Source organism: Meriones unguiculatus, chromosome 17, assembly GCF_030254825.1.
Source record: "Meriones unguiculatus strain TT.TT164.6M chromosome 17, Bangor_MerUng_6.1, whole genome shotgun sequence".
NCBI lineage: Eukaryota > Metazoa > Chordata > Mammalia > Rodentia > Muridae > Meriones > Meriones unguiculatus.
Window position 1 is genome coordinate 16106293 of NC_083364.1, and position 55168 is coordinate 16161460.

Genomic DNA, 55168 nt, shown 5'->3' on the forward strand with positions numbered 1-55168 from the left:
TTGTATGTTTTTACTTCTTTGTCAAAAATCAGGTGCACATAGGCGTGTGGGTTTATTTCTGGGTCTTCGATTTTATTCCATTGATCTTCCAGTCTGTTTCTATGCCAGTACCATGCCATTTTTATTGCTGTTGTTCTATAGTACAGCTTAATATCAGGGATGGAGATACCTCCAGAAGATCTTTTATTGTACAGGATGGTTTTATTTGTTCCAGATTTTTTGTTTTTCCATATGAAGTTGAGAATTGTTCTTTCAAAGTCGGTAAAGACTTTGGTATTTTGATGGAAATTGCATTTAATCTGTAGATTGTGTTTGGTAGGATAGCCATTTTCCCTTTGTTAATCCTACCAATCCATGATCATAGGAGATCTTTCCATCTTCTGATATCTTCATTTCCTTTCTTCAGAGAATTGACGTTTTTCTCATACAAGTCTTTCACTTGCTTGGTTAGAGTTACACCAAGGTACTTTATATTATTTGTGGCTGTTGTGAAGGTGTATTTCCCTAATTTCTTTCTCAGCTCTTTTGTTTTTTGTATACAGGAGGGCTACTGATATTTTTGAGTTAATTTTGTACTCGGCCACTTGGGTGACTGTGTTTATCAGCTGAAGGAGTTCTCTGATAGAATTTTTGGGGTCACTCATGTATACTAACTACCATATCATCTGCAAATAGTGGTACTTTGACTTCTTCCTTTCTGTTTTGTATCCCCTTGATCTCCTTTAGTTGTCTTATTGTTCTAGCTAGGACTTCATGTACTATGTTGAAGAGATAGGGAGAGAGACAAGCCTTGCCTTGTCCCTGATATCAATAGGATTGATTTAAGTTCCTCCCCATTTAGTTTGATGTTGGCTATAGGCTTGCTGTATGTTGCCTTTACTATGTTTAGGGATGTACCTTGTACACCTGAGCTGTCCAAAACTTTAAACATGAAAGAATGTTGAATTTTGTCAAATGCTTTTTCAGCATCTAAGGAAATAATCATGTGTTGTTGTTTTTTTCTTTCAGTTTCTTTACATGGTGGATTACACTGATAGATTTCCATATATTGAACTACTCCTGTATGTCTGGGATGAAGCCTACTTGGTCATGGTAGATGATATCTTTGATGTCTTCTTGGATTCTTGAAAAGAAGCTCACAAGGAGACCAACAAAGCCAACAAATCTGGGCCCAGAGGACCCTGCAGAGACTCATGCATCAACGAAGGGCCATGCATTAAGAGGACTTAGACCCCTCTTCAGATGTACTCTATAGTCAACTCAGTCTTCTTGTGGTTACCATAATAAGGGGAGCAGGTGTTATATCTGACATGGATTCTGTTACACACTCTTTGATCACTTCCCCCTGGCAGGGCATCCTTACCAGGCCACAGAGGAATAAGATCCAGGCAGTCCTGATGAGACTTGATAGGCTAGAATCAGATGGTAGGGGAGGAAGGCTCCCCCTTCTGTGGTCTAAGGGAGGGGGTGGGGGGAAAAGGAGGGAGGATGGGACTAGGAGGAGATGAGTGAGGGAACTACAATAGGGATATAAAATGAATAAATTATTAAAAAATTCAAAAATTAAAAAATGATCATATGGCAAAAAAGAAAAAATTAGAGATAAAAAGGAAAAATATTTTCTATGTTAAAAATGATAAAACAATTACATAGAGGTTTTGTAGTTTATTTGATGCTTTTTTTAAATGATTCAAATAGAAAAGGCACAATGCAGCCAGTCCTGATGAGACCTGATAGGCTAGGGTCAGATGGATGTGAGGAGGACCTCCCCTATCAGTGGACTGGGGCAGGGGCATGGGAAGAGAATAAAGAGTTAGGGTGGGATTGGGAGGGGATGAGGGAGGAGGTTACAGCTGGGAAACAAAATAATACATTGTAATTAATAAAAAAATAAATAAATTTTAAAAAGATTCCAGTGCTCATCTCTTTTTCAATAGTATGATGAAAATATAATTTAAATAAACATGGGGACAGAAATATTGTAAAATTTATTGGTTGGAAAGAACACAGTGAAACAGTGTCTTCTGGAAAAGACAGGACCAAGCATTTATGAGCTCACAGTAGTGACTGCAGAACAAGATGAAGCCTGGCAACATTTCAGCATGGATTGGGAGGCCATGGAGATTTGATGACTTCATCTAAGGTGTGCTGGCCATCCTCTAGTGAATGGCCACATAAACATGACAATATGGACAACACAAACTGTATTTTGAAGGTTAAAAGTAAAAAGTTGGGAGAAAACAAGAGGGAGGGTTGTGGTTCTGGGAGGAAGTATGGGAGATATAATCAAAATAAAAAATAGAAAAGGCAGCAAAAATAAATAAATACATGAACATAAAAAGTAAAGTATGCGAAGGAAAAAATGAAATAAATAAAATGTTTTTAAAAGTATATAGACACTAAAAAACAAAAAACTAAACATAACATTCAAAAATTATAAAGTTGAAATAACAAAATAACAAACTAAGTCTCCATATAGAGACACACAGAGATTTTTAAAAAATATTTTTCCTGTTAAAAGATGGAAAACACTGAAAAATAGGGCATATTGACCCAATATAAATTTGCTTTGACTGCCAACATATAAATAACAATAATATGTTTAGTAATAAGTATAGTTCTATATTACCTTTTTAAGAAAGATTTGGGGGAAAAAAGATACTGACAAATTAGATGCTAAATTTGACATAGAACAAAAAGTTGATGGATTCTTTGAATCAAAATAGGGGACTTTCAGAGGAATACAATCTGAAATTTACCATAACACCAAAAGAGGTAGTTCCAAATGAGAAAAATCCACAAAGACTTGATAAATTATAATGGCAATCCATAGCGATACAATATATTGAGTTAGAAATCCAGATTGTACTTACTGATACTACCCTACAACAATATCATAAGGTAAATTATGTTTTTAATTTTTTAGATTTTGGAAAATTCAAATATTCAGACATGTTGATGCATCATACTATTGATGCATATTCAGAATTACAATGGCCCATTCCTTGAATTATGAAAAGGACGATTCTCAGATTGCACATTTACTAGAAGTTATGACAATTATAGAAACACCTGTACAAATGGAGACTGAGAACGCTCCAGCAAGTGTAAAATAAAGTTTTTTGCACAGTATGACATGAAACTTGTTAAAGATATATCTTACAGTCCTGCAGGACAAGCAATTATGGAGAGATCTGAAAAAAGTAAAGAAGAGATGTTTAACAAACAGAGGTAGCAAAGACCCTTAGAGGCGATTAAATGGTGCTTTCTTGACTTTGAATTTTTTAAAAATCAATAAGACAGGTAGCACAGCTGTTAAAAGACACTGGATTTTTAGAAAAGTCTGTAGAATTAGATAAGCTTGTAAATGTCCTAATTCCAGAGTGGGGGGAAAAGCAGGTAATGTGTTACACTGAGGAAGGGACTTTGTGTATATTCATACAGGAAAAAAAAAACATTCTGGATTCCACCCAAACTCATGAAAATCAGATTGACAGAGAGACACCTCCACCTCCCGTGAAAGTCTTGGGTACAGACACGAAGAAGGAAATCAAAAAGACCAAGACAGGTAATGTATATGCTGACCTCTCTATATGGGAATAACTCTGAAACTGGTTGATACATGAATATCTATGTATAGCCAATAAGTCTTGTTGGCTACAAAGTCCTCAGGCCTTATCATGCCATTCTTTTAAATGCCATAAATAAAAATTATACTACAGAGTGATTATAGTCCAAACTAACTTATAAGACAAATGACTTTCACATGCTCAAAGAGCAGAGAATTATCTTTAATTGATCCATGCACCTTGCACATTCCATACATTTGTTATATAAAACTGTATATTGCTTATGAGAGTTTATATGTTTACAGAACAAAGACTAATGGAATGGAGATGACCTTGACAGGACTCATTCTCCAGGACACTGAAATCTTGAAACACATTTATTTCAGCATCCTGCATGATCAGTCTCAGACTCCTTCAGCTGCTGTTTATTCAAAACTTGCTTCCAGAACAACTTCAAAGCTGCTAGCTCAAATCATCCAGCACCACAGACTGTTTCAGCAAAAAACTTCATTTAAACCTGCAACTTCACAGCATTTAAGACTGAACAATGAATGTTATGACTGACTTTCTTAACTATTTTCCAAATTTTCGTGGGCCTCTAAAAAGGAAAACTATGTCCCAAATAAACAGGAAGAAATTTTAAGAAAACATCACCCATTTCCCAAAAGTCAGGATGGAAGGTTTTGGTTGTTCTATGGTTGATGGGTGCTTGTAGTTAAAAGGGGGTTGGTTACAAAGTATTAAATGGTCTTGATCAGGGAGCTTTAGACTCAGGAAGTTCTCTTTCCTTCACTTTTCTCTATGCTTCTTTTTTTCTTAGGTAAGGGAAAAGAGGTTGAGAAAAATGGGGAAATATAGAAATAATATAGGAATAATAGGAAAAAGGGGTAGATTATTGAATCTACTCTTAAACCAAAGAGCATTTTGTAAGCCAATAATCTTACATTGGCATGGATTTTTGTATGTTAATACAAAATTAAGGTTATTTTTGCTCACATTGGTATAGATTTTTGTGTATTGATACAAAATTAAGGTTATTTTTTAACATAGTGTATATTATGCTAGAACATCGTGTATATAATGTTACAACTCTTGTATGAAGTATTGGACCTATACAACTCATATAAAAATGCAATGTTTAGTTAGTTTTTTTGAAGGTTGCTATTACAAATTGTTTGCAATGATTAAGTAATGCAAGTTAACAGTCAATCAAACTCATGGTCATGTCAGATACTAGTCTAGTTATCAGAAATATACATTCTAGGTTGAACAGATAGTAAATAGCTAGAAATGAGCAATGTTTGCCTATTCAGACATGTTATAGATAGATGGTCTTCAAAAACCTCAGAGATCCACAGAATATGGCATTTAAAATGTTTCATATTAAAAGAATCTTTTGACAGTGAGACACATCAACTCCTGGAAGTACCCCCAACCTACCTCAAAGAAGATAACAGGCATCAAAGAATTTCTTTGTAGAGTTTGCTTCAAATATGACAGTCCAGTCACTGGGTAAAAACTGCCCTTACTCTGACTGCAGATTGCTGTCAGAAATGGACATACAAGGATGTTGGAAAACAGAAAGCTGAGCTGTGCCAAAACAAGGTAGGCAGTCCTTCAAATTCCTGCTTCACAAATAATGTCTGTCATATATACTGGGCCAGAAGTCTGAAAATGATGTCCCAGTGTTTCAATGTTTCAATGAGTGACTGCCCAGGTAGCCAGCAGCCTCTGTCATTTCTCTATTTTAGAAGCTGCTTGCCTGTACTTCCAACATACTAAGGTAATATTACTTTCCTTTTCAAGTCTCTGATGGGGTTGAAGACTAGATAGTTATAGTCCTACAATTAAGTTTAAGTTATTTAGAATTTAAGAAGATATTTTTAGGTTAAAAAAATTAGATTGTTAAATACCAACCATAATAAAATATGATTTAGATACAGAATTCAGACCTTACTAAGATAAAATAGACAATAGAATACTTTCTCCTAAGTAGCCAAATACAAATGGGCTGGACATTATGAATGTAATTATAATGTATGTAGTTTATTATTGTAAAAGAAAGAGACTTTTACTGGACTAAGAGGGGGAAATGTAGAAGGAAAGTGCTGTGTCTGTATGGAAACATCACCTGTCAATCTAAAGCTAATGGCCTAAAGCTAACACAGGAAATAGGAGGGAGGAATTTCAGGAGAAAGAGATAAACTCTGGGATAGAGTAAGAGGTGGAAGTTTCATCTGGGAAGATGTGAGGACAGACACATGGAACCTGAGCAGAGGTAAACATGGTACAACTTAGATTAGAATAAATGGGTTATTTTGAGTTATGAGCTAGTCAGAGAAAAGCTTAGCTATCTATAAATATATTTTGAGTCTCACTGTCATTATTTCCGGGAACAGGAGCATGGGTGAAAAAACTATCTCAACACATCTACTCACAAAGAAAGAAACTGACAAAAGCACAAAGAATGGATTCCGCTCAAGTCCATATTGTTGAATGAATGAGTTTTATTCAGGTTACTTACAGGAATATGGGGAAGGAGTTGATTACAGTAGTAAAAAGAACTCAGGTAGTTGCCATCATGAAACTCCAACCTGACATGGGATAGAGGTTATGAGCACAGAACACCCCAACCACACCACAGACCTATAGGTCTATCTGCAGGTTGCAGGGCATCATTTCTTAGTATCTCAGTTCATCAGAACCTCTTCTAAGCATCATGACTGGTCTGAGTTTCTTCAAAGGAGTTAAACACAAAAAAAAATTCTGTCAGTTTCAGGGACTTCCTGAAGACATAAAGGGGTGTTTATTTCCTGTGTAATCACCTTCCATTCAGACTGAAATGTTGCAATCTTCAAAAAAAACTGTTAAACAACATTCCTCAGTTTTCCCCCATTTTGCATTAAGTATGCCATATTTGAGTCTTAAAATTATAATCTTTTAATGAGCTTTTTGTCCTGCATTGTCATACTCAGAAATTTTCCACAATGCAAACTCTTGCTATTTTCTAAGATTTGAAGATTACATTAAGGTTTTCTCAGGTTTCTCATGTTTGTGACTTTCTAGTGAGGAGCTAGTAATAGAGCTTGGATAAAACATAAGCAGCAGCATTTACAACAAAAACTTTTCTCCTCAGTATGAAGTATTTGATGAATTCTTAGGTGTGTCTCCTGGGTAAAGCATTAGCAATGTTTTCTACAAGGTTTCACACATGTATGGATTCACAGATGTTTTTAAGATGTAAGCTACATGTGAAAGACCTCTCACATTCACTACTTTTGTTAGGTTTCTCTCCTGTATGAATTTGCTGATGTTTCTTTAGAGTTGGGCCACAGGCAAAGGATTTCTCACATTCCTTACATTTGTAAGGTTTCTCTCCTGTATGAATTCGCTGATGTATTCTAAGATTTAAAGCACGTGTAAAGGATTTCTCACATTCCCTACATGTGTAAGGTTTTTCTCCTGTATGAATTTTCTGATGATCTCTAAGATTTGATCTATATTTAAAGGATTTCTCACATTCACTACATTTGTAAGGTTTCTGTCCTGTATGAATTCGCTGATGTGTTCTAAGATTTGAGCTACATGTAAAGGATCTCTCACATTCACTACATTTGTTAGGTTTCTCTCCTGTATGAATTCGTTGATGTTTCTTAAGAGTTGAGCCACAGGCAAAGGATTTCTCACATTCTCTACATTTGTAAGGTTTCTCTCCTGTATGAATTCGCTGATGTATTCTAAGGTTTAAAGCACGTGTAAAGGATTTCTCACATTCCCTACATGTGTAAGGTTTTTCTCCTGTATGAATTTTCTGATGATTTTTAAGGTTTGATCTATATTTAAAGGATTTCTCACATTCACTACATTTGTAAGGTTTCTGTCCAGTATGGGTTTTCTTATGTGTTCCAAGACTTGAGCTACGTGTAAAAGACTTCTCACATTCACTACATTTGTAAGGTTTCTCTCCTGTATGAATTCTCTGATGTCTTTTAAGATTTGAGCTAAATGTGAAAGATTTCTCACATTCACCACACATGTAAGGTTTTTCTCCCATATGAATTCTCTGATGATTTCTAAGATTTGAGCTACATGTAAAGGATTTCTTACATTCACTACATTTGTAAGGTTTCTGTCCAGAATGAGTTTTCTGATGTGTTCCAAGACTGGAGCTACATGCAAAGGATTTCTCACATTCACCACATTTGTAAGGTTTCTCTCCTGTGTGAATTCTCTGATGTCTTCTAAGATGTGAGCCACATGTAAAAGATTTCTCACATTCCCCACATTTGTAAGGGTTCTCTCCTATATGAATTCTCTGATGGCTTCTTAGGTGTGTCTGCTGGCTAAAGCATTTGTCACATTCTCTGCATTTATAAAGTTTCTTTTCTATATTAATTCTTTGATGATTTTTAAAACATGAGCCTCCAGTAAAGGATTTCTTACAATCACTACATTTGTAATGTCTCTTTCTAGGAAGAGTTATATAATGGTCTTTAACTTGATACAACTGATTGAAAAACTTACCACTTGCTTTATATTTGTATGGTTTCTCTCTATAATGATTTATCTGATGGATCCTGAAGCTCAAGTAGGCCTGGAAACATTTTCCACATTTCCTACATTGGTGTGGTTTCTTCCCACTATAAATTCTTTTCAGCACGAGTTTATTTTTATAGTCAATTACTTTATTGTATGCTGTATTTTTATGTTCTTTCTTTCCAGTGTGCATTCTTTCATTTTGTGTAATGATAGATGACAAATTTAAACATTTCCCACAGTCTTCATATTTGCAATGTTCTTCTACAGCATTCCCACTTTTGTGACTGTTTAGGGTTGATAATTTAATAGAGTCATCCCTATGATTACCACGTTCATACTTGTTGCAGTTTCCTGCAGTGTCACTTGTGCTATAAGGTGTACACTGTGAGGATTCACAAAGCAGTTTGCCAAGCACATCATAACTATATGACTTCTGGATCTTCACATGCTGATAGACAACATATGTTGAGCCTTGATCCAAGACGTTCTTATATTTACCACATATGCGGTGTTTCTCTGGAAAATAAGTACGAATGGGGATAATAAGAAGTGAGGAATAAGTAGGAGATTCAAAATATGATGATTCCTTAAGTTTCTAAGTACAGCTAACTAGAATTTCTTAGAAACAGATCTCTCAGCAGAGGGCTTTTGTGTTTCACTATCATTAAATGGATGGCAGTAAGAACCACTCTAGTCTCCGTTAACACACAAGGATTATCAAGAGGCTTCCATTCTTACCTAAACAGCATACTTTGAGGAAGGTGAGGAAAATGGGTGATTTGGAAAGAACTGTTTGAAGGATCATTTGTGGATTATTTCTCTACAGAGACACATCATATAGCCTTGGTCGATTAGGAACTCAAAATGTAACCCAGGCTGTTCTGGAACTCACCAAATACTCACTTCAGCCTCCCTAGTGATAAGATTAAAATCATGTTCATCAGGACTAAATACACACATACACAAATACACATTTCAAAAAAATTAATAAAATAAACATAAACAACATAGCTGCCACAAATTTTTTTCCTATTTTACATCTTCAATTTTTTTGTAATTTTAATTACGTTATTTTTTTAATAAATTACAGTTTATTCACTTTGTATCCCATCTGTAGCCCCTCCTTCATTCCCTCCCAATCCAACCCTCCCTCCCTCATCTCCTCTCATGCCCCTCCCCAAGTCCACTGCTAGGAGAGGTCCTCCTCCCCTTCCCTTTGACCCTAGCCTATCAGGTCTTATCAGGACTGACTGCACTGTCTTCTTCTGTGGCCTGGAAAGGCTGCTCCCCCATCAGGGGAAGGCATCTTCAATTTTTAAATCAGAGCAGGTGAATATTACAATTACTAAGACTACTTCAATGTATTTCCATACTCTGAAAATTCAATATTCTTTTAATTTTTCATTTAAAAACTAGTTAAGAGGCATGGGGAGATAGCACAGTATATAGCATTTGTTGCTTCTTCAGAGAACACAGAAAAATTTAAAAGAAACACCATGAAAAAGCTACATTTTTTTGGGTTTTGTTTTTGTTTTTGCCACAAGTTGCCTCATTTCTGACTGCTCAGGGAGTTGACTTAAAATTAATATGTAAATAGTAGATAAACAAAACAAATGATGAGTCAGGAATTATACAAGAAGAGCATTCTTACCTACAAAGACTAGATTTCTGTAATTCTCAAGCATTACATCAATGTAGAAAGCCCTGCCAGCAGGATCCAGACATTCCCATTCCTCCTGGGAGAAGTCGACATCTAAATCCCTGAATGTCAACAGAACCTGTAATGGAAAAGTATCCATTCAGCATGTGCTGAGGGACAAAATGCATTCTATGGAAAAGAAACCCAAAAAATGACAGACATTTTTGTGATACAGATGAAGCATGACAATTGCTCAAAGACAAAAGTTTACCATAGGTTCTATAGATAAGGTTTCGAGCACTAGCTGCTCTTCCAGAGGACCCACATTCAATTCCCACCACAAAACTGATTTTATTTCCAGTTCCATGGGGTCCAGTGCTCTCTCCTGAAATCTACAGGCAGGAAACACATAGCATCATGGATACACTTTAAAATAAAAATAAAAGTTAATTTTAAAGAAAGATACTTTCTAGAATACTCATACTCTAGAGGAGTTGAGGACATCAGGATAACAAGGCCCACAGAATCAACTAAGCAGGACTCACATGGGACTCAGAGACGGAAGCAACAATCAGGGATCCTGACTTGGGGGAATACACTAGGTCTTCTACAGATATGACACGGTTATCACCTTACTGTTTTGTGGGCCTTCTAACAGTCAGAATAGGGGTGTTTCAGATTCTTTTGCCTGCTCTGAAACCCTTTTTCTCCTCCTGGGTTCCCCCACCCATCCCTGACATGAGGCTGCATGCCTAGTCTTATTGTAACTCTTTATGATGTGGCATCCCTTAGAGGCCTGCTCTTTTCTGAAAGAAAACGGAGCAGGAGTAAATTGGGATGAGGGTAGTGGGGGGGGAGTAGAAGGAGGAAAAACTGAGGTTGGAATGTATTGTTTGAGAGAATAATGAAAATAAAAATTTTGAAGCTGAAAAAAAAAAACACGTAGGCATATCATCACTATGTGATATCAAAAGCCAACAAGAGAAACCTGCATCTCCTCACAGAAACATCAGTTTCATTGCAAAAGCAGATCACATGTTCCATCTATCATCTACCCACACTATAGTGCTGAAATATTTAGTGTTTAGATTCACAATATGGCACAGCCGTATCCACTGGAAACAGCAAAAGTCATAAAGCTAGCACAGCTGTTTGACACATTTCCAGCAAAGCTAAACCAAATGTTGCAATTGCTGTCATTCTGTCTCTCACTTTTAGGTTCCAATATGTGTGTTGCATTCCTGGGTACTTTCTGCCTTATGATTCATCTTATATCTTTTTCCTAAAAAAATTCTGTCTGGGTCTTTTTACAAAACTTCTGCTTTAGGAAATAACTTTATCTGACCGATTTGGAAGTCTTCCCTATGCCCTGGAGGTCATTAAGCACAGGTAAGCACATAGCTAGAAATTTCTTTATGAGGCCATTACTCGAGGAGTCTTCTTGCAAACTCAAACAGTATAACTGATGAAGAGTAAACAGAGACAAGTGACAAACTCTGACTGGCCAGGAGAATAAGTTACATAAGCAAGGCCTCCTTTTACAATACACTTACAGCTCTCCGATAACGTAGTTCAAAGATCAGGAGTTGTACAGGGCACACTCCTGAGGAAATAGAACTCAGGAAATAAGATAGATTGACTAAAATAAGCTTTTCCTACTTTATGGTACAGATGATGAAATGATATAATAAAAGGAGTTAGGTATTAGTATTTGCTATTCCTTAAAAGACCTTTTTGGTTATTTTCTGTTTGTCTGGAGTGCTTTAAAACTGCAAATACTCCCAACCTAAAAGCAGGCTGTCATATAATGAATGTGTTTGCTTTGGAGGAGACATTCTTTAGATTCTTTGAATTGGAGTTACAGAGATGATAACAAAAATAAAATCTGTTCTACGTTACTTTCTAAATGAGACTGAACTTGTAATCCCGGGCATGTAATGAAAAATCAAACACATAATCTGTACTTCTTGGAGAATCATTAGTCTGTCTTTGTTCTATAAGACTTGTATAAATAAAGAAGCACCTCATTGCTAGTCAGTCAGAGCTTCAAGATTCTCCTGACCACCATGCCTGACACACACCTCATTCACCAACTCTTTATGTCCTCCTGAAAGCCACCCTGTAGACAAAAAAAAAAAAAAGAAAAGAAAAGAAAAAGAAAAAGGCTCCTGACCCCCAACCCAAAACCTCACCCCCAACAACAATAAGTCTCTTCTAAGTCAACATCTCACTAAATCTGCTCTGTGATACCAGCAGAACATTCCACGTATTTTCATGGCCACTTTCATAAGCCTGGGTCTGGAAACCTGACCATCCCTGAAATGTAGCCTATGTAGCACATGAGAACATCCTTCAGCACTAATGTATAAGGACACAAGTCATCCTCTTTAGGAACTGGGCATCAACATAGTTCATTGATTATCATTCATACAATTATGGTTATCATTCATGCAATCTCTTTAAGAATTTCAGGCCTTAAGTCTATGAAAATACTTGTCCTCACAATAATAATGGAAAGATACTAAAAATAGAACAAGGTTGTGCTATGTAAGTGACATGATTTAAAGGCAATCTTGATCATTAGAGAAGAAAAGTCATAGGAAATAAATACTTCAGATGACATTGCCTGAGTCAGAAAACTAAAAGCTTGCACAATTTTTTTATGCATTCTAATCCTAAATTTATTGAGCACAGTCCTTTCATTCTACACAAGTACAACATAACTTTATCTAAAATGCTACAAAGTTATAAAAACTCAAAACAAATTTTATAGTACTGGCAGTACAATAAAAGCAAAAACAGAGGCAATGTTCACATTGCCAAAGTTAATCTGCAACATCACCATGAATGGCAGGTGGTAATGGGGTGGGGATAGGTCCTATGAGGACCCTGCAAGACTGGATCACCAATCTTAGGGAGTAACAGGGACATGGAGACAGAAAAAACAACTATATATGGAAGAACCCTTCAAAGGTTTTTAACCTTGGAGTTAAAGAGTACTCAGCAGGGGACACGGTCAGGCCCAATAGAACAGCAGCTTGGTCCTTTCGGCAGATGTGGTACAGTAACAGCAAGGGTGTGACCAGATTGTCTGACTGGTTCTAGGTCATCTGTGGAAAATGGTGCTGCCAAAAGGGGGCTTGCTTGTTCCAGGTGGCTCTGCTAATGAACAGACTCTCAAAAACTAGAAGGGGTGAACCACCTTCTACGCAGAAAACTACAGAGTACCTCTATGGGCACAGTCCTAAATCAACAGTACCTCTCCGCAGCTAGAATCCTCCTGCAGAGAAAATATTTCAATTGCTGTCTTCAAATCCTGGTAAGGGACCTTTCTCTGCACATCCTCATTTGGCTAGAGAAAGGACAAAATTGAACCTGGGAACGTAAGTTACAGAGGTATGTATCAATGCCCCGGCTTAACGAGAGGAGTTGGAACTGGAACGGGCCCTGTGTCAGCAATGGCCATGAGGTTGAGACCTCCTACACCCAGGGAACCTACATCTTGGAGAGCAAGATCTCCTCCTCACCTATGGGTGTGACCTGCGCCACATGGGAGGCAGTGAAAGAATTCTGAGTGGGCTGAATCGCCAAGGGGTGGCCAAAGGCCAGGGTGCCAACACAGCAGTAGCAGTGATCTCTTGGCCATCAATTTGTCCTCCATCCATGTGTTTCAGTGCCTTCTCCACTTCATCTGGATTCTCAAATTCCACGTACTCATAGCCTTTTGATAGATGAGGATGCATCCTTTCTACAGGCATGTAAATCATTTTAATTTTGCCATAAGTAGACAATATTGCCATGATATGATCCCTGATCACATTCCTGATGTGCACATTAGTGGGTTTAGGTGAAGGGCTCCACCTTTTCCTGTCCTTTTCATCTCTTTTATATGGCTTGGATTTGGAATGGGAACGCCACCTGTTGTCATGCCTATGCTAGAGGAGCTGCTAGAAATGGAGCTTCATAACGAGCTGGAACTTCCTGAGTGGCTGGATGCAGAGGAAGAGCTAGAGCTACAGCTTGAGCCTGTGCTGGTGCTGGAGCCCAAGCTGGAGGTTGAGCTGGACAGAGACCTGGCTCTTGCTGCTTCCACTTGAAGCACTGTGTCTCTTCCTAGTCTTATCCCTGCCACGAGCTTTCTCACTTAACTCTTTAGTGGCCCCTTTGTCTTTAGAGCAATCCCTGAACTTCTCATCAGAGCAGTCCTTAGGTTTAGTAGAAGGAGCCCTAGTGCTGGACTTTTTATTATTTTCCTTGACACCTAGCAAGCTCTCCTTTTTCACTCCTGATAAATCCATTCTCCCCCTCTGAGGTGTTCAAAGAAGCAATGCTGGCCTCACTTAGCTGAATTCTCACTTCTAACTTGAGACTAAGAAACGATCCCTAATTGAATGCACTTCGTGCCAAAGAGCAGCATCTTCATGAGGACACCACCTCTTCCTGCTCTTCTCAGACCACACAATTTCAATATAAAAATAATTTTCAAAGAAATATGGACAGAACACTGACCTGGTGTTCATTTTCTGGAGACACAGACATTCTTCTTGTTGATCTTCTCTGAATTTCTGTCTCAGGAACTCTTGCTGACATTTCTCATCCAGGTGTAAAAAGTACAATCCTACAAATAAAACAACTGTGTTATGGACAGTGTCATACCACAAGAAAAGACCCAAACACTCAAATCATACCAGGTCTTGTCAACATTGCTACAGAGAGCATGGATGTTATACTTAAGAGTGGTAAAAGAAAATAACTGTCAACTATATCATTGCACGCAGAGACACTGGCTCTTAAAAATTCATGGAGAAGGAAATAAACCTGAAGAAAGTTATGAACTAACACAGGTCATTGTAGAGAGCAAAAAGATCTTATCTTGAGCACAAAGATAAGAGTATAAAATGAAGGAAAATGCAAACACTCAGCTGATCTCTCCAAAAGAAGATATTTGGCTGTTCTCCCACAATGCTGTGGGAAAATGTAGTTTACAACTTGGTAATACTTTGCTGATTGATGAGCCAGGCTCTGCTCATATCTTCCAGAATTTACATTTTACTTATCCCAGACCCTTTTCCCCTCAATCTTGAGCATTGCTTCTAGGCCACCAAACCCATCTTTATGAGTGATGTCACTTGTACTTTACAACAACCTAAATGACTTCTGTGTTATCTTGGGTCCAGGCCAATCCTGACACCTGCAGGCATTATGTTTGTCTCAGTCAATCTCACTAGACCCTAAATCTTGGGCATCATCTCTGATCTAATAGTTCCCATCTTTGTGGGGAAAAAAAAGCTAGTAATGTATGGCTTGAAATCTCTCAGGAGGAAAAAGAGATAAAGGTCACTCTTAGTTACATAGTAAGCTTGAGACCAACCCAGAACACATGAGAATTTGTCCCCAAAATATTCAGATCTCACAGGCACATCTGCAGTGGCCCCAGCAATCACCACCCCTAAGGTCAGCAGGCCTAGAGGTTTTATCCAAAAACCCAATGTCTGTGAGTAGAGTGTGAAGATGGACCTAGGTTGAGGCACTATTACTTGTGCCCTGATAACAATAGCATCTGGCTGATAAGTTTGGTGCTGTCAGAATCCTCTTTTTTCCCTTGTTGTTGCTACACACTGTGGGTCAATGCTGCTACCTGTCATTTGACTTTAAGCATGGTACATGAACCCTCATCTTCATGGTCACCCTTGCCCTTCTCCAATGGCTATTTTGGCAACATCTACATGAGTTTGGGCCCAAGTGATGAGGCAATGAGACAATTTGGTGACTTCTATAACATGCATTCATCCTATGTGGAGCAGATACAAAATTCATGAGCAACTCAGACCAGGATTCTCCCCCAAGACTGGAAAGATTTGGCAACAGCAATATTGGAACCTGATCCTCAGTTACAAAGGCAATCATGGTAGAAAGAGAAAGTGAAGGCCATAGAACAATGAAATCAGGCCAGAGGTACTGATATTTCCGGGATCAGTCGCTAGGTGAAGGTCAATACGCTGAGTTACAAAGGCAGCTTAAATGTGATGATCACACCGTGGTACTATCTTGTTTAGCAGCTTTAAATGCTTGGGGTAAGGTTGAGGAATCAGAAAAGAGGTCTGAGTCATTTACTAAAATTATACAAGGCTTAAAAGAAGTCTTCACTGATTTTTGGCAAAGATTGACTGCAACTGTAAATAGAATAATAACAGATTCTGAAGTCAGAAAAGTACTAATCAAATCTTTGGCTTTTGAAATTGCTAATTCAGAATGCAAGACTGATTAGACCATTAAAGACAAGATCACCACCAACAGTGGAATGGATTAGACATACAGTTGATATTAGATTTCATATTTATGATGCTACTCTGATAGGAAAAGTAATTTCTAAAAGCCTTAAGAAAAATCAAAATGGCAGATGTTTTACTTGTGGTAAACAAGGCCATTTGAAAACAGATTGTAGGCAAGGCATTCCTAGAACCAATGTCTTTTCCAGAAATAATCCAAAAGGAAGACACCAGCCTTCTGAAGTATGCAGAAGGTGTGGCAAAGGCTGCCATTGGACTAATGAATGCAGATCAACAAGGGGTAAGCAAGGTAACCCTCTGCCATTGAAAAATGCCCAAGGGAGCCTCCAGAAGGCCCAGACATCAAATTTGATTCAATCATTCCCTGTCAGTGTTGAAGAAACTCTTCCACAGAGCAATTAAAAGATTTAATCCCTGTTGTTAAAAACAAAGTTGCTCTGGATATATTCAAGGACCGAACAGCTTTAGTAAGTAATACAAAAATTTTAAGAGAGACTACAAAACAAATATTTTGGCAAACTGCTATAAATGATCAGAGACCAAAGCTGGAAATACAACTAAATGGTATTTGTTGGTATAATGTTCTTTTGAAATGTATACACCTTACCCTTGTTCATTCAAATGCTGATTTCTCTCCCCCACTACCTGGTTTCAATCTGGACATTGCATTGTGATACTTATTCTAAGCATCACCTGTCTCAAATTTGTGTAAACACGCCACCATTTGTTCTCTAAATTGTCAATTAAAACAACCAGCCACAATGTTGAGCAATGGAGAGGATAGGCTAGGACATCCTGGTTCAGAGTGGGAGGGGAGGAAGGAAGCAGGAGGAGAGGAAGAAGTAGGAGGGAGAGGGGAGGAACTGGAGGAGAGGAAAGAGTAGGAGGGAGAAGAGGAGAAAAAGGAGAGGAGAAGCTGGAAGAGATGTCTTGGAATGAAATGGAGAGATGGACCAGACCTAAGATATCACTAAAAGCAAGTATAATGGGTAAAATCTGAATGGTAAGAAACTATGTGAGCTTGGAGGTTTAGGATGGAATAACTATTGCCCAGCATTGTGATCTAGGTTAATTAAATAAATCCCAGTCTCTGTGTGGTGATTTGGTTATACAGCTGTTTAGGATTAACCACAGCTTTACTAAAAGATATTTCAATAGTAAATATTAATGACATAATACAACAGGTATTGAAATTGAAGGTTTAGTAGACACAGGAGCAAATGTAACAATAATTTCTCCAAAATCTTGTCATCCGGTTTAGCCTCTTCAGGAGGTAAATATTCAGCTTCTAGTGATTGGAACTTTATCTCTGATTTAAAAAAAAAAAAGTGCAAGATGGGTCAAATGGGTCAGAAGGACAAATAGGAATGTTAAAGCCAAATGTGGCTAATATAGCCATGAATTTATGGGGATATGATTTGTTGCAGCAAAGGAAAACACAGATTAACATTCCTCTAATCTCAGTTACAAACTATAAAATAAATATTTTCTGAGAAAAATATTAAAAGATATTATTGAGAATAGTCATAGACTGTCCAGATTTTCCATAAGCAGGACATGACAGGTGATGGTCTTTCAAAGGCCCTATCTTTAAAATGGCTGATGAGCCTGTATGGGTGCATCAACAGCCTATTACAAAAGAAAAATTACAGGTACTAGAACAGCTGGTACAGGAGCAGCTAAATGCTCAACACATTGAGGAATATACCAGCCCATGAAATTCCCCTGTGTTTGTTATTAAAAAGAAATCAGGAAAATGGAGGATGTTAACAGATTTAACAGATTTAAGAGCCATAAATAAAATGACTCTGCCAATGGGCTCTTTACACCCTGAAATCCCTTTGCCTTCTTTATTACTGAAGTCATGGCCTTTGATAGCAATTGATTTGAAAGACTTCTTTTTCATGATCCCTTTGCATGAGCATAAGAGACAAAGGTTTGCTTTCTCAGCACCTATTTATAATAATAATTGTCCAATAAAGAGGTATCACTGGAAGGCCTTACCACAAAGAATGTTAAACCATCCGACCTTGGGCCAATATTTTGTACAACAACCGTTAGAAGTAATTCATAGCCTTTCCCCCAGCAAGATGGTAAAGTACATCCTCACTACTCACATCATGTACTTTCTGAATCAGCACCTGGTCTTTCTGCTTCTTTAGTTTCTCTCTGTGAAAGAGATATATAATGAAAAAGAATTATTGCAAGAAAATTGGATCTTTTCAGTGATACCAATATGGTAGACTTTGCTATGGATTTCTACAAAAAAACCTAGATTCTGATGATATACCTCATGCTTTGAGAGAGAAAAAAAATCACTTGTTGCCCAGCAGAAACAGCTCCAGGCAGAAAAAGAACCAATTGTAAAGATGTTTGAAAACCCAGAAACTACAAGGCAGATGCAGTTGACCAGTGAGGGCTGGATGCTGTTTGACAGCCTGGCAGATAAGCATGAGTTTAGGCAAGAATATTTAGATACACTCTACAGATACACAAAACCCCAACATGAGTGTGAAATTACTCAGGAGCAGCAGGGTATCTTTACTGCTTTAGAATCTTAGCTCTAACAACAGATAGAAATGATTTAAGTTCACTCTGGGGAAAACTGGTCTCTGAAATCTTAATGCAAACTTGGGATTCAGCCATGGAGGACCTTACTCAGTTAAAAGAGACAGACACAGACAATAATTTTGTAAGTTCACTACTCCAGTCTCTTCAGCAGCAAACATGGCTCATCCGTTTGTTTCTGTTTTGTTTTTTTTTTTCAACCATCCAAAATGCCATGATAGCATTATTGATCTCTTCATTTACCAACCACAGTACCTTACTGCAGTCCAGACAATGTCCACATAGTCTCTGCTCCTTGACCACTGCTGTCCTAACAAACAAAACTGTGTGGAAACGCCAGCAGGTGCTGAAAGATCTAGTGAAAGTTATCCAGAAGGAGACTTACACACAGAAAGGCCCAATTACAGAATTTGTTGAACTCTTATATGTTAACTTCGATTTCGATGAGGCTCAGAAAAAGCTGAGGAATTGTGAATCAGTGCTTGTGAATGACTTCTTGGTGGCGTGTCTTGAGGACTTCATTGAGAATGCCCATCTCTTCATATTTGAGATTTTTTTGTCATATCCAGTGAATCAGCATTAATATGCAAGCAGAAAAACTGAATATGACTCCAGAAGAAGCTGAAAGATGGATTGTGAATTTAATTAGAAAAGTGAGGTTAGATGTCAAGGCTGATTTTAAACTAGGTCTCATGGCAGTAAGTAACAACCCATTCTCACCGTATCGGCAAGTGAATGAAAAGACTAAAAGTCTTTCTTTTAGAAGCCAAATGTTGGCCATGAATATCAAAAAGAAACTTAATCAGAACAATGGCTCAGAGGCTCCCAACTAAGGCAACTCAAGATCCTGGCTTGTAATAAAGGATTGTAAAGAAAAGAAGAAAAAGGAATCACTGAAAGGCACAGTAACCATTATGTGTAAAGGATGACATACATTTTTAGAAGCAATTAACATGTTTGATATATATTTAAGAATTTGAATAAAATTGGCTATGATTCATTTTTAGGGAAAAAAAGAAATAATTCGTAAACAGATCCGTCAATCTAAATTTTACCATTATATGAATGACATCTTACTAGCTGATTCAGATGCAGATACCTTAGAAAAAAATATTTGATGATGTAAAAATAATTTTACTGTGCTGGGGATTACATATCACTCCTGAAAAATTGCAAAGACAAGATTCTATCAATTATTTAGGATATAAGATAGGTTTAAAGAAAACTCAAGCACAGAAATTATGAAATTGTGAACCTTTAATGATTTTCAAAAATTGCTGGGTGATATAAACTGGCTCCAGCCTACAACTGGATTAATTACTCAAGAGCTGAGTACTTTATTTCAAACCTTACAAGGTGATAAGGACTTAAATAGTCCAAGAAAATTATCACCTGTGGCTGAGAGAGAAATTATAGGATGCACATGTGAAGAGCTTGAATCCAAAGCAAGATTGTATTTTGGTTATTGTGTCTTCGGCTCATTATCCCACAGAAATTCTTACGCAGAGAGAAGACAGTATCATACAATGGATATTTTTAGCACACAAACAGAGTAAAAAATAAAAACCTTTGTAGAAAATATTTCTGAATTGATTCTGAAAGAAAAAAAATGAGACTTGGCAGAAGTAGACTCAGTGAAATTGTGGTACTCTGCATTAATGCTGAAATCGCCTCATTATGGGCATAAAATAAACAGCGGTAAAGGCTTGCAGTAATTTTTTTTTGGCAGATATTAACATCAAATATCCCAAAAGCAAGAGACTTCAATTTATAAAAATAACTAATTGGACTTGCCATCGTATAGTAAAGGGAAGCCAATTTCTGGAACACTTACATTCTACACCGATACAATAAATCAGGAAAGGCAGGTTACACATCAGGAAATATAAGTAAAGTGGCTCAAAGCCCTTACGGTTCACTGCAAAAATCAGAGTTGTATGCCATTCTTACAGAATTATGCAATTTTCGTCGATCTCTTAATATAGTTACTGACTCACAGTATGCAGAAAGAGTGGTTTTACATATTGAAACTGCTGAGCTTATTCCAGATAATTTACAATTAACTTGGCTATTTTCAACTACAACAAATGATCAGAAATAGAAATTTTCCAGTGTATATAACACATACCAGATCCCATTCGGGTCTACCAGGCCCCTAGCAGAAGGTAACGATGAAATCGATCAGCTGTTAACAGGAAATGTGCTAGAAGCCCCAGGATTTCCTAAGAAACGCCATGTTAACAGCAAAGGTTTGAAGAAAGACTTTTCTATCACTTGGCAACGAGCCAAGGAAATTATAAGGCAACGTCCTACTTGTTCTTGTATACTCAAACTCCATTGCTTGCAGGAAGTAACCCAAATTTGGCAAATGTGTATGTTTCCGTTTGCAGAGTTTGAAAAATTAAAGTATGTGCACCGTAATACAGATACCCACTCGGGATTTCGGTGGGCAACTGCTTCAAGTTCTGCAAGGGCTGATTCTGCAATTACACATTTATTAGAAGTGATGGCTATTGTGGGGACACCTGCACAAATTAAGACTGACAATGCTCTCGCATATGTCTCTAGCAAAATGGAACAGGTTTTGTTTTTTTGGGTTTTTTTGGTTTTATGCGTGCTACAACATAAAGCATATTACAGGCATCTCCCACAACCCTACAGGACAAGCGGCTATAGACAGATCCAACTGTACCTGAAAAGATATGCTGAGTAAGCAGAAAGGAGTAATGAAGATCCCCCAGAGACAGATTACACAATGCTTTAGTAACTTTAAATTTTTTAAATGCTAATAAGAAAGGAATATCGGCTTGCAGAGAGACATTAGATAACAGAAAAAACTGCTGAATGAAATCAGCCTGTATCTTTTAGAGATGCGTTGACCTCAGAATGGAAACCAGGATATGTGTTTTGCTGGGAAAGAGGTTTTGCTTTTGTTTCTACAGGAGAATAAAAGCTGTGGATACCATCAAAATTGAAAATATTATGCAGAGTGCAGAGAGTCCTATGAAAGAAGGGAGAGATAGTGGGATGTGGAGGGGACAGGAGCTCCACAAGGAGAGCAACAGAACCAAAATATCTGGGTACAGGGATCTTTTCTGAGACTGATACTCCAACCAAGGACCATTCATAAATATAACCTAGAACCCCTGCTCAGATGTAGCCGATGGCAGCTCGTCTCCAAGTGGGTTCTCTGACATGAACTCAGTGACTGGCTCTTTCACACACACACACACACACACACACCTGAGGGGGGAAAAGCCTTGCCAGGCCACAGAAGAGGACAATGCAGCCAGTCCTGATAAGACCTGATAAGATGGAAGGGGAGGAGGACCTCAGCTATCAGTGGACTTGGAAAGGGGAATGGGAGGAGTTGGGAGGGATGGTGGGATTGGGAGGGAATGAGGGAGGGATCTACAGCTGAGATACAAAGTGAATAAACTGTAATTAATATAAAAAATAAAATTTTAATTTAAAATTTAAAAAAATTGAGATTAGATTTGAACAGGAGAGATATCCTGAACAGGAGAGAGGTGATAGTTCATCAGACAGCTTAGTCATTCAGTTCACACTACCATATAGAAACTAAAATTTTCTTCTTAAATAAAAAGAATATTTTTGTTGTTTGATGTTAAAAACACAGTTAAAAGATTTAAAATATTTTAAGTAAATTCAAAAGATTACTATGTTCAAACTTGTTTTCTAAAGCTCTAAGAGTTGGCATAATTTGGAGCTAAGATAAAATATTCAAGCGGTGCAGTGGTATTGCAGAGAGAGGTGGGTCTCTATAAATTAGCTGTTTTCTAAATTCTAGGGTTACAATGAACAGGGTAGTGGTGGTTCACACCTTTAGTCTCAGCATTTGGAAGCCAGAGACAGGCGTAAGAATGACCATGATTTAAAGACATGCATGGTATATGCTCACTTATAAGTGGGTATTAGCTTATAATTTAGGATAGTCATACTAAAATTCACACACCTAAAGAAGCTAAACAGCAAGGAGGATCCCAGGGAAGATGCTTAAAAATATCATTCAAAAGGACAAACAGGGTAGACACCAGAAGCTGTGGAAGAGGGGAAACAGGATGGGAGCCTACTATACAGGGTACTCTGAAAGGCTCCACCCAACAGGAGAATCAAAGCAGATGCTGAGACTCAGAGCCAAATTTGAGCAGAGGGCAGGGAATCTTTTAGAAGAGGGGAGGGGGAGAGATAGAAGGACATGGAGAGGACAGGAACCCCACAAGGAGACCAACAAAGCTAAAAAAAAAAAAAAAATCTAAGCCCAGGGAGTCCTGCAGAAATTGGTGTATCAACCAAGGACCATGCATGAAGAGGACCTAGACCCCCTGCTCAGATGTAGCTGATTGGCAGCTCAGCCTCCATGTGGGTTCCCGAGTAAGGAGAAGGAGGGCTACCTCTGTCATGAACTAGGCTGCCTGCTCTCTGATCACTGACCCCTGGTGATGCAGCCTTGCCAGGAAAAAGAAGAAGAGGATCTAGACAGTTCTGATGAGACTTGATAAGCTATAGGAAATGGCAGAAGAGGAGAACTCCCCCTCTGGACTAAGGGAAGGGAATGTGGGGAAGAGAGAGGGTGAGATGGACTGGGAGGAGTCAAGGGGAGGGAGTTTCAATCCGGATATATAATGAATAAATTGTAATAAACAAATAAATAAATAATAGAGAAAAGGGAATATGAGCTAAGAAGGAAAAATAATTAAAATGATTTAAATTTAAAGGCTGCTTGCAAAAGGCAGGCTGAAATTGAAAGTAAATGTCTTGTGATCTAAAGATAAATACACTTAAAGTATATTTAGTTTCAAATTTTCAAAAGAATTTTTTTTAATTTCAGTTGAAAGATAATACTTTTTCTATTGCCAAAAAACATTTTGTCCTAGGAAAAATATAACATGCCAAAAAAAGAGACACCTGACAGTTAGGGTTGGGGCAGGGTTTTGTTTTTATTTTTCCAGGATAATTAAAAAAAAAGTATCCAACTAATGAACCCAGAAACCACTGGAAAAATGAAACATCTGAAGAAAAAGAATTGATCATCAAGAGAAAATGTCCCACCAAAAAGAGTCCATCTTGTCTCTTCTGCCCTCTACAGACATAGTGGCAAATGGTCTTTATGTGGTCCCAAGTCAATTAAAAATTAAAGCTGGCTTTGGGGTTGGAGCGTGGCTCTCTCCTTCTCTAAACCCACGCATGCTTCTTAAAGGAAAATCTGAAATCTCTGTCTCGTATCAGAAAAGCCATCTGGTATGGAAAAGAGAAAAACAGAAAATAAGGGACTATTCTATTGCCACTGATCTCATAATCTTTCAGTTTTCATTTGACTCTCTAACTTTTTAAAGGCATAAATAGTATCTCAAAATCTATAAGATTATTAGGTATATATAATCTTTCTGTCAATTGTAATAGTAGTCATACAGAGTATTAACTAATTCTAGAGATAAGCTTCATCTAGCTTATTGTGGTTTTCAGGTTTGAGTCTGAAGCAAGCATCTAGGAACAAAGTTTGTGTGCCTCAGATGTGCCTCAGATCCTCAAGCCCTTCTGAGATCTGCGAAATATGACATTTAAAATGTTTAGGTTTTCTACCATTCCCAACAGGAACCTTTTAGGTTTCCTCCACAAGAACCCACCTGGCTTGTGTAGCACTAACCACTGGGAAACACTGCTCCATGTTTCTGCTGCTGCCAGGTTCTGCACAGACAGTGGACACCTTTGGGTTGGCTGCTGTGTTCTACCTAGCCAGAACTGCCACTAAGCTAACAAGATCAGCTTCAGCCTACAGGCTGCCCAGGACATTCAAAGTTCTGAGCTCACAGGAGACTGACACGAACATTTTACAGAACTTTGAACTCAAAAATACTTAATCCTGAAACTACCAAATACAACCAAGCTCAACATTATGGAAAGATTGACAAAAATAGCTTAACTATAACTGTACTGTATTAAGCGTTAAATGGTTTCTTTTTATTTAGACAATAGGAGGAATATAAAAATAATATAGAAAAATAGAAGAAATTGTATATTATTGAATCTACTCTTATAGATCTGTGTATATTGACACAAAATTAAGGTTACATTTGGTTACATTCGTATAGATTCTTATTTACTGATACAAAATCAAGGTTATAATTTGGGTACAACATACTATGTATCAATACTTTTTAAGGTATTGTGCCTATGTGATTCTTAAAAATGCAATGTGAAGTTCTAGTTCTTTTGAAAGCTACTATCACAAACTATTTAGGATAATTAAGAAATGCAAGTTAAGAGGAAGTCAAACTTGTGATTTTGTTAGGTACTAGTTTAGTTAATCACAGGTGCTTTCTAAGTTAATCAGACAGTATATAGTTAGAAACAAAGAATTAAGATATACTAGAGGTAGATAGATGATCTTCAAAAACCCCACATATCTGTAGAATATGGCATTTAAAGATGTTCTATTAATTTAAGACTTTTTTGACCATAAGGCATGTCAGCTCCTAAAAGCATCCCCATTCTACTTCAAAGAAGATGATGAGTACCAAAGGCCCTCCATATCACGGTTTGCTTTCTATGTGGCAAGCCAGCCACTGGGCAAGAAAATGCCCTTGCTTCAACTGCAGACAGACTACTGGACAAACTAGATGCAGGACAGTCAACTGCTGAGCTTTGCAAGGACAAGTTAGGCAAGTATCCATAATACCTACTTCACAGAAAAGTATGTCAGATACTCTGAGCCAGAAGGCTGAAGATGATGCTCCAACATTATAGAGAAATTGAAGGGGGGGGCTGTCCAGATAACCAACTATCTCTGTCATTTCTATAGTTTTGGAAGCTGCTTGTTCTGCACTCTCTGTTTATTCAGATAATATTTATCTTTCCCAGGTCTCTGTTGGGGTTGAAGACTAGACAGTTATAATCTCACAGTTCAGTTGTTTTGGATTTGATTTAAGAGGTTTTAAAGTCTAAAAAGGTGTTTTCAGGTTGAAAAATGCAAGTTGTGATAGAAAGTGATTTAGATACAGAACTCTGGACTCACCAAGACAGCACTGATAGTAGAGTATTATCTTCAAGGTTGCTAAATACAAACGGACTGAGCATTGCGAATGTAATTTTTATCTGACAATAGGTGGTTTATTAATATTATGGAAAATTATTTTTATTTAGACAAAGAGGAGGAAATGTTGCAGGAAATTTGATTCCATTGTGAAGCCCGAGTTTGCGAACTGTAAACACCTCTTTCTTGTTCGGTGTGGGTCAGCCCTCATACACACCTTTACCCCAAGGGCTGTCTGTTTACTGTGAACAAGTGCTTGTGGTTTTGGCTCAGCCCTAGCACACACCATTAATCCAAGAGTTAAATAAAGTCAATCCTGGGTCAAGAGGTGAAGCAAGAAACAAGCTAACAGGGATTAAACAGAAAGAAGGGACGTTGAGAGAAGGGAATTTAAGACATGATGGAGAAGAAGAAGGCGCGTTTAGCCTTTTCCTTCTGGGACGTGAGCTGAGTAGGAAGATCAGCTGGGTGTTTTCTCTGCCTCTCTGAGCTGCTAGGTTTTCACTCCAATATCTGGCTCCTAAATCTTTACTGGTAAAAATCACAGGTTTGGGATTTCTTTTATTTAAAAACAGGCCTCTCTTTCTAATTTCAAAGGACTGGGGATGGAGTGTCGCCTCTTTCTTCTTCACTGTTACCTTCCCCTCGGCCACAGATGCGGTCCTCTGCCTCTGGAAGGAACTCCGGCAAACTGGCTAGCACCACCCCTACCTCACGGCCGTAATTCTACATCCCTGTACAGGAAAAGGCTGAGGTGCAGGTCTCCCTTACCTTGGCATAGGTCCTCGCAGGACACTGCTGGAAGAAATCGCAGTGTTGCCACTCCGGTGCCTTCAGCCGGAAAACGCCAGGGTCCCTGCCACTCCACTCCCCTTCTCCAGCCTCCCCGAATCCACCCACCTTGCCCCTCCTTCACTACGTGCGGCCACGACGTTCCGCCGCCCGTGATGTCAGAACGTCCAAGGGGTGGCAGCGGCAGCCGGGCGGGTCCCAACGCCTTTAAGAGGGACCTGAGTTGTTGCATCTGCGCTTTGCCTTACACACGAGGGAGCGCTCTCTCTCTCTCTCTCTCTCTCTCTCTCTCTCTCTCTCTCTCTCTCTCTCTCTCTCTCTCTCTCTCTCTCTCTCTCTCTTCCCCCCATGCTCGGTGTGCAGATTTGGGAAGCGCCCGCTCCTGCTATGGTAAGCCTTGACTCCCTGCTGGAACCGCCCCCAGCTCGCGTCTGTCCTAAGGCTCCGGCAGGGCCAGCTAGCCTGTGGGGTGACGAGCCTTCCACGGCTCGTGCGTGATCCTGGCGCAAGCCAGCGGCGAGTGTCCCCAGGGCTGCTGAATCCACAGCGCCCGAGGCAGCGGACCAGCCCGGCGGTCCCCGGCCGCGCGTGGGACCGGCAAACTCTGAATGCAGGCACGTTCACCCTCCTTCTTTCCGCTGCAGGGTCTGTGCGGTGGCGGGCTGCTCTGTGGTGACTCAGCAGAGCCCAGAGAGCCTGGCCCTGCCATCTGTCCTGGACACCCTTTTCTTGCTTGGTTTTGGGAGGAGGTCAGGGGTTGTGGCAGGGACCCACAGCACTTCCCTTTTACAGATCTTTTCTGCACACTCAGTGGAGGGGGAGGGAGGAATTGACTGAGGGCAAGGGCAGAAAGAGGCATAGGTTCCTCCCCTACTCTTCCTCTCTTGAGAGCTCAGATTATTCCGGATGCTTGGTAGCGGGAGGTTGTGGGGTGGTGCGCCCCCCGGGGCGAGGGTTGTCACGCATGCTCTGCAGTGACTAGAGTGGCGTGGGCCACCGTTGACTGGACTTCACGTGTTCAAAGTGAGCAGTCGTGGCCGAGCCTTTGCCTCCTAGGCTCTTTGTCCTGATTTAATTGCTCCTTGAGCACGGCCAATCCTGGGCCCTTGGGTCTTTTTGTCCTGCTGGAAGGAACGTGTCTTTCTTTTAGTGGACCTAGGCCCATGAGGAGCAGCACCTAGAAATGGCTATTTCTGTTAAACTTTCTTTTTCTCCCAAGTGAGAAATTTCTAATTCTCAAATTTCCCGCATTGTATGTGCACAGGGGTTCTTAATCTCGTTAACTCTCTTTCGTTCTGAAGCTTTTCCAGGTCTGTGGGCAGGCGTTGAAGTTCTGACCCACCTAGCCAACTCCTAACAGTTAGAGCTCCGCGTCTGGTCGAAGAACCATCCTTGGAGGCTTTTCCGTTCTTACTGTGGCTTGAAGCTCTTTTTTTCTGGGGTAGTTTCATCAGGTGGAAGTTAAAATCGGTGTGAGCTCTACCTCGGAACAGGGACTTAACTGAAAGCGGAGGGAGAACTTGTGGGTTTTCAAATGTGAGGCCGCTGAGCTCTGCGGAGCTCAGGAGGAGGAGGAGGACAGTCTGCCTTTCGGCCAGACACCCCTCGCCTGCTGCCCCTCACGGTCACTACTTTCTATTCAAACAGGGCCACCTCCCTCTGGGGGTAGACCTGTAATGACTCAGGTGTGGGTATTGTGTTGGATTTCGTTTAAACATTTACACTAATGGGAGGAGTGTAGTGTCACCCGTAGTGGGAATGATTGGTAGGAATAATCCAGCACTTGATCCCCCAAATCTGCCTCACGTTGAAAGGAAAGAAACATTCCGGACAATAGGAATAATGTGGCTATGTAGTGTGTTTACAGGCCTCGGACAAGAGTTACTCTGAGGGCCTGAGACACCTTTTCCAGGGGAACAGGCTTGTAAAGAGCCGGAACATGAGATCCACACCCCTCAGGAGTCTTTTCTGAACACGGGCATTGGCATGACCCAGGCTGACCTCATAATAACTTGGGAACCATTGCTAGGTCTGGCACGAAGTGTTGACAGAGACTGTCTAGGTGTGTGGCCTTTGATATTACGAATTGTTAGTTTTTGTGATCTGTTTGGCTGGTGTGTGTGGTGGCTTTTCAGGGTGAGCACACGTGAAAGTGAGAGGAACAGCTGTGACAACCAGGTTCTGGAACTGAACGGTTGATTGTTATAATTGCTCAGCAAGAACTTTTCCTTGGGCAGAGCCATCTTGCTTTCTCTCTGTTAACTTTCAAAACCCCGGGGAAGGCTGCTGCAGGCATCTTCATGATTGGACAGCTCTGTGTCGGATTCCGTTCTGTCTCTGGTGGCAGAGAACACGGTGTGGCCACAAGCATGATGCCAACGAGCAGTGTGCCATGGAGTCATCTCCTGGTCAGTCCGTCACAGGCTGTGTAGACCATGGTGAGTTAGCTCTCTACAGTGTGGTGCTTGGTAGAGTTCTCTGAGTGAAGTAAGTTAGAAGTCTTGAGGATTATATTTTAGAGTGCTCTGTCTTTGTCCAGTTAGTTACAGTTTTAAATCAATGCCTTCATCTTTTATGATGATCCTTGCCTGTAGAGGTGAGCCCACTGGCCAGAATGCAAAAGTGATCCTTCACCTCAAAAAAGACCAGGCAGAATGCGTAGAGGAGAGGAGGGTCAAGGAGGCTGTGACGACACAGTTAATAGACTATTCCCAGCATTCTCTGTATGAATATGGGCTTGGCAGCCTTCGAGCAGGCTGTTGTGTTGGCTTGTGGCCTTTGGCTATGCTGGTATGGAGTTCTCCACAACTCATTACGTCATTTGGTGACTTAGGTGGAGAAGGAAGGAGAGAAGGAGATCAGTAAAGAGGAGAAAGAGGAGAACGTAAGGATGATGAGGAGAAGCTTAAGACGGAAGATGTGGGAACAGATGAGGAGGACAGTGGCAAAGATAAGACAAAGAAAACCAAGGAGGTAAAGGAGAAATAGATTGATGAGGAAGAGTTAAATAAGACTGAGACCATTTGGACCAGAAACCCTACTGACATCCCTCAGGAGGAATATGGAGAATTCTATAATGACCTCACCAATAGTTGACCAGACCTCTTGGTTCATGTTATATAAATTGCAGGGGTCACAGAATATGCTGGAGGTGATAGGGAACAACTTTCCTCTGTTTGGTACCTGAAAATGGAAAGCCACGGAACCACATGAGTTGATTAGCTGTGGGCTTCTGATACAAGCCTGCGGTTGGCAGTGGTTTCACTTTCCCTTCGAGTGGGGATCTGGGTGGTAGCCATGACAGCTAGGATCTGGTGGGAGGGACACTTTGCTGCTAGCTTTAGAAGCTGACTTGGTAAAAATGCTGTTTTCTTTGGAGCTGCCTGTAGTTTCCACTCAGTCCCTAGGTCTTCAGGAGTGTGGCAGTGTTCCAGGGTCGGATGTTGGAGACTGGGACTTGAGACAATCTTGTCCTGATATTTTCTTCTGGGTTTTTTTTTTTTTCCAGCACCTCTCTGGGGAAGGCCACTTGGAATTCATGGCATTGCTCTTCATTTCCTGACAAGCTCTTTGACCTTGTTAAGACAAACCCACTAAAACCTGTGCATCTAAAGAAACTAAGCAAGAGAGAGGACCCTAACTAAAATGCCCAATCCCCATCCGGAAAGGCAAAGAGGATGGACATCAGAAGAAGAAGAAAACAGGAAACAACCTAGGAACCTACCACAGAGGGCCTCTGAAAGCCTCTGCCCTTCAGACTATCAAAGCAGATGCTGAGCCTGATGGCCAACCGTTGGGCAGGTGAACGGAATTTTAGGTAAGAACTGGGAAATAGTAAGAGCTGGAGAGGACAGGGTCTCCACAAGGAGAGCAACAGAACAAGAAAATTTGAACACAGGGAACTTCCAAGAGACTCATACTCCAACCAAGGACTATTCATGGAGATAACCTAGAACCCCTGCACAGATGTAGCCCAGGGCAGTTTAGTGTCTAAGTGGGTTACATAGTAATGTGAAGAGGGACTGCCTCTGACATAATCTGATTGGCCTGCTCTTTGATCACCTCCCTCTGCGGGGGGGAGCAGCCTTATCAGGCCACAGTAGAGGACAATACAGCCACTTTTGATGTGAACTGACAGACTAAGATCAGAAAGGAGAGGAGAACCTCCCCTATTAGTGGACTTGGGGAGTGGCATGCAAGCAGAGGGAGGAGGGAGGGTGGGATTGGGAGGGGAGGAGGGAGGGGCTTATGGGGGGATGCAGAATGAATAAAGTGTAATTGATGAAAAATTTAAAAAAAAAAAAGAACAAAGAGAGCAGCACCAAACTGCATGTCTGTCATGAGTTCAACATGGAGAGCTACAAGAAACTGATTGCCTCAGAAACAAAGGCTCTCCTCACCTACTGTCTGTAGTATAGGCAAACACTTACTTAACAGATCTTCAGCACACAGCTGAGACTGTCTTTAATCCGGATAATAACATTCTTATCTCCCCAAACCTGCTCTTGGCTGGGTTGCTTACATGTGGTCACCAGACCAGGTCTAATCCAACTGTCTTGGGCTTTCTGCTCTGGCTGATTGTTGTCTTTATCTGTGGCACGGTTGACTTCTAGGATATGTCGCTGAACAGCTCCAGGGAAATGCTCCAGCTGAGCAAGATCCTGAAAGTCATCAACAGAAGCATTCTGCGTTGTCAGAAGACAAAGAGAAGTGAAAGGAATTCTCGGAGGTGTTCACGAATTTCAAGGTAAGATAGACAAGTACTTTCTCTTCTAACCATTTTGTGTTTGGGTGTTACTTTCCATTTCACAATGGGACCTTTTTCTTTCCCTACACTTAAAGCTTGGAATCCATAAACACTCCACTAAGTGGCAGCACCTGTCCACGTTCCTCTGCTAACCCACCGCTCAGTCTGTGATAACATACCTGTCAGAGAACGTGTCTCACGTGAAGGAAACACAGAAGTCCATCTGCTCTAGGTCTGGTGTGTTCCAACTTGGCTCTGATCAAAGCTGCCTTGCAGCACGTAAAATGAAGGAAGGACAGACACAACAAGACCTGCTTTCAGTCACTGAGTCATAGTTTATAATGAATCCTTTAGGGGAGAGCCGACTCTACCTTTGTGGGGCGTGAGCGGAAGCCAGGCTCTGAAATGGTGTATGTGACTGAGTCTGCACGCAGCAGCTCACAGGGCTTCATGGAAAGAGCCTGGCCGCGGCGACTAAGGAGGGCCTGGAATGCCCAGAGAATGAGTGAGAGAAGAAAATGGATGAGAGCAAGGCAAAGTTTCAGAGTCTCTGCGATCTCATGAAGGAGCTCTTGGAGAAAAAGGTTGAGATGTTAAGTTTGTGTCAGAGATTCTCCCCTGAAAAACATACAGGCTGTCCCCGGAGCAATCACAGACTACTGTGTCTGGGAACTTTCTGGATGTTTCCTCTGGTCTCTTGATGAAGTAGGAACTTCAGCTTTTCTTTGCATATACATCATTACAGTGATTATCCCATCTAATATACAGGCATGAGAAAGGACTTGCTGTCTTGCCCAGGTTATTCATGAATCCCTGGACTCAAGCCACCATCCTGGAAACTCAGTATCCAGAGTAACTGGGGTAGTCGTCTGCCATTCTTTCTTTTTAATTATTTTTATTTTTATTAATTACAGTTTATTCACTTTATATGTACCTCCCTCCCTCTTCCCCTCCCAATTCCACCCTCCCTCTTCCCCACCCGTGTCCCTCTCCTAGTCCACTGATAGGTGAGGTCCTCCTCCCCTTCCCTCTGATCCTAGTCTATCAGATCTCATCAGGAGTGGCTGCATTGTCATCTTCTGTGGCCTGATAAGGCTGCTCCCCCCCCAGGTCAAGGGGATCAAAGAGCAGGCCAATCAGTTCATGTCAGAGACAGACCCTGTCCCCATTACTGTGGAACCCACTTGGACACTGAACTGCCATAGGCTACCTCTATGCAGGGGTTCCAGGTCATCTCCATGAGTGGTCCTTGGCTGGAGTATCAGTCTCAGAAAAGACCCCTGTGCCCAGACTTTTTTAATCTGTTGCTGTCCTTGTAGAACTCCTGTCTTCTCCAGGTCTTACTATCTCCCCCTACTTTTATAAGATTCCCTGCTCTCTGCCCAAAGTTTGGCTATGAGTCTCAGCATCTGCCTTGATACCCTGCAGGGTAGAGCCTTTCAGAGGCCCTCTGTGGTAGGCTCCTGTCCTGTTCCCTGTTTTCTCCCTCCTCCAATGTCCATCCTCTTTGCCTTTCTGAGTGGGGACTGATCATCCTAGCCAGAGTCCTCCTTCCTGATTAGTTTCCTTAGGTGTACAGATTTTAGTATGTTTATCCTATATTATATATCTAGTAGCCACTTATGAGTGAGTATATACCCTGTGTGTCTTTCTACTTCTGGGATAGCTCACTCAGGATGATCTTTCCAATTCCCACTATTTACCTGCAAATTTCATGATGTCCTTGTTTTTTTATTGCTGAGTAATATTCCATTGTGTAGATGTACCACAATTTCTGTATCCATTCCTCCACTGAGGGGCATCTGGGCTGTTTCCAGCTTCTGACTATTACAAATAAAGCTGCTACAAACATGGTTGAGCAAATATCCTTATTGTGTACTTGAGACTCTTTTGGATATATGCCTAGGAGTGGTATGGCTGGATCTTGAGGAAGTGCTGTTCCTAATTGTCTGAGATAGCGCCAGATTGATTTCCAAAGTGGTTGTATAAGTTTACATTCCCACCAGCAGTGGAGGAGCATTCCCCTTTCTCCACATCCTCTCCAGCATGTGTTGTCACTTGAGTTATTCATCTTAGCCATTCTGATGGGTGTAAGGTGATATCTCAGCCTCGTTTTGATTTGCATTTCCCTGATGATTAAGGACATTGAACATTTCTTTAAGTGTTTCTCTGCCATTCGATATTCTTCTATTGAGAATTCTTTGTTTAGCTCTGTTTAGCCCCATTTTTTAATTGGATTATTTGGTTTGTTGCTGTTTAACTTCTTGAGTTTTTTATATACACTATATATTAGCCCTCTGTCAGATATAGGGCTGGTGAAGATCCTTCCCCAATCTGTAGGCAGTCGTTTTGTTTTGACGACAGTGTCCTTTGCTTTATAGAAGCTTTTCAGTTTCATGAGGTCCCATTTATTGACTGTTGCTCTTAGAGCCTGTGCTGTTGGTGTTCGCTTTAGGAAGTTGTCTCCTGTACCAATGAGTTCAAGGCTCTTCCCCACTTTTTCTTCTAACAGGTTTAGTGTGTCTGGTTTTATATTGAGGTCTTTGATCTACTTGGACTTTACTTTTGTTCAGGGTGGTAAATATGGATCTGTTTGCATTTTTCTACATGTAGACATCCAGTTAGACCAGCACCATTTGTTGAAGATTTTTTCCATTGTACGGTTTTGGCATCTTTGTCAAAAACCAGGTGTCCCTAAGTGTGTGGGTTTATTTCAGGGTCTTCTGTCTGATTCCATTGATCCACCATTCTGTTTCTATGCCAGTACCATGCAGTTTTTAGTATTGTTGCTCTATAGTATAGCTTGAGATCAGGGATGGAGATACCTCCAGAAGATCTTTTATTGTACAGGATGGTTTTAGTTGGTCTGGGTTTAAAAAAAAAAACCCAGAGTAATGCTTAGCATATTTACACAGCACTGCCAGGACTACATGTACATCATGTGAGACCCTGTGTCCAAACAAAACAAAACAAAAAATAAATAAATAAATAAATAAACCTTTTTAATTATCCACAGGCGACAGTCTCATTAGGCTTGTGTCTTCTCCCTGCTGCATTGGGACAAGCAGCTATAGCTAGACAGCCAACCTGAAACAGATGATGAAGACCCAGTTACTTCCAGACAGCTCTACAGTGGGACGCATGACGGTCACCAACACCCAGAGGCCAGTCATGCCCACCCCATCGTGGAGACTTCAGCAGCAAAATAAAGAAGATGCAGTTTTATACAGTCTGGCTCTCCTTGTAAAGTAACACTCGGGGCACTGTGAGCTTCTCCTGGGTTGTGTTGGGAGATGATGACAAGGCTCTTGTCCTCTCTCTTGAACTCAGGGTGCCACCCTTTGAGCCCCCTTCATCCAGTCAAGATGCATGGTCAATTCATTGCTGCAGATTAGTCAAGTAAGAGCACTAGGTGACATTTCCAAGTATGAAACTTGTTCAAGGAACACAGAGTCCCTAACGGGGCTGGGAAGATTTGCTCCCTTCTGAAACTGTACCATTTTTACTCCCAAGGGAAGCCACATCAGGGCCAGTAAACACTACTGCTCTTCCCAAGATGGTTTCCGGCAGTCCTGAGGAGCGGGTGATAAAGGTGGGGACATGCAGAGGCCTAGTTCTGGCCAGCTAAGACAAGAGTTCAGAGATGGGGCTTGCATCCTGTATATCTTAATTACTTCTGCAAACCAGCCCTACTGCTGTGTGAGAACCAGCATAATTGGAAAGGTGAGTGGGGCTTCTACAACAAAAGAGGCTGCCTCTGAGGCTCCAGTGCTCTCCTTGGTTCTCTGACACTGAGGAAACATTTCGCCCTTGAGCCAGGAACTCTGGGAAGCTATAGAAGACCAGAGTGAGGAGAGCAGTAATTAGGTTTCAGCACTTCGGCCCCTCTGCCCTTCTGAGGGGACTGTACCAGAGAAGTGCCCAGTGGCCTCCCTGCTCCCTCTGCTGCAGCCCCTGAAGCAGGTCAGGAGAGAATCTGCTGAGTCTCTGTCAGGCGAGACATAATCTCTTTCCTTCCCAGGAGCAGCACTTCCTGGAGCCGCATAGACTGTCTCTGTTCCCTCCAGCTGAGCTGTCAGGAGGCCACAGGCTTGCCCCCTTCCAGCTCCAGAGCTCCACAGCACTGCATTACCTCAGTGCAAGGCTTCTGAAGCTCCCTGGGGCAGCCAGGCCACAGGATGACTCCCCGTCAACACTGGCTCCCAAGAGCATCCTACAGGTTGGAAGTTAAGAGACACCAACAAACACACACACACATACACACACACACACTGCCTCCCTAAGCCTCCCCATCCCTCCATCTCCAAGCCTCCATCGCACAAGTGGAGAGGGGACTAGGAATGCATGCTCCCTCAGCTCCCCCCACTGCCCTGCTTGAGCAGCCTAGGTACTGCTGAAGCTGTTTCCAGACTTATTCTCATGCCTGCATGGCCCTCATGCTTGAGTTCCCTGGGCACAGTTTTCATTGCATTGCAACAATGCACACTAGGCCTGATTCCCAGTGGGAACCCCAATAATGATGCTGTCCTCAGCACCAGCCTGCTTGGTCACAGCCATCAGTGCTCAGGATCCCAGACACAGTGACTACCATTGGTGCGTTCTGGGGCAGACTTGTGAGTATCTGAGGCCCAAGAACTCCGCCTTAGGTTAGTTTTTCCATTTTCTAACAGTGATGTCTCCTTCCCCCCTTTGGGTGGGTCAGTGATTAGGCTCATCATGACCATGAAAGGCTCTGAATGACCTGCTACATCTCAACCTCAACCATTCACCCAACCTTCCAGGGACCTGGTGGCCTGATTTAAGTGCTTCTTCTGATGCTCTGTCCCTTGTTTTGCTCATCCTATGGCCTGAAGCTTCCCTGAGCCACCCAAAGAATGATTCTCCACCCATTTCACTCTCCTGCTTCCTGCTGTTTTTTTTTTTTTTTCCTTCTCAGCATGGGTTACAACTTATAACCCTGCATTTAGGTGTTCATGGTTTTGTTTGTTTATTTATTTGCTACCTTACATCTTAATAGAAACCCGCCCTCTTTGCTCTCCTCCCAGTCCCTCCCTTTTCCCTCCCTTCTCTCTTAGTCCCTCTCCTTTCTTCTCAGGGAAGAGGAGACTTCCATGGGCATCATCTTGCCTTGGCATATCAAGTAGGACTGGTGCATCCTCTTGAGGCTACACAAGGCATCCCAGTTAGGGGGATAGGGTCCAAAGACAGGCAACAGAGTCAGAGGCAGCCCCTGCTCCCACTGTTGGAGGTCCCACATGAGGACCAAGCTGCACATCTCTTACATATGTCTGGGAAACACTCCTCCATTGCTGGTGGTAGTGCAAACTTGTACAGCCACTTGGAAATCAGTCTGGTGATTTCTCAGAAAATTGGGAATAGTTCTATATCAAGATCATGCTGTACCACTCCTAGTCATATACCCAAAGGATGCTCCACCATGCCACAAGGACACTTGGTCAACTATGTTCATAACAGCTTTGTAACAGCTAGAAACTGGAAACAACTTAGACATCCCTCAACTGAAGAATGGATAAAGAAAATGTGGTACGTCCACACAATGGAATACTACTCGGGTATTAAAAACAAAGATCATGAAATTTGTAGGCAAATAGATGGAACTAGGAAAAAAAATCATCCTGAGTCAGGTAACCCAGACCCAGAAAGACGAACATGGTATGTATTCACTTAAAAGTGAATATTAGCCATATGGTATATGATTGCCATCCTACAATCCACAGACCCAAAGAAGCTAAATAACAAGGTGGGCCCAAGGGAGGGCACTTGGATCTCACTCAGAAGGGAAAATAAAATAAACATCTGAGGTAGATATTATAGGCACTCAAAATTTTTTAACTTTTATTTGGGGTCTCCTAATGCTTCTACCTCCCTTCCACCTCCCCAACCCTAGGCAGAAGAGAAAGAAGGTTAGAAGAGACAGGGGACGTAGACCTCTTTAGATTCAGTTCTGGTTGGGTAGGGTTGTTGGGTTCTTTAGGAAGATACCAGTCTCAGTCATCAGGATAGCTAGCAGTCCAGCTGCAACAAATAGCAAACAGCAGGACGAACAAGCAGCCTTCTTCCTCCTCTGTCCAACTGAAGCGTTCTCGCTTTCTCCCTCTGTCTTCCTCTCTCTCTCTCCCTTTCCCTTCTCTCTCTCTCTTTCTCTCTCTCTCTCCCTCCCCCTCTCTCTTTTCCCCTCTCTGTATATGTGCCCCTCTCTCTTTCCTTGCCTCCCCCTTTGAAGCATGTTTAGGCTCCTTGGGACAGACCAGCTTAGGAAAGTGGTTGAGAGGTAAGAAGGAATCCTGTTCTTCCCAACGGCTTTCTATGGGTAGAGAGCTGAGGCAGGACCTCCTGCAGCTCTGGCTGACCTTGAACTTGCTATGTAAATTGGAAGACCTTGGATTTTCAATCCTCTTGCCTGTTTCCCAGGCACTAGAAGAACAGGTACATGCCAGTCTGTGAGGTACTGGGACCTGAACCCAGGGCCTCTTCCATGTTGGCAAGCACCCTGCCAGCTACAGAAGTAAACTCTTTGCCTTGTTGAAACACTGACCCATCCAAAGGGGGAAGAAGACATCACTGTTAGAAAATGGAAAAACCTAAGGCGTAGTTCTTGGGCCTCAGATACTCACAAGTCTGACCCATAAAGCAGCAATGGTAGTCACTGTGTCTGGGCTCCTGAGCACTGATGGCTGTGGCCAAGCAGGCTGGCAAAAAAGGGAGGACATCATGATAGGGGTTCCCTGTGGTAACCAGGCCTATTCTGCATCCTTGGCATGCAATGGGCGCTGTGCCAGAGAACCCAAGGATGAAGGCTACGGGGGTGGGGGGATGAGAATAAGGCTGGAAGCCTGTTCTACCTCAGAGCAGCCCACTAGCCCACTGTTCAAGCTGGGCAGTGCGGGGAGCTGAGGGAGCATGCATTCCTAGTCCCCCCACCACCATCATCTGTGCTGTAGAATATAGACTCTCACGCCTACGTTCAAACATTCATGATGCATGGACTATGTGCTGCTGAGAGGAGCACCCAAATACGAAAGAATACACATTCTTCTCAGCACCTCACCGAACCTTCTCCAAACTGACCGTATGCTCAGTCACAAAGAAAGCCTCAACAGATTCAAGAAGATTGAAATAACCCCTTGTATCTTACCAGACCACCATGGATTAAAGCTGGAACTCAACAACAACAGAAACAACAGAAAGCCTACATGGAAACTGAACAACTCCCTACTCAATGACCACTGGGTCAGAGAAGAAAGAAAGAAAGAAATTTAAAACTTTCTAGAATTCAATGAAAATTAAGGCACAACATACCCAAACTTATGGGACACAATGAAAGTAGGGGAAAATTCATAGCACTAAGTGCCTTCATTTAAAAAAAAAAAAAAAACCTGGAGGGTTCTCATTCTAGCAATTTAAAAGCACACCTAAAAGCTCTAGAATAAAAAGAAGCATACAGACCCAAGAACCGTGGACAACCAGAAATAATCAAACTCAATGCTGAAATCAACAGCTTAGAAACAGCAAGCTTAGATATGAAAGACTTTCAGATCATTGTTTGTGTAGTAGCAGAAGTTGTTACCATTGAAAATCGAGCACGGGTAGAATTTAGAACCAAACATGATGGACGGAAGAAGCCAGCACAAACACATGATCCTTACACACGAGGGAGTCAAATCAGCAACTTGAAATAGTCTCAGATGTTGAGGCATGGGAATGACTGAAAGGTGTATGAAAGTCCAATGCTGCCTGAAGAGAAAGAGTTTGGGAAGGTGCAGTGTTTGTGGACCCTTGTATGTTAGAAGGGGGACAGGTGGAGAGGAGAGAACACTTTAATAAGTGACCCAAAGGTTAACTTCTTTGATTCCCATACAAGAAGTCCAGCTACACCAGGGGTACATTCTTGTATGTGAATCGTGGAGGTGGAGCTCTAATACTTTATTGAACAAGCATTGTTTTTAAGTCCCGTCTTTCGTAAACCAAATCCAGTGATCAGACAGCCCAGAGATAGATTCTGAGCTCTGGCCATCAAGCCAGCCCATAACAAGCAGCATGGTGGCTGCTTGTAGCCATGGTGGCTGGCAGCTGGTAGGGGCAGAGAAAGCAAACCACAGAAAGCTCACACCTTCAAAGAACGGTCAGAAACAAAACATGAAGTGGCCTTCATCGTTCATACATTCAGCTGAGCCTGAACGATTTCTGTCTTGGCTCCCATGTTTACAATGAAATGTATGGATTGACCAGAAAACACAGACACATACACACACACACACACACACACACACACACACACACACACAAACCAATGAATTTTTTTTCAAACAACCAGAATCAGGTGGGTGGGCTACATCTTGCCTTTTTCTCTCGATGGGAGTGAAAGGGTTTTGTAGTTGGATGAGAGAGGAGTAGTGTTTGGCTATAGAGGGGTGGTAGGAGTGCCATACCCTGGAGGTCCACCTGAGGAATTGGTAAGTTAAAAGGTGTGCAAGATTGTGTGGTTTGGAGGGGAAGGAGGATAGGGATGGCTGGAAAACTTGAGGTCGAGCCTAGTGGATGTGATGCCTCCCTAATAGTGCAAGAACTGCTGGAAGCTGACACATGTATACCACCACTCATGGTGCACGAACTTTGGAAAGCTCTTGCCTATAACCCAGCAAATCTGGTGTTTGCACTGTGGGGAGTTCATGCCAGTAACTCAACAATCATCATGAATTCGAGCACCTGTTGTTTATGAAATGTGGCAGCCAGACGCGTTGGCTCACCCCCTGTAATCCTAGCACTCAGGGAGGTAGAGGATCTCTGTAAGTTTGAGGCCTACAAAGCAAGTCTAGGACAGCTAAGGCTACACAGAGAAACCCTATCTCGAAGAAGAAGAAGAACAAGAACAAGAAGAACAAGAAGAAGAACAAGAAGAACAAGAACAAGAACAAGAACAAGAACAAGAACAAGAAAACAGAGAGAGAAGGAAAGAAAAGATGCGTGTAACCCGCACCTGTAACCCAGCACCCATGAGGCATGCACTGCAGGACGCTCACGCCTATAGCCCTGCATTCATGTTGCAAGTACTGTGGTGGCCCAGTGGCTGTCACTCAGAAGCCATGGTTTCTATGGTTCTCCTATAGTAAGCGGAAATCCAGCCTTAGTGTGGCATTCACGGCACATGTGCTGTGTGGGACGGACACCAGTCTGTCAGCACATATGGCACCTGTCCTGTGGACTCTCACGCCTACGTTCAAACATTCATGATGCATACACTATGGGCTGCTGAGAGGAGCATCCAAAAAGAAACACGGTTTTTGTACCGTGGGACGGCTACGCCTGTAACCTGGCATGTGTGTTCCGTGACCTGCGGGGTCCTGTGGTTTTAGCCAACCACTCATGGTGCGTGTGCTGTGGGGGGTAAGGTTACGCTCATAAGCCAGCATTCACTGTGAATGTACTGTGTGAGAGTCAACCCAGTAACCCAGTAGCTACGCTGCCTTGTACTGTGGGCACCTCACGCCGATAACCTGGAACTCACTGTAAACGTCCTATCCAGGAAGTGTTCAGTCCTGTAAGTCAGCATTCATATTTTGTGTATTCTGATGCCCTTGTGGCTGCAATTCAGCGTTCATGGGGCGTGGGGCAGCAAGAGCAGGAAACGCTGGTTCTCAGTGACCAGGTTCTCAGTTACCAGCGGCACTCTTTTGCTTTCCAAGCCCTTCAACCTTTACCCACAAACTTTCTGGTTGCACAGTCCTTTCCAAAGTGAGAGAACTGAGCAAAGCTTCTGATTTTTCAGCTCTCCTCCCACCTTTTATTTTTTAAACAAAGCAAAGCCAGAATGCCCCCCATGGGAGCAAAGTGGGAGAGAAAGTAGCAGTAGCGGCAGCAGATGCCATTTTGCTGACCTCCTGAAACAGTATTTTTATCCCTTTGTAACCTGCTGTATCCTCTACAGCATTAGAAACCAAGTTTCCTATTATGCCTAGCCATGTCTAGGCACCATTTGTAGGCTTTGATTTTTTTTTTAACCTACTTTACTTGGGGTTCCCAAAATGCCTCTACCTTCTTTCAAACCCCCAACCCTAGGTAGGAGAAAAGGTTAGTGGGGCCAGGGGATGTAGGCTGAGTTCTTTGGGGTGATTCCACTCTTCATCATCAGGAATCTAGAAATCCAGCCAAACAGCAACCAGCAACCAGCAACCAGCAACCAGCAGCAGCCTGTGCGAAGGGTTCTCTGGAGCATTTCTCTCTAGAAGCTTCTCAAAATGATCTCTCTCTCTCTGGACTCCTAGTGATACCCTCTCAGAGTCCACACTAGGATGTTTTCCAGCTGGCAAAAACCACGCCGCCACCCACCCACCCAGGAGGCAGTTTCCAGCTGACAAAGATCACCTGCCCTCTCATGAGGCTGTTATCAGCTTTGGATTAACTAAAAATATTCCCACACTAGGGATTACAACAAAAACATATTTACATAACATAACTGAGTTTTTAAAGAAACGAAAACTTCCACTACACATGCTAGTATATATAAGTGACTCTAAAAATTCCATCCAAGAACTCTTAGAGCTGATAAACACTTTTAGCAAAGTAACTGGGTATAAAATTAACTCACGAAAATCAGTAGCCCTCCTATCTACAAATGACAAATTGCTTTCACAATTTCACAAAGAAAGAAATTGCTTTCACAATAGCCTCAAATAATATAAAATACCTTGTGTTAACTCTAAGAAAGCAAGTAAAAGACTTGCATGATAAAAATGTCAAGTCTTGTCAGGCATGGCAAAGCACACCTTTAATCCCAGCACTCTGGGAGGGAAAGGCAGGCCTTCTGTGAGTTCCAGGCCAGCCTGGTCTACAAAGTGAGTCCAAGTAGCCAAGGCTACACAGAGAAATCCTGTCTCAAAAAAAAAAGCAAAAAACTGTCAAGTCTTGCCAGTTGGAGGCAGAGGCAGGCAGATAGGCAGATCTCTGTGAGGTTGAGGCCAGCTTGGTCTACAGAGTGAGTTCCAGGACAATCAGGGTTACACAGAGAAACCCTGTCTTGAAAAACCAAAAAAAAAAGGAGTGGGGGAAGTAGGACGTATCATTAATTCCAGCACTCAGGAGGCAGAGGCAGGACGAGGTCTCAGTTCAAGGCCAGCCTGGTCTACAAAGCCAGTTCAAAGGCTGCATAGAAACACTGTCTTGAAAGAAAAAAAAATTAATTGAAGCTATCAGAAGATCTCCCATGCTCATGGATAGGTAGCTAACATAGTAAAAAAAAAAAAAAAAAAATGACCACCCTACCAAAAGCAACCTACAAAATCAACGCAGCCCCAATTCAAATTATAACACAATTCTTTACAGAACTTGAGAGGACAACTCTCAATTTCATCTGGAAAAGAAGAAAGAGGATAGCCCAACAATCCTGAACAATAAAGCAGCTGCTGGCGGTCACATTGTTCCTTCTCTCAATTGTATGGCATAGCTATCATAATAAAAACCACATGGTACTGGCACAAAAAGAGACGTATCTATCAACAGAGTTGAACTAAAGACCCGGACATAAATGGATACACATATGGAAACCTGGTTTTTGGTAAAGAAATCAGAATCACGAAGTAAAAATGACAGCAACCTCAACAAATGATGCTGGTCAAACTGGACGTCTGCATGTAGAATGCAGATAGACCCATACCTCTCACCTACCCAAAACTCAAGTACAAGTAGATCCAGGATCTCAACATAACATGAGCTACACTGAACCTGATGGAGGAGGAAGTGGAAGTTAGCCTTGAGCTCCCCGGCACAAGAGACAACTTCCTGAACATAACACCATTCACACAGGCATTCAGATGAACAATTAACACATGGGAAATGGAAAAGCTTCTGTAAAGCGAAAGACGCCATCGCTTGTACAAAGTGATAGCCTGCAGACTAGGAAAAGACTTTTTACCAGCTTCATATCCAATATAGGTCTAATATTCAAAATATATAAAGAACTAGATATCAAAAAACCAAATAATCCAAATAAAATGAGATACAAAGACAGATGTAGCGGTGCAAACCTTTAATCCCAGAATTTGGGAGGCAGAGGCAGGCAGATAGGCAGATCTCTGTGAGGTTGAGGCCAGCTTGGTCTACAGAGTGAGTTCCAGGACAATCAGGGTTACACAGAGAAACCCTGTCTTGAAAAACCAAAAAAAAAAGGAATGGGGGATAAATTTTTAATAGAGGAATTTCAAATGGCTGAGAAACACTTAAACAAACGTTCAGTATTCTTAGTCGTCAGAGAAAGGCAAATCAAACCTACTTTCAGATTCCATCTTAAACCTGTCAAAAAAGCTGAAACCAGTAAGTGACAGCTTATTGAAATGCACACCTGAGACAGCTCATGCTGTCGAAGATGTGGAGCAAGGGGGTACTCCCCCATGCTTGTGGTAGCGTTGCCTTGTACGGTCACTATGGAAACCAGCATGGCAGTTGCTCAGAAAGCGGGAAATTGATCTCCCTCAAGATCCAGTTACACCACTCTTGGGCGTATACCCAAAGCATGCGTATACTCCTACATACATACATACATCCTACCACAAGGACACTTACTCAACCATGTTCCTTGCTGCTCTATTAATAATAGCCGGAAATTGGAAACAACCTAGATATTCCTCAACTGAAGAGTGGATAAAGAAAATGTGGTACATTTGCAAAATGGAGTATTAAAAAAAAAGACATCATGAAATTCGCAGACAAATGGATTAAACTAGAAAAAAAAAAACATCCTAGGCTGGAGATGGCTCAGAGGTTAAGAACACTGCCTGTTCTTCCATAGGTCCTGAGTTCAATTCCCAGCAACCACCCGGTGGCTCACAACCATCTATAGTAAGATCTGGTGCCCTCTTCTGGTGCACAGGCACACAAGCAGGCAGAATGCTGTATAAATAATAAATAAATGGGTCTTTAGAAAAAAATCCTGAGTGAGATAACACAGACCCAGAAAGAGAAATATAATATATATTTGCTTATAGGTGGATATTATCCGTTAAATAGATGATAACAAAGCTACTATTTATAGACCCAGAGATTTTTGGCATAGTGGGATCATGGGAACACATGGATCTCCTTGGGAAGGGAAAATAGAATAGATTTTATGGGTGGACTGGGGGAAGCTGAAACAAGAACGGGAGGCACAGTTGTGGGGTGATGAAAGGAATTCAGGAATAGACAGCGAGGATTAAGGGCAAATTGAGGGGTACTATGGAAACAATGGAAACTCCCTAAAATAAATGAAGGCAATCCTCATGAAGTCTCTAAATAATAAGGGAGACAGAGTCCCAACTGGCCATCTCTTGTCAACAAATGAAGCTTCTAGTACTGGGACTGGGTTACTTTCAATTGAGCTATTGCCCAAAAGGGCCCCATGGAAATTCCCAAACAACCCAGCCTGTTACCAAGACTATGGATTGCTCTCCACAAACTGACAGCAAAGACAACAGGGTGCAATTTGCTGAACACTGAGAGTTCCAGCTGGTAGCTACATAAAACCTTCCCCCCTACATTCTCATGGAGGAAGGTGTAGGAAGGTACCCGGCAGGTTCCCAAAATAGAAATGTAAATACCAACCCAGCCGTGAAACCTCTGATCTACAATGGTGTCCTGACTGCAAAGTATGCTTGGACAGTGGTGGCACAAAATAGTGGGAGTAATCAACCAGTGTCTCAGCTGGAAGGCCCACTCCATGAGATGGAACCTAACCTAACACTGCTTCAGTGACCAAGCACCAGAGACTAGAGAGCCCAGAGACTTAGTGCAAAACCAAATACCATTGGTCTTTTAAAATTAAAAAAAAAAAGTGATAAAATGACACCTAATAGTGTTCTGCTATAATCATAGATCTGTGTCTTATTCAGCCATCATCAGAGAAGCTTGCTCCTGCAGCAGATAGGAACAAATATAAACCCCCCAAAATGGAGAAATGGAGAGAGAGAGAGAGAGATCATGGAAAACACAGCTTTAATCCCTCTACTCAGAGTTCAGGGAATCCATGGAAGAGGACTTGAAATGGGTTTGGGAACCAAAGGACTCTAGGAAAACAAGGCCCTCTAAGTCAGCTGAGCAAGGCTTATATGAGCTCACAGAGACTGAACAGCAAGCACAGATCTCACACAGGACTTCACCAGGTAATATTTTAACATATATTACAGCTCTCAATTTATTTTTATAGGATTCCTGAGTGTATGAAAAAGTGGGTCTCTGATCCCTATTCCTTCTCCTGGGCTCATTTCCTTCTGTTGTTTTGTCTTGTCCAACATTGATGTGATGTTTTCTTTCTTTGTTTGTTTGTTTGTTCTATATTGTTATGTTTTATTTTGTTGTGTTCTGTTATTTCTCAGAAGCCTGTTCTTTTCTAACGAGAGACAGAAAGTGAATGAATCAGGATGGAAAAGGAGGTGGAAGGAACTGTGAGAGTTTGGGGGGACTATAATCAGGATATATTGTATAAGAAAAGAATCTGTATTCTACAAAAGGAGAAAAATCTTAAAAAAAAAAAAAAAAACAACCTAGTTCCGTTAGGAACCTTTCATACATTGAGTGTGAGACTAGAGGGATAGGAATTGCCTTTTCTGGCTGGCTGCCTTTGGGGTATACACTCCTCCCTACAGAAATAAATATCTTCAGTCTTCTAAAACTGCATTAGATGGGCAAAGTGTAAGGATTTTTAACACCCTGTATACTTTCTCTTCTGCCTTTGTTTACAAAGAAGCTTTTTCCACACAATATCATTAATACCTTGCTGATAAAAGGGGGAGAGAAAGTCCAAGGGAACAAAAGGTTTGCTTGAAATGTAACAGAAGAAAGCTTGGTGGGTAGAAGTATATTTACATCCAGGTGTGATGAGAACTGAAAGGCAGAGGCAGGCGGATCTCCCTGACTTTGAGGCCAGCTTGATCTATGTATCAAGTTCTAAGACAGCCAGGGTTACCTAGAAAGACCCTGTCACAAACAAGCAAAAGAAAAACTATGTTTACTGGTAACCTTCAAACTACTACAATCTTCCAGGTGTGTGATTTAGATTCAGCTCTTTTTAGGGAGATGAAACAAGAAACAATAACGAGGTCAGAGAAAGAGAACTGTTGAGAAGGAAGTAAGAATGGGGTCATAATTTTTGGTGAAAATGATTAAAAACAAAAAAGAATACTTTAAAAAAGGATGTGTTTATGATGAAATAATATTTTTGTCATAAGAATAAAGGTTAAAAGGTGAGGACAGGACAGAGGCAGAGAAGGTCTGAGTAAGTTGTGCACAGTTTGAGGGTGGGGCAGATCTTAATGGTGGTACATAAGCAAAAGTTATTCATCTTTCTGAGGTTATGCTATCAACCTGTGGTAACATCTTGAATTGTCCTAAAAGAAGAGCAATGTGTGTAGCTGATCTTTGCTACTTCATGGGTTTTTTCCCTCCCTTTATACCCCCACCCAATTTCACCCCCTATCACTATATAGGAGAGAAACAAGGATAAAAAGAAAAGAAATGAGATCCTGAATAAAGTCAGGGGTCAGAAAGGGGGCGACATTGTTGCTAGAGCACTTCCTGCTGATTAGGAGCACTGAGTTCCTTGGGGCAAGTTTCATCTTCACTGTCAGGATATCTAACTTCTTCTTGTTGTTTCTTCTCTGTACATGACTACTTGGCAAACCATGACAAACAACAAACAACAGACAACCAACAACTCACCCCATCTCTTAGGGCCCTGGTATTTATATGCCCTCTAAGAAATCCCAAGATTCCAAATGCCACACAACTGCAGAAACTATCTGGCAAGATCACACCCCTGCCACAGCACGAGGCAAATCATAGCCACCTGCTGCAAAGCAGCCCCTTATCCCCACACCTGATATTAAAATGAAAACATATTCTTATAATATTTCTGTGGATTTTTTATTTTTTTTCTTTTATTTGCATTAGTGTTCTGCCCCCATGTATGTCTGTGTGAGGGTGTAAAATGGTCTGGAACTGGAATTACACAGTTGTGAATTACACCCATGTGGGTGTTGGGTCCTGTGGAAGGGCAACTGGTGCTCTCAACTGCTGAGACATCTCTCTAGCAGGTTTGTTTTTTTGGTTTGTTTTTTTTTTTTTTTTTTGTAAGAATTTTTAAGAAAGCAAACTAACAAATTCTCACTGTATTTCCTCCTTTTGTTTTAAGCCATTAATTATGCTGTCTACAGCAGGAAATTATAAACAGACATTTTCAATGAAATAAGCACTTTTTGGATCAGTGGCCAGGGTTTTCAGGAGACTCCTGCTCAGTTCTAGTCCTTACCAGTTTTGTTGGTATCCACAGTGTTTATTTCCTGTGGGAATATAAGCAAATCTGCATCCGCAATGCAAAAACTTTCTCAGGTTTCCGTTCCGATGTTAACACCTCCTTATAGTATACAGGTTGATGTAACTCCACAGCTAGCTAGCCCAGTGTCTCTCAGCTGCTGTTTTTCCTTTCTCACTAACATTCAGACATCTCAGAGTTAACGGAGCACTATTGCGTCTATCTCTGACATGTTTTATTTTCTCTGTTGCGTGTTACTCCTTGACTGAAATAGCTTGGAGTTTTTGCTGTAGGACCTCAGGCTAGGTCCCCCACGTACATTTCCTGATGGTAAGAAATTCCCTCGAATGTCTTTGTGGGACCTGCACTCATTGGTCAACTGGCAACCGCTACCACATCACCGGCACATCCCTAGAAGCCAGGCCTTCTTTCTGGCTTATATTTAGAAAAGTCATTGCCCTGGAGGACGCCTTGTTCACCATTTTGTTGCAAATGACCATATTTCCCACAGTTAAAGCAGGGAGCATTTTGAGATCTGAGACCCTTAACAGCTTGGTCACGGTCTCTGTAAATGACCACATTTCCCACAATTGAAGCCCTGGGCATTTTGATATCGGAAATTTCTAGCTATAGCTCGAGCTATGATATTAGCATAATACACATTAGAACCAGTATTGGTTGTATCCCTTATCCACTCATCCATGGGTGCTACCCATGCCTTTAGTGGCATTTATTTACCCATAATAACTTTTTTTTACATTTGGTATTTGCATTTTCATACTCCAAGATCTCTACTGACACCTGCTTCGCATCAGGATCTGATATGACTTTGTTCACAACTGAGACTAATCTTAAAAAAAAAAAAAAGAAAGAAAGAAAGAAAATCAGTGATGGCTTCTCCAGAGCCATCTTTGTAAATAAAGTAGATTTTTATCCTAGGCTCCTCAACTTAGTCACAACCTGTTAAAGCCATGATGCACCATTGTTCTAGAATAGCATCATCAAATTGAATCTGTTCTTGTGTGTCAGGGTACTTCCCTTCACCCAGCAACTGATCTTTTACTGTGTTCATTCCGCTCGCTCTGTTTCACTGTTCAGTGTTTGTGGCTTCTTCCTTCCACCATGTTAACCATTGCAACTGTGGACCAGCCTCTAGTACAGCTGTCACCAATCCCTTCCAGGCTTGGGGAACAGTTCTATTCTGAATAGCCCAGTTATGTAGAATTTGTTTCACATAAGGTGAGTGCATCCCATAAGAAATCATGGCCTTTTTTAAATGCCTTAGTTCTAGCATTTCTACTGAATGCCATCCTATCTCATTATAAGCTTGTTCCACCCCACTAGCAGGCATACGCTGTATGACCACTGGGAAATATGCTTATTTTGTAACCCAGGGACACCTCTCCTCCTACTCTGGTGGCACAGCTCGTTCAAGATTAACTCTTTCTCTTGAAATGGGCTGTTTCATCAGACTGTCCTCTCAGCTTTTCAGCTTTTCAGCTTTTCTCTGACCTGACCACCCTCTAGCACAGTTTCTTTCCCTCTTTCCTCCTTCAGAAACGCGATGCTCTTGCCCAGTTGCTGGGAATGACCCATTTGTTCTCCATTTTCTAGTTCTCCTTGCCTCCCAGTGCATCCACCTCCACCCACGGTTTTTCCGGTCATGCAGCCACCGCTGCAACCCTTTCAGAAAGGACAGTGCAGAGCGATCCCTTTTGTTTTCCCATTTCAGCCATTTTTTGTTTGTTTGTTTGTTTGTTTGTTTGTTTTTCAGGCTCCTTCATTTCCACCTGTAATTTTTCCAGTTGCTCTGCCATTTGCCCAACCTTTTTTTGAAACAGAATACAGGAAGAAGAAAACGAAGAAACAGAAAATCTTTTTTGGGATCAAAGAGGGGGATATCCCAATGGTAGCAGCCACAATATTTTTTTTTACTGGCCTCTTGAGAAAACAATCCATTCCTTTGTCCCCTGCCATTTCCTCCACAGCATTTGAAAATAAATTTCTCCTTTGGCCTAGCCCCATGTAGCAGGCCCATGTCCCCACGCCTGGGATCAAAATTCTCACTACAACTGTGCTCTGCTCCCCCGGATCCAATCCCCAAATCTCATCCTCAGCTCTGCATCAGAACACCTATGTCAGACTTCCCTGCCCCCAAATTACCATTTCTTATGGATCCCGTAGACCCTACCCTTCCAACCTCCCTCCCCCTACTCATTACTGTATTCCAGGCCCCAACCTCAGCAGGCACCACCTGCTAACCCACAGGCTGCCCCAGCCAGGGCAACAAGTAGGTGGAGAACAAATCCCTGCTTCTTCTGCTCCTCTAGATCCCCAGGCTCATCACTAGCTCTGTAGCATTAAACCCATGTCCAAAAAAAGATCTCCTCCCACCTTTCTTCCCCCAGCTCATCCCATCATCCCAGTCTCCAGCCCCAGCAGGCACTCACAATGAACACACCAGCTGAGCAGGCCAGGGAAACAGGCAGATAACTTAAAGCCTTCACCCCTCCCCTATCTCCTCCAAACCCAATACCCCAGTCTTACCCACAGTGCTGGAACAGACCATCTGGAATGACCCGTCTTTGTTGTCTCCTCCCACTCCAAGGAGACTAAACAAGAAGATGCTGGTTGAATATTATACTTTGGGTGTTACTGATTCTGTTTTTATGCTGGTGTCTAGGCTTCTGGGCTTAGGAAGGTTATAGGCCTAGGTGCTGATTTCTGGATTTGTTTTCATTTGGTAAACGTTTGGTTCTTGGTTTCTGTTTCAGAGAATGTGATGTCTGTTTCCTAGTAGGAATTTTTCTTTGTACCTGATTGTTATGGCCACTAGCAGTTCCTGGTAAAATGTGTTTCTTGTTACTGGGGGCTGACTTCAAGCCAAATATAGCCAAAGGAGATAAAGATGAACGCTACATGTCTATTAAAGAAAAAAATTTACCAAGATGACACCTCATTTCTTAATGTCTAGTCCCCAAACACAGGATATTCACCTCTGCAAAAATAAAAAAGGAAACACTACTAAATCTTAAGTTATTGACCGTCACACACGGATAGTGGGTGTCTTAGTAAGGGTTTCTATTGCTGTGAAGAGTCACCATGACCGTGGTAACTCTTATCAAGGAAAACATTTAATTGGGGCTGGACTACACTTCAGAGGTTTAGTCCAGCATCATAGTGGCAGGAAGCATGGTGTCATCCAAGCAAGACATAGTGCTGCAAAATGAGCAGAGAGGTCTACATCTGGATCCTCAGGCAGCAGGAGAGGAGAGTTAGCCACTGGGCCTGTCTTGAGCTTCTGAGACCTTAAAGTCTGCCCCTAGTGACACACATCCTCCAACAAGGCCACACCTCCATAATGCCACTCCCTAAGAGTCTATGGGGACCATTTTCATTCAAATCACCAGTCAGATGTAGGTATAACGTTATTGAGGACTGTGAAAAGATTTAAATGCTGATTTTTGTGTCCCCCATATCTGGTTGTAATCCTTGTTCTGCAACTTTCCTGTCTCAATGTCATGTAAACACTGCTCCCCACTTGTTCCCTGACATGCCAATGGTTGAGCATGGGAGAGAATAGGGCTGGACTCCCTGCTAGCCAGAGAGGAGGAGAGATAGAGGAAGTGGGGATTTAGCCATGGGTAGTGATCCAGGAGACATAAGGAGAGAGTAGCTGGCAAAAAAGAAAGCCATAAAGAGCAAGAATTTACTCTGGGAGGAAGCCAGCCTTAGAGTTAAGCATAGATTAATACTGCTCAACTCTTGTGCCATAACTCATGTTAAATAAATAACATACTCCAGTGTTGTGGATATAAACATGGTTTGTTTGGGTCCCAGGTGTAGGATGTGGGACTGATTCAGATGGTCCACAGCAGCAGACTATTTGCCTCATTTGGGCCCTTTGCCAGCTGCAAATAGTTTAAATCTGAGGACTCTGGAGAGGAAATAAATGCCAGAGCCCAGAGAGTGTGGGATAAGAGAAAGAACAAGGCTGCTCCTCTTCCCTCTTGCTGCTACTAGGTGCTGTTGTGAAACAAGAAGTTGGAGATCTTCTGAAATGAGCGCTGGACTGGCTTCAAGAAACTCGATGATTCTAACCAGCAGGAAGCAGCTAAGAGAACTGCGCCCCCTCTCCCACTAACTCTTTCTCTCTCATACCTGATATTGGGGTGTTGGAAGGGATTGGGGTGGAGTGGGGAGAAAAAGATATAAGAAATGTAAATAAAAGTTTTTTAAAAAAGGTATGCCAACATCACAGTCTCAATTGTTTGGGTGCTAGCCAGGTTAAGAAAGAAACTGAAACACACAATTTTAAAACAGCCACTTACAGTCAGACACTTCAGTACCAGGCTCTTCCCAATGGATAGGTCATCCAGACAAAAAGTAAACAAAGAATATTGGAGCTAACTGGTACTTACAGAATATTTACCAACACAAAACAATAAGACTTTTCCTCAGCACCTCATGGACCTTTCTCACAAACTGATTGCATACTCGGACACAAAGCAAGTCTCAACAGATAAAAGGCAACCGATATAATTTCCTGTATCCTATCAGATCACCACAAAATAAAGCTGGACTTTAACAACAGAACAATAGAAAGCTTACAAATTCTATTGAATGAAAAATTGGTCAAGACGGAAATAAGAAAAAAATTAAAGAATTTCTAGAATTCAGTGAAAATGAATACACAACATACCCAAACTTATGAGACACAATGAAAGTGGTGCTAAGAGGCAAGATCATAAAACTAAGGGTGTACATTTAAAAAATAATAATAATAATCCTGGAGAGAGCTCACACTTCACAACTCACCTAAAAGCTCTAGAGAAAAAGAAGTAAACACACCCAAGAGGAGTAGAGGCAGGAAATAATTAAACTCAAGGCTGAAATCAATAAATTAGAAACAAAGAGAATAATACAACAAATCATTGAAACAAAAAAAAATTGTTCTGTGAGAAAATCAACAAGATCTATAATCCCTTATCCAAACTAAATAAAAGACACAGAGAAGATCCAAATTGACTAAATCAGAAATGAAAAGGAGGTCATAACAAAAATACACCAAGGAAATCCATAGAATAATTAGGAAATACTTTAAAAATCCACCAGATTGGAATATCTAAAGGACCAATGAGTGTAGATCCAAGAGAGCTATCCAAAGCAGTTTCATACCGAAAATGGCCATCGGGCTCAAGGCCCTGCAGTAACGATGAGCTGCTTCAGACAAGGGCAGCCAACAGTCACCAAATTATAGAAAAAACTGGAATTTTTAAATGAGCCTATCTACTATAGGGATGTGTTAACCTCAGAATGAAAGCCCACAAAATTTCTGTACTAGGAATGAAGGTTTGCTTATATTTGCACAGGAAATGAAAAGTGGGGATACCAACAAAACTGATAAAGATTAGAGCTGAGAAGGAGAGCTCCTGAAAACCTTGGCCACTAATCCAAAAAGTGCTTGTTTCATTGAAAATATATCTGATGGACAGGTGCACACCTTTAATCCCAGCACTCAGGGACATAGAGGCAGGAGGATTTCTGTGAGGTTGAGGCCTGTCTGGTCTACAAAGCAAGTCCAGGACATCCAAGGCTACACAGAGAAACCTTTTCTCTCTTTCAGAAAGAAAGAAAGAAAGAAAGAAAGAAAGAAAGAAAGAAAGAAAGAAAGAAAGAAAGAAAGAAAGGAAGGAAGGAAGGAAGGAAGGAAGGAAGGAAGGAAGGAAGAAAGAAAGAAAGAAAGAAAGAAAGAAAGAAAGAAAGAAAGAAAGAAAGAAAGGAAGGAAGGAAAAGGAAATGTCTGTTTACTATTCCCCACATAGCACATAGCACAATTACACATAGCACAATTAATGGCTTAGAACAGAAATGGAAAAATGTAGTGAGAATTTTGTAATTTTTGTTTCTTTAAAAAACACAAATATTATGGGAATATGTTTTTGTTTTAATCCCAGGTGTGAGGATATAGGGCTGCTTCACAGCGGGTGACTATGATTTGCCTTGTTCTCTGGTGGGGGCACGGTTTTGTGAGTTACAGATAGTTTCTACAGTTATGTGATATTTGGAATTCTGGGGACTTCTCAGAGGGTATATAAATGCTAGGGCCCCTTAGAGGTGGTGTGGGTTACCAGCTGGTTGGCTGGTTGCTGTTGGTTATGGTTTATTAAGTAGGCATGCACAAAGAAGAAACAAGGGGAAGAAGAAATTAGATATCCTGACGGTGAAGATGAAACTTGCCTCAAGGAACTCCCCAAATCAACAGGAAATAGTCTAATGGTAATGACACCTCCTTTCCTCTTTATCCTTGTTTCTATACTATCTACTGTTAGAGGGTTGAGAGGGAGGGAAAAATGGGTGGTAATGGGTAGGAAAAAAAGGAACCCACAAACTAGCAAATTCTAGCTACACTCAACAAAGAAAGAGAATTATAGACCAATATCCTTTATAAACAAAAATATTCAATAAAATACTTGTAAAATGAATCCAAGAATACATCAAAAAAATCATCTGCCATCATCAAGTAGGCTTTATCCCAGAGATGTGAGAATGGTTCAATATAAGAGAATCAATAAATGTAATACTGTATAGACAAACTAAAAGAAAAAAAAAACATGATCATTTTATTTTGGGTTGTGAGCCTAGCCTTTAACAGCTGAGCCATCCCTCCAGCTCACACATAATCACTTAAATGGATGTGAAAAAGACCTTTGACAAAATCCAATACTCTTTCATGATAAAAGTCCTGGAGAGATTATGGATACAAGGAATATTCCTAAACATAATAAAGGAAGGCAGTTGACAGCAAGCCAATAGCTAACATCAAATTAAATGGAAGGCAACTCCCCTGAAATCAGAAACAAGACAAGGTTGTCCATCCTCTCCATACCTATTCAATATAGTACTTGAAGTTCTAGCTGAAAACTGAAGGAGATCTAGGGGATACAAATTAGAAAAGAAGAAACCAAAGTATCTTTATTTGCATGTGATATGAAAGTATACATAAGTGATGCTAAAAATTCTACCAGGGAACTCCTACCGCTGGTAAACACTTTCAGCAAAGTAGCTGGATACAAAACTAACGAAAGAAAGAAAGAAAGAAAGAAAGAAAGAAAGAAAGAAAGAAAGAAAGAAAGAAAGAAAGAAAGAAAATCAGTAGCCCTCCTATATACAAATGGCAAATAGACTGAGAAAGAAATCAGGGAAACAAAGCCCTTCACAATAGCCACAGATGATACACCATATCTTGTGGTGCCTCTAACCAAGCAAGTGAAAGACTTGTGTGACAATAACATCAAGTCTTAGAAGAAATGAATTATAGAAAATATCAGACGGAAAGATCTCCCATGTTCATGATCCGTAGCATTAACATAGTAAAAATGGCCCTCTTACCAAAAGCAATCTAAAGATTCAATGCAACTCCATCAAAATTACAACACAGTTTTTTACAAAGCTTGAAAGGACGATCAGATTCATCTGGAAAAAGAAAAAACAGGATATCTGAAACAATCCTGAACAATAAAAGGACTGCTAAAAGTATCACCATCCCTGATTTCAAACTGCACTACAGAACAATTAGTAATAAAAACCTTATGGCATTAGCACAAAAATGGGCACATTGATCAATGGCATCTAACTGAAGACCAAACATAAAGTCACACACCTGTGGACAC

The 55168-nt window shown here is 41.2% G+C and overlaps 1 protein-coding gene, 1 long non-coding RNA gene and 2 pseudogenes across 7 annotated transcripts; 2 read left to right on the top strand and 2 right to left on the bottom strand.

The window, feature by feature from the left end:
• Positions 1-6065: 6065 nt before the first annotated feature.
• Positions 6066-26576, bottom strand: LOC110551331 (zinc finger protein 345-like). Of its 4 annotated transcripts, none has more exons than XM_060371070.1 (5): positions 26431-26515; positions 18155-18206; positions 14257-14365; positions 9760-9886; positions 6066-8624 (listed from the first exon to the last, which is right to left on the bottom strand). In XM_060371070.1, the coding sequence occupies exons 3-5, from the start codon at positions 14335-14337 to the stop codon at positions 6775-6777; spliced, it is 2058 nt and encodes a 685-aa protein (XP_060227053.1). In that variant the 5' UTR covers positions 14338-14365; positions 18155-18206; positions 26431-26515; the 3' UTR covers positions 6066-6774. The 4 variants fall into 4 exon arrangements, with proteins under 4 accessions (XP_060227053.1, XP_021497521.2, XP_060227054.1 ...); XM_021641846.2 differs by lacking the exon at positions 26431-26515 and adding an exon at positions 18991-19075; XM_060371071.1 differs by lacking the exon at positions 18155-18206 and having other exon boundaries at positions 26431-26576.
• Positions 13164-14069, bottom strand: LOC110551334 (RNA-binding protein with serine-rich domain 1-like; annotated as a pseudogene).
• Positions 18128-19438, top strand: LOC110551333 (eukaryotic translation initiation factor 3 subunit E-like; annotated as a pseudogene).
• A 62-nt stretch (positions 26577-26638) lies between the features above and the next one.
• LOC132648749 (uncharacterized) lies at positions 26639-34436 on the top strand. Of its 3 annotated transcripts, none has more exons than XR_009587144.1 (4): positions 26639-26841; positions 29960-30268; positions 31065-31198; positions 34215-34436. It is a non-coding gene; the product is annotated as an uncharacterized LOC132648749 (long non-coding RNA). The 3 variants fall into 3 exon arrangements; XR_009587143.1 differs by lacking the exon at positions 34215-34436 and adding an exon at positions 31294-33051; XR_009587145.1 differs by lacking the exons at positions 26639-26841; positions 34215-34436 and adding exons at positions 27119-28889; positions 31294-33051.
• Positions 34437-55168: the final 20732 nt, after the last annotated feature.

Coding starts and splice junctions, on each gene's coding strand:
- LOC110551331 (XM_060371071.1), bottom strand. CDS start 14,337: ATGTCAGCAAGAGTTCCTGAGACAGAAATTCAGAGAAGATCAACAAGA. Junction 9,887..14,256: donor CTCCAGAAAATGAACACCAG/GTCAGTGTTCTG, acceptor TTTCCATTACAG/GTTCTGTTGACATTCAGGGA. Junction 8,625..9,759: donor CAGAAATCTAGTCTTTGTAG/GTAAGAATGCTC, acceptor CTTATTTTCCAG/AGAAACACCGCATATGTGGT.